At 39.9% G+C, this 72089-nt stretch overlaps 1 protein-coding gene and 1 long non-coding RNA gene across 6 annotated transcripts in view; one reads left to right on the forward strand and one right to left on the reverse strand.

The window, feature by feature from the left end:
• The first annotated feature begins 36721 nt into the window (after window positions 1-36721).
• Window positions 36722-56249, forward strand: Kcna3 (potassium voltage-gated channel subfamily A member 3). Of its 5 annotated transcripts, XM_046467175.2 has the most exons (4): window positions 36722-40198; window positions 40792-40931; window positions 43343-43463; window positions 50504-56249. In XM_046467175.2, exon 1 carries the CDS (start codon window positions 36863-36865, stop codon window positions 38594-38596), a length of 1734 nt encoding a protein of 577 aa, XP_046323131.1. In that variant the 5' UTR covers window positions 36722-36862; the 3' UTR covers window positions 38597-40198; window positions 40792-40931; window positions 43343-43463; window positions 50504-56249. The 5 variants fall into 5 exon arrangements, with proteins under 5 accessions (XP_046323131.1, XP_058442293.1, XP_046323130.1 ...); XM_058586310.1 differs by lacking the exon at window positions 43343-43463; XM_046467174.2 differs by lacking the exon at window positions 40792-40931.
• An 11129-nt stretch (window positions 56250-67378) lies between these two features.
• Window positions 67379-72089, reverse strand: part of LOC124108699 (uncharacterized) — a 12637-nt gene continuing 7926 nt past the window's right edge. Inside the window, exon 2 of the long non-coding RNA XR_006856751.1 lies at window positions 67379-69333. This is a non-coding gene — a long non-coding RNA (uncharacterized LOC124108699). The remainder of the gene's footprint in view (window positions 69334-72089) is intronic.

The raw sequence follows: 72089 nt of genomic DNA on the forward strand, positions 1-72089 counted from the left end.
AAAGGAATCAAACAGTGTTTTAGATTCAAGGATGCTCTCAGGTGCAAGAGAGGATCTGCTCAGAAAACTAGGCTGGCTATTTCTCTTTGGGGTGGTTTTATCACTGAGTGAATAGGAAGCCTTGCTAGGATTCTGCGTGAGAGGGCAGCGAGGGCCCGGTACAGTACACGCTGAGCCATCCGGAGGCTTTTCTGAGTTTCCTGGGATGCCCGCTCCTTTGTTGTGGTTGACTGAGTCTCCACGAAGGCCCGTGTGATTGGAGGCATGGATCCCAGGGTGGTGGTGTTGGGAGGTGTGGTGGAACCTTGGAGGGCTAGGGCCTAGTGGAAGGTCATTAGGTCATTGGTGGAGTGAGGCGGTTCTGCGACCTTTGGTAGTTTTCATGTGGCCCCATGGTAGTTCCCACAAGAGGGTTATTATAAAAGGGGCCAGTTCTCTCTGCTTCCTGGCTCAGGATGTGACCACTTGCTTCAGGCACACTTCCACCATTGCCATCTGCCATCCCTCATGGGTCCCTCACCAGAACTGAGCCGATGCAGCATGCCATGCCCTCAAATCCCCAAAATTGTGAGCCAAATAAATCTTTTTTTTTTTTTTAGCCTGGGTTTGGTATTTCATTATATAAGATGAAGAGCTCGACTTTTATATCCTTCATTCCCTTTATCCCAGGGGCAAATTCCTATTCATCATTCAGTATCCCTCTTTGGAGTCAGAATGCCTGGGTTCAAATCTCAATTACGTCTGTTTGCATACCTCTCTCAAGCTAGACTCTGAACACTTAAAAGGAAGGGACTACAGGCTTTCCTCCATTGAACACCCTGCCTCCAGCACAGTGCCTGGCACTCAGGGTATCCTCTGTAAACACCTGATAAATGAATAACGAAGAGCATTAACTGTGGAACCAAATTGCCTAGATTTGAGCCATGATCCTATCGCATACCGACTGTGTAACCTTGGGCAGATTTCTTAACCTCTCTGTGCCTCCGTTTCTTCATCTGGTCAAATGGGATCTTAATAGCACCTTCCTGATGGAATTGATGTGAAGGGGAAAGAGTTCATGTTCGTATGATGCGTGGAAGAGTGATTGGCACAGATAGAGTACAGCATTTTTGCTGGCAACTCTGATAAACTATTAGCCATCTTTTTTTTTTTATTAAGAGCTACAGATTAGACATAATGGGTTGGTTAATAATTCCTCTTCAATGCCATGGCTTGTGAGGAATTTGTAATTAGGTGAATTAATGATCACACAAACAAATTATAATTCAGGATTTCCTACAGTAATTTGGCCCAGACATAAGATAAATCCTAGGGAGCCAAATTGGCTCATTTATCTCTGCTCCTCTAAGGCCCCATGGTGAGGGGGGAGTCATTCACTAAGAAGTGCCATCAACAAGGGAATTTGTTTTCGAACAACAATGATTGGGCTATTTTTCAACCTCAGCTTCAGGTGATGCATTTTTATTTTGTCTTAGGCTAAAGAAAAGGGAGAGGTTTAAAAAAAAAAACCGGCATAAGGAGTGGCAGGGGCAAACATCAGAGGGTGGGTGGGAGGCGAGCACCACTGGAACTGAAGGGTCAGCCCCCAGCTCTGGTCCGTGGCCAGGCTGCCAGCCTGCAGTTCCGAGAGTTTAAAGTCAAGGTTGGAAGGAAAGCTCACTTACCCCAGAATAAGACAAGCTGACTCCTGGTCTTTGCCACCCTGTCAACTGGGCACATCCTCACTAGCAGGTCAAGGTCAGGGACCATGACTTTTTTTTCCCTCTGGGTCTTCTGTTGAAACAATGGCAGTAGCCTCCATTTGTGGAGTGTTTAGGACATGCCAAACATTATGCTGAGAGTTGAACATAGACTGCCTCATTGACTCCTCCCAAAAACTGTATGAGGCAGATTTCAAGCCCTGTTTTACAGATGTCAACAGATGCATAATGACTTACCCTTGGACACAAAGCTAATCAAGCCTTGAACCCTATAAGTAGGACCCGAGACTCTGGTGCACACATATGACACTTGCTGCCTTCTACAGGACATATTATGCAAGCAGTAACTGTTTATAAATTGCTGTTTTGAGCCTGGGTATGGTGGTACATGCCTGAAGATTGAGGCAGTAGGATTGCAAGTTAAAAAAAAAAAAAAGACTGGAAATGTAGCTCAGTGGTAAAGTGCTCCTGGGTTCAATCTGCAGTAACAAAAAAAATTGCTGTTTTGGATGGATGGATAATGGATGGATAGCTGGAGAGGCTGCCATAGGAAGGAATAGAGAATTTATCCCCAGAATCTCTCCTCCCTAATATCTGGACTCCCTGAATACCCACTTACAGTGAGATAAGTCTCTGCCTTGCCCAGGCCTTATTTTGGATGACTAAAACAATACTTTGGCTTAGAGTGTCCTGGACTATGAACTTGCCCTTCACTTTTCCCCTGGGCTCCCTAGACAGGGGTCAAGACCCCCAGAAAGCCAGGTAAAAGCTTTTCACCTGTCATCTGGAATTTGCAGTAATACAGCTTTGAACTGCAGACCCCTCTAGCAGTCATGGAGTCCTTCTTCTTACAGGCTACTGGATCTCTCCTGTCTCCAAAACACCCACATGTTTGCAAAATCCACAGAACCCTGAACCTGCTTTGAGAAGCTGTGTTTCTCCTTTGCTTGCTGGGAATCAAAGCACTGACTTTCAAATTCTTTCAAACTAATCTTCAAAGACATAATCACAGAGTCAAGGGGGCCAAATACAAAGTGGGTCATTAGGACCCAGAAGCCTTGGCTGGAGCCGGCTGCACTGACAGATAACCTGACAAGAGCAAAAGCCATAGGATTCCGGATGAAAAATGAGGACTCACTCCTGTTCCCCTGCCTCCTGCATCATCAGCTGCCGCTGATGGCCCTGAACAAGGGATGTCCTGCTCTCCTCCTGCAGCTCACAATGAATAAGCATTTGGTTCATCCACCGCATGAAGGGGGGGTGGGCAAGCCCCCATCTAGTCCTGGAAATTCACCAGCTGAAGAGTAGGAGCTTTGTATCATCCCCATCTCCCAGGGCTGTGCAGATATGCTCCTGATTAGATTCCAGCAGCTGGGCACAACTGCTTTCCTCAACACTGAAAATGATTTGGGGGGTGGGGGGATAAACAATGGAATTTGCCATGTTAATATTCTCTGCAGCCTGCCGGGTGTGGGATGCATACTAAGCACTGTGGCAAGCTCAGCCACCCACAATCAGGAGGTGAACTTGAGCTCCAAAGGGTGAAGATGTGCTGGTCTAAAAGACCAGCCACTGAACCCAGAGAAAGGAGCACGTCCTCCCCAGCTGGGACCAGGTGGTGACTGAGACCCAAGCCTCAGACTGGGATGTGAGGAAACATCTCAGTGCCACTGAAGAAGGAGGCCTTTCCAGGTTTATCAAAAAGCTTAGGAGTATTAACATTGTTTATTAAATACCTGCAGTGAATCAGGCACTATGTTCCATCCTTTACAAATATTTAATTTTGAAGTGATATTAATTACAAAATAAAATCATGCTCATTATTTTAAAAGTAACATAGATGAGCAAAATGAAAAAAAAAGGCAAACCCTTTTAATTTCATCTCCCAAAGATAATAATCACTATTAACCTTTTGGTATGCACACTATACAATAACCCTCGAGGTATAGATACTATTATGCATTTTGTAGTTGAAGAAAATCAGCCCTGTGGAGGCAGGTACCTAGATGAAAGCTTCTGCACTGGTAAAGCAGGTCTTGAACTCTGGTTCCTTGCACTTAATGTTTACTGAAGTATGTGTTGAGTGCTGTTCTGAGAGACAGGTTGGCAGGTTCCTAAGGAATAAAGAAGAGGGGATTTCTGTCACCATGAATCTTCAGTCTAATTGGAGAGAAAATCAATTCACACATAAGAGATCTCTGGAAATGACATACAGAAAAAAGTTAAGGGACTTTCATATTAAGCAACTGTCATGGGGAAGGTAGTAACTTGGAATAGGTCAGAGGATTCTTTGAAGAAAGAGCATTTTCATTTCTTAAAGAAAACTTAAGAAGTAATATTGACTGTGTTCCAATCACTATTTTATAGTTTGTTTATTTTTTTGTTTTGTTCTTGGGATAAGCTACTGAATCCAGGAACACTTTATCACTGAGCTTCACCCTCAATCCTTTTCATTTCTTATTTTGAGACAGGGTCTTACTAATTGCTGAGAGTCTCATTAGGTTGCTGAGATTGGCCTCAAATTTGTGATCCTCCTGCCTCAGCCTCCTAAATTGCTGGGATTACAGGTAAGCACTATCATGCCAGGCTTGTTGTTAATGTTTTTTGGGTTTGGGGGTTTTTTTTTGCTTATTTGTTTTTAGTGGGGTACCAGGGATTGAACTCAGGGGCACTCAACCACTGAGCCACATCCCCAGCCCTATTTTACATTTTATTTAGAGACAGGGTCTCACTGAGTTGCTTAGCACCTCCACATTGCTGAGGCTGGTTTTGAACTAGCAATCCTCCTGACCCAGCCTCTTGAAATGCTGGGATTACAGACGTGCGCCACGGCGTCCGGTTCTTGCTGTTTTTAATGAATGTAAGTGGCCTTAACCTCAAAAAGGTCTGTTGTGGGTATTGTTATAATTTTTATTGCAGATGTGGAACCTGGGGCCTAGTAACTTTTGTAAGATCATACAGCCAGGAAGTGGTAAAGCCCAAGATTTATATCCAGGCAATTTGGCTCCAAGTCATGCTGTGGCTATGGCTCTCTGCTGCTTGTCTGAGCTTAGGTTTGAATGACAAGGTGTCATGCCTGCACAGATCTGGAGAGCGTTCAAACAGATGGGACAGCATGGGCGAAATCCTGAAGTGGGGATGTGCTGGGCATGTCCAAAAGTCTGAAAGGTCAAGCAAGGTTAGGTAGAGCCTGGGAGGTCAGGGGAAGGTCATTGGATCTAAAGGATAGTAAGAAGAAATTGAATATTTTCAGGAGAGAAGTAACTTGATCAGATTTGCAGAGATGCCTTTACTAGAGAACAGATTTTAGGGGCCAAGTCACTGGGGTCCAGAAGGAGGATGAGGTGGCTTGCCTAGGATAGTGGCCAAGGAGATGAAAAGAAACAGCGGGGAAACTAGCTACCCCAACATTTTCCATTTTAAGCTCACTGCTTTAGAGAAAAGCATTTTGGTACAATAAATTCCTAGCTAAGAAAGGGAAAGCCACCTTGTAGGGTTGCGTAGGAGGCATAAAAAGGACCAAAGCTGGTGCTTTACAAGTCTTAAGCTGGAATTAGTAGGGGAGTTTATTACAAAGACACAGAAAATACCAATACCTAACACTGGGTGAGTAGCTAATGAGTCCCAGCCTCTGTTCTAAGTTCTTTCCATATGCTCATTCATGAAGTCCTCAGTGCTCTGAGCAAGGTGTTCTCATCAATCCCATTTTACAGACAAGTTAAGTCAAACCTACTTCAGGCCTCAATGCTGGTAAGTGGCAGAGCTGAGACTTCAAGCCAGGCAGGCTGACTGGAGACCATGGCTTTTAGCCACTGCACTGACCTGCTTTTGAATGATGTCCACTAATCCAACCAGCAGCCCTGAGAGCTGCCAGATGGCCAGGGAGCACGCACACAGCAACTGCAGCATCGGTCTTCCACTCCTCTCTAACAAAAATTATTTTTGCTTTAAAAAAAAAAATAGGGTGCAGACAGTTCTTTCAATGATGAATTTCACAAAATCCCCATTTATGCAACCACAAAATTCAGCCCATCAGTTCCACATCCAGTTTCAGGAAAGAGCAGAGAGCAGTACTGAAGGCCAGTTACTCGGCGAGGCTTTAAGGTTGGTGTCATGTGTGGGTGATGTGCTAGGTGGTCCGTTTGAATTTAGAAAGGAACCAAGAAACCCCCAAACAAATCAATCTATGATTGTGGATGATGAAAATTATCACTCAGCACATCACTTTTAGCTAAATTATTATCTTACCAGAGGAAGCATATTAACCTCTTTCTGATGGAGTAGACATTTCTATCAGAAGATAAGGTTAAAAGTAAAGTAAGATCTCAGTGAATAATAAGAAATACCCCTGCGGGTGCAGTGGCTCACACCTGTAATCCCAGTGGCTTGGGAGGCTGAGATAGGAGGATTCATGAGTTCAAAGCCAGCCTCAGCAAAAGTGAGGCACTAAGCAACTCAATGAGACCCTGTCTCTAAATACAATACAAAATAGGACTGGGGATATGGCTCAATGGTTGTGTGCCCCTGAGTTCAATCCCTGGAACCAAAATAAATAAATAAATAAAACCTTAAGGAAACTACATCTTGGAACAAGCAGGCTTAACAACAGCCATCTTCTTATTTATATACTTGCCTTTATTTCCAGTGAAAGGCTTTCATATCAACGAGATACTAAATTTTCAGTTCAACAAAAAAAAAAAACATATTTAATGTGTGTATATTATAATGCCAGCCCATACTGGGAAAATTATATAGAGGAGATACAAAGACAATTAAGATTTGATTCTTACCTTCCAGAAATTTATAACCTAACCATATTGATTCATCTGTGCAATTCAAGGGACTTTGGTACATGCTATGAATTGTAAAGAAAGACCAAGGACTCACCATACCTGCTGGGCTGATCAGGTAGAGGTTCCCAGAGGAAATGGCATTCTTGAAGGATGGATGGGAATTTGGTGAGGAGAAGAGGAAATTCCAAGCTACAGAGACACTAGGGATGTGTGGGGATACTGACAGAAAGGTCTGACTAAAGATAGAAGTGGATTGTTATGGACTGAACTGTGTCCCCCACAAAATTCAAACATTGAAGATCTATCCCCCCCAAACCTCAGAAAATGACTGTATTTGGAGACAGAGCCTTTACAGAGGTGTTTAAGTTAAAATGAGGCTGCTAGGTGGGTTTTATTTGGATCTGGCTGATGTCCTTATAAAGAAAGAATTTAGAAAGAGAGAAAATCCATGTGAAGACTTAATAAGAAACGGGCCATATATAAGCTAAGAGGAGAGACCTCAAGAGAAACGAAGCCTGCAGACCCCTGGATCTTGGATTTCTAGGCACTGAACAGTGGCTAAGCTACCACTCTATGGTGCTTTGCTATTGCAGCCCCACACATGGGGGTAAGGGGCAGAGGGAGAAAAGGCTGGAGTTGGCAATTTCAGACAGATAGATGGCCATTGTTTGGCCCCCTCTTCACCTTCCCTGGATAGAGGTTACCCCCATGTCTGCTGCTGATCACAAGATGCAGGGCCGCAGATATGAGTGTATCAATTTGATAATAAACTGGCAGGTATTCAACTGACTACCCAGACTCTAGCACACGGGAGCAGCTCTGTAAATGTTTATTGAAATGATGAATAAATGCATGAAGTAGACTCCAGTCAAAAGTGCAGATGGAAAGTGATATTTGAGAAAGACAGCCAGGGAACCCATTCATGCCTCATTTCTCTAAATTCACTCTTATCCTCAAATTTTTTCATATCCTTTGTTATCACCTAATTGTAGTAAATGTGTTTTTTATGTATTTTGACTCTCTGAACTAGCATAAAAGTTTCATGAGGTAGTCCTGAACTTTATTGGTTAGTTTATTTTCCCTGTTTAGCACCTATAACCATGACAGAGAGAACCCTCAATAAAGACAGGGTGATTGAATGAATCAAGATAGCATTTTTCTTTCCTGTTGAGTGAATAAAACTTTATGAACTTGGATTAAATTAATTCAGCATTTAGATTTGATTAGTATAATAATTACATATGATGCTTTACAATTTGTAATGATATTTTAAATGTGTCATCTCATTTGTGTCTCACAACCATTTTGCAAGGTGGACAGAGAAGGTCTTAAAATAGGGTTCGTTTCCTAGATATTGGAACTAAACTTCAAAAGGTTGTTTCAGCTCACGTAGGTGCAACCGGGACTCACAGATTTTTCTAAGGATATCTAATGCTCCCCTCACCATACCATGATGTCTCTGTAATGGCTTTACTGAGTTATTATTTAATAATTTTATTGTGAGTCAATAAAAGAAGTAATAAGCAAAGAGTATCTCTGTATTATCTCTTGAATTGCTGTTAATGATGTTATATACTAATAATCAAAGCCTGTGTGTTAAAAATCAAATGAAATTTCATGCCAAGAACAAATCTAAGTCCACTGAAAACTGATGTTTTTCTCATATCAAAGAGAACCTTATAAATTATGGTATTTCTTTTTTTTGTCTTGACTCTCAGGAAACATGGAAATCAAATTAGGGCTTAATTTTAATAATAACAATCTAATTTCCGGTCTAATTGCAATGCTCTTCTCCTATACATGATTCTGATCTTTATTTTCATTTTAACTAATTATGTACATGGAGATGCAGTTTTGTTATTAGCTGTAATAAATTCCTTTTAGAAGTAGTGGTGGCAGAAAACAAATAGAAAATGTTCAGCAACAACTAGCATCAATCAAATGCTTATCATGCATCAGATGCCATCTTTGTACTTTACACATATTAACTCATTTCATCATCAAAAAAAATCCCAAATCTTACATTGTCAGAGAAATCAAATGTTATAAGACAGTGACATGAAATTAACATTCTGAATTATGAGAGAACATAACGTGTTCATTCTCTCCGCTTCCTCTACTGCCACCCTGGGGGGAAGCTCCACCACTTCTTACCTCAATTATCTGGCTACTCTCCTAATTAGACTCCCCACTTCCACCCAGACCCTTTTCAGTCTTTTCCCTGGGTGAGCAACAAGCATTATCCTATTAAGCTGGGGATATAGCTCAGTTGGTAGAGTGCTTGCCTCGCAGGCACCAGGCCCTGGGTTCAATCCCCAGCATCACAATTAAAAAAAAAATTATCATATTAAAACAAGAGTCTGATTGTTTCCAGCCACTTTCCATCTCATTCAAAGTAAATGCTGACATCCTTTCCAAAATCCATAGAGATGGGCAAGACCAGGCCTCCTCCTCTCATGCTCTCCCCCATCCCCATCTCTGCTCCTCTGGCCTCTGGCTATTCTAAGCACCTTTTCGCTTCCTAGTCTTGGTGTTTGCTGTTCCCAAGGCTAGAATATTCTTCCTTCAGACACCTGTGTGGCTTCACCCTCATCAGCTTCAGGGGTCAAACCTCATCTAGTCTGTGAGGACTTTCTAATCCCCTAGCTAGCTGCTCCCTTTATACTCCCAGTCCTCCTTCTTGGTATTTTTTCCTGAGCACATTGATTTAACATACTGTTCAGTTTACTGATCTATAGTTCTATTGACTGTCTTGCTCCACAATGAAAACTCTCTGAAGGCAGGCATTGTATTTTATCCATCCTGTTCTTTGCTACATTCCAATCTCTAGAACAGTTTTTGGCATATAGCAGGTGCCCAATAATTTCTGCATGTGTGCGTGTGTGGTATTGGGGATTGGACCCAGAGGCACTCTACCACTAAGCTTCATCTCCTCCCTTTTTAAAAATATTTATTTATTTATTTATTTGTTTTAGGTGGACACAATATCTTTATTTTTTATTTTTATGTGGTGCTTAGGATCGAACCCAGTGCCTCGTACATGCCAGGCAAGCATGCTACCACTTGAGCCCAGCCCCCTTCCTTTTTTTAAAAAAAAAAATATTGATACAGGGTCTCACTAACTTTCCCGACTGGCCTTGATCTTGCAATTGTCACCCTCAGCCTCCTGAGTTGCTGAGATTACAGGCGTGCACTACCATGTTAGCCCCAGTACATTTTTCCGAATTACTAAAGCAATGTGGAGTGAGGGGGCATATTTTGCTACAAACATATCATATTTTGCAAATATGCGAATATTCCAAGAGCTTTTGAATATTTGTAAATATACCAGATGTACTAGAATATTCACTATAATTAAATGTGCTTCCCAAACCTCTTCCTTCTGCCGTATATTAAAACTATCAGAAAATTAAGTTAATGCTTGACCAAGTTCATAAAAGGTGATTATCTGAAATTTAGGTATGTGGATTTTTTTAGACATATGGAGCATCTTTGGCTTGCAGAGCTAAAGCCCCCAGCCATGCTACTGTGGAGAATGTCTTTCTCCCAGGATCTTTTTTAATTTATCAATACCCATGGGAATTCTTGTTTTGTAACTAGAGAAGGTGGGATAATAGATTTGGAGGATGGCAGCCATGGACAGGGGATGGAAAAGAGACAAAGTGTTCAGCCTGTGTGCTCATCCCTGCCTCTCAGCCAGTGCACACCAGGCCATCGGTAAGGATTTATTGGTTGGATTTTTTTCATGTGGCTCCTTGGTCTGTCTCTGAATATTTATGGATGGAAAGGTGAAGATCGGAAGTCACAAGTTTTTTTCCTTGAGATATATTTGAGATTTTGAGCAACACATTCTCTTGACCATTGCCTAGAGGCTGGCAGCATTGGGAGGTTTGGGAGGAGGCACTTGGGATAGACACTAGCATGCAGAGAGAGCCGGGTCAGCAGTGAAGCTTCTCCTAGGGACTCTTGGGCATGAGAGTTAGGCAAGGAGCAGGCACCGCACAGAGGCTGTGCTGACAGAGCTGGACACAGGTAAGACACCTGTTTGAGAACTCCCAGAAATAACAGGGGCCTTTTGAGGAAAGGAGGAGTGAACTCGATCAACTGTGAACCTAGATTGGGGTTTCATTTAGCATCACAGAATATAGGTTTGCTGGGGATATAGTTCAGTTGGTAGAATCAAGAATTATCTCAACTAACTCGACGTTTCATTCAGAAGTTTCTTTCATTTTCATGGAAGAAAAAAAAATCCACATAGCACAGTCTGATGTCTTCCCCGCTTTCTCTCACCCGGGTCTTTGAGCTTATCTAAATTGTTGTAAATCCATCCAGTCCCCACCCTGCAGCCATCAGCTGAGATCTGCTTTCTCTCTCTCTTGCTGGAGGTAAAGCATTTGTTCTTTTCCCCTTAGTGTGTTCCTTGCTGTTGACACTCCTGCCAAGTGTCTTCTGGCAGTTTTAATTGCTAGTCTTAGTATGGGGCGGCTCTCCTTCTCCTTTAGAAGGAAAAAAGCATTCATTTAATTTCTAACCCAATTAAACCATGAGCTCATGAGCTCATGTTCTGTGGGCCAGAGCGATGGGCTCCGGAGACATGAGCAGAATAGCAATTGCCAACGTTAACATGATTCCCTCTTCCCCATCCAGGAATGACTAACACGGGGTGAAATTGGGTTTGGGCTTCAGTAGCTTTCTTCAATTAATTAATCAGCAGGTACAGGTTCAAAAAAAAAAAAAGCTTCTGAAAATGACATTCTTGGAAATGACAGGACAGCACTCTGAGTTCAAGAGGAGCTTAGTAACCTCTACTAATTCTCATGCTGACCCCTCCCAATTTCCTGACTTTGGAAGAGATTCATTCAGCTTCAAAGACAGGAACACGGCCTGGGAGTCAGTGGATCACGGTAGGAAGTTCTGCCTGCTCTGCTTCTGGTAGAAACAGGAGAGGAACCCTCCCCAAAACCAAAGGTTTGGGCAACACAATGGGCAGTGGCCACAGGATAGCTATGAGTGACAGAGGAATGCTGGGCCAGGAGGCAAGCGATGGGACCATTTAGAGGTCTTCTAGGTGTGAGGGCTAGGGTCATCTCTCAGTTCTACGATCTTCAGTCTCTTTTCCCATAAAATGAGAGAGCTATGCTAGAGGAGCTCAGGGATTCCAGTGCTCTTGATCTCCGGGGTCTATCAGTGAGTGGCCTTAGGCACGAGCTGGGTGTTTGCCCCTCTCTGTTTCTCTAATCTGCCTCCTATGACCACTTTCTGCCAACACAGAACCTGATCACCGAGAAAAATCTATCTTTGCGTTGATCACCGGGGCAGCTTATTGGGGTTTCTTGAGTTCAAGAGATCTGAGAGCCAGGCCTCTGACCAAGAGGAGAGAGAGGAGAACAGAGAGGTCATATGGTACCAGCAGAAGGAGAGAGTGAAGAATGATCTGGGGGAGTCAGGCCAGAGAACCAGACAATCTAGACTGACGGGATGGGCAAAATCTAAGAATGGAGAAATATCTATCTCCCTAGCTCATCCGAGCTGGAATCTCTAACTGTGGCCTCATTCACTGCCCAGATAAATAAGGAAGTTGACTTAAGAAAAGCCACAATAACCCAAAAACTTCAGTAGGAGGGTGAAAATCGGAGTAGGAGGCCAAATTTTCCCCAGCCACAAATCAGGGCCTACAAGATGGACCGTGGACCAAAGAAAAGGAATGACCCCTGGAAGAAATGGTCTCACACTGCAAACCTGTGACAGATCCTTGAAAATGCCAGGCCCATCTGTGACTTCCCACAACTGGCTACAGGGTTTGTGATTGTTGTTGTTTTAATCTCTCACTCCTTCTTTCTCTCTCTCCCTATGCACACGCACACACTCTCACACAGCGTGGGGTCAGTTGTGCCCTTGAACCTACTGTATACACAGTGGTGTGGTGGATAATGTGGGAAGGGTGTGCTGACAGAGAAAAGACCATGAGAGGAGGCGTTCAATGGCAAAATCTCCCCTTTCTACTATTGGACTTTAGGAATGAAAAAAACAAAGCAATAGTAGAGCATATTGCAGAAATTCAGTGTTTGAATAATGAAAGAGAGCATCTGTTAACTAATTATTTAGATTAGTAAGGAAATTAAAAACTCATCTATTTATGGGGATCATTCCTATCCCATGGAGACATAGGTGACCTGTTCTCCAGCAGCATATTTTACTATTTTTTTTTTCTGAGACATCTCCGTAAATTCATTTCTCTGTAAATAATTCAAAGAAGTGCATGCAAACATCTTCACCTTCTACTGAGGGCCTCCTAAGGGAAAGAGAGGTTTGGAAAAGTACTATATAAAGACTATTCCGCTCTGTATTGACACCAGCCAGCCTGAAATGTTGAGAAACAAATGTTCTCAATCACGTTGTATAGTGTGCTAGGCTTATTTTCCTCACAGCTGTGTGAGATAAAAACAAGTAACTGATTTTTTCCTGAGTAAACTGAATTCCAATTGCAAAGCCTAGACCAGAGAAGAATCTACTTAAATACACATATTCTTTTCTTGTATTCTTTCACACACACACACAAGTGACAGATGATATTCTGGTTTTTGGTCTCATTTTTCCTCCCAGGAACTAAGATGGCTGTCACATAAAAATGACTTCCATGTAAAATTATGACAATACCTCGCTGAGTAAGGGCCTTTAAGTAAGTCAAGAGATGCCAAAATCAAAGTTCTCCTGACTACATTAACTTCTCTCTCTCTCTCTTTTTTTTTTTTTTTTTTGGTACCAGGGTTTTAACTCAGGGACACTTAACCACTGAGCCACATCCCTATTTTGTATTTTATTTGGAGACAGGGTCTCACTGAGTTGCTTAGTGCCTCACTTTTGCTGTGGCTGGCTTTGAACTCGTGATCCTCCTGTCTCAGCCTCCCACCTGGGATTACGGGCATGTGCCACCTGGCTTAACTTCTCTTTTTTGCATGAACATTTTCTCACTCGAATCCTCACCATTGTAGGTTCCTGTATTTGTGTCCTGGATGTTTAGGGACAAATCTGGTTGAAAAAGGTATCATGAAGCATTTTAGAAATGGCAATTGGGCCCTCTCAAATGTGTAAGATTTCGAAGGTTAGGAGGAACTAGGCCAGGTCAAAGAAGCCTCTCTCTGTTTGACTGTCCACATTAAGTCAGAGGAATGGGACATAAGTTTCCCAAATGAAAGGAGGTAGTGGAAACCCACTCCCAGACCACTGCACCGATGCTGCTAGGTGTCCTGAGCTCTTCCTCAAAGTTTGGGATACCAAACAATAATGGATACCAAGACATCCTTAGGAAGGCAGCAAAAAGGAGGAAATTACATTTCCAGAATTACAACTTATAAAATCCCTTATGGTTGAGGTAGCGGGTCTCTCAAGAATTATGCTCAAGATTGGTGTCTGCCTTCCAAGGGATAGGTCCATGGGTCTGTAGGATTTCTGATTTGTGCCTCAATCCTGTCATAAACAGGAGATTACACATACCCATGCATTTATTGGTTCCAGCTTGCAGTAAATAACAAAATGAGAAAGAGTATTATCATTTAAATAATACTAGCCATGTACTATTTTGCTATTATTTATAGTGTACTAGTAATGATTCAAGAGAAAAGAAAATATTTTTTAAAAGCCTTAAAATTATTTACATTAAAATGTGGTATGAAAAACATTGTGTTGGGCTGGGGATGTGGCTCAAGCGGTAGCGTGCTCGCCTGGCATGCGTGCGGCCCGGGTTTGATCCTCAGCACCACATACAAACAAAGATGTTGTGTCCACCAATAACTAAAAAATAAATATTAAAATTCTCTCTCTCTCTCTCTTTAAAAAAAGTATTAAAGAAAGAAAAACATTGTGTTTATTTGTCTGACTAGAAAAGCTAGAACAAATTCAGAAAAAAAAAAACATTTAGGATTATTTAGTTTCACTTTATATGAAGGACTTTCTGTGTTTCAACAGTCAAAATCTCACGTTGTAACTCATAAATGATTACATATTAATTAAAAATTAAAATTAATTTTTTAAAAAAAAATAATTTTTGCTCTGCAAGGATGAGCCCACTTGGGACAGAGTTAAATTGTTTGGGACAATGAAGAACACATGCTATCTGCCACTAGTTGCCTTCTTTCTATGCCTTTCAACATGGAGGATTCATCTTCTCCCCTACATAAGCCATGAACAAATATTTAAGGAATATGGGGTTGATGAACAGACAATTAGCCTGTGGTCTGGTGACCCCAGGCAAGCCACTAGGCAGAGGCAGAGTGTTCTAGGTTTCTTCTCCTCTCCCTACCACCCACCAGCATCTTCCTCCATAATAACCCCTGGAGTTCCGGGTATTTAGGGCTGTTCACACGTGTCCCTCTTTTGTTTGGAGATCTTGACCCAGAAAATACATGAACAGACACATTTGAAAACTCATTAGGAAGACACAGCATGGGCCCCAGGCTCTGTCCTCAAACCTTTGGCTCCAAGACTTCTGACCTCCAAAATAGTCTTGAGTTGATCCCTAAACACCATATTTCATCTGAACAGGAAGGTAAGACAGCAGAGCTCACAAGAGAGAATAAAAATCAGGAGGCCTGGCTTCTCGTCATGTTACTAAGTCACCATGTCAGAGATGGTGCTTACCCAAAACCAGGCACCCCTCCACTTTTCTCAATCCCCCTCTTGCAGCTGGGTTGAGGCCCTGTGACTGGCATTTGCTAGAAGTGAAAACAGAAGTAGCCTATTTCACTTTGACTTTCAGAGAACCAGTGTGCCCACTCAGTCTCTCTCTTCCCTTCCTCGGTGGCCTTAGAGACCTCAGGTTCCAGATGCCATAGCTGCCGGGTGGAGAGAGGCCACTAAGCCTCCTCTAGTTGCGATATGAATAATATGTTTCTGTTAAGCCACTGATACATTGTGGTTTGTCTGCTGGAGACAGCATTAAGTAACAATGGCAATTCCTTCCTTTCCAGGGTTTTTTCTGTGGTTTCAGTTACTTATGATCAACCACAGACCAAAAAATATTAAATGGTTACTTTAGAGAAAGCCCAGTGACACAAATTTCATTACTATATATTGCTATAATTGTTCTATTTATTATGAATTATTGTTGTCAATCTCTTGCTGTGCCTACTTTATAAATTAGATTTTATCAAAAAATATGTGTGTGGGTATAGGAAAAACGATAGGAAACATGATGTAGGAAGGACTCGTTGCTGTCTGTTTTGGGCATCCATGGAACATCTTGGAATGTATCACCCACAGATAAGGAGGGACTACCATAGTCATTTTGTTGGACATCAAATCTCCAGATCTTATTTACTTTGCATCATAAGAACTGTGTTCCTCTTGAACATCACTCCATTTTCTCTCTCCCAGCCCCTTTCTACTCTCTGCTTGTAGGATTTAAACTATTTTAGATTTCACAGTAGAGAAGATTGTGCTATATTTACCTTTCTGTGTCTGGCTTAGCATAGTGTCCTCCAGTTTCTCCCATGTTATTGAAATTAACAGAATTTCCTCCTTTTGAAAGGCTAGTAGTATTCCAATATGTATTTCCACATTTCCTTCATCCATCCATCCATCAGTGGGCATTTATGTTGTGTGCTTATCTTGGGTCTTGTGGATAATGCTGAAATGAGTATAGGAGTGCAAATATTTCTTTGAGATCCTAATTACATTTCCTTTGGATATATACCCAGTAGTTAGAGTATTGGATCATAAAACATTTCCATTTTTGACCTTTTGAAGAACTCCTAGACCAGTTCCATAATGGTTGTGGGAACTGACATTCCCACCCACAGTGTACAAGTGTTCCCTTTTCTCCACATCCTCACCAATACCTGTTGCTTTTCATCTGATAATGGCTGTTCTAACAGGTATGAGGTGATATCTCATTGTGGTTTTGATTTGCATTTCCCTGATGATTAGTGATGCTGAGCATCTTTTCATATATCTGTTGCCCATTTGTATATATTTCCTCTTGAGAAATGTCTACTTAGATCTTTTACTCATTTTAAAATCAGATTATTTGAGGGCTTTACTACTGAATTGTATAAGCTCCTTAAATATTTTGGATATTAACCCTTTATTCAACATGTGGCTTGTAAACATTTTCTCCCATTCTGTTTCACCCTGCTGATTACTTCCTCTACTCTAAAGAAGCATCTTACTTTGATATGATCCTAATTGTCCACTGGTCTGTGTTTTAGTGTCCTATCCAAAAAGTCATTGCCAAGACCAATGTCAAGCTTTCCCCTTATGCTTCCTTCTACTAGTTTTACACCTTTAGGTCTTACTCTCAGCTCTTTAATTCATTTTGTGTTGATATCTATAAAAGGTATAAGATGACGTTCCAATCTTATTTTTCTACATGAGCATCCTGTTTTCCTAACAACATATTTTGAAGAGACGATACTTACCCAGTTTTGTAAGATCAGCTGACTGTAGATATGTGGTTTTGTTTCTGGGCTCCCTGTTCTGTTCCATTGGTCCATAAATTTTTATACTTCTGTTTTGACGACAGTACCATTCTGATTTTATTATTGTAGTTTTGCAATATATTTTGAAATGAGGAGGTATGACACTTTCAGCTACTTTTCTTCTTGCTAAAGTTTCCTTTGGCTATTTGGGGTCTTTTTATGTTTCTATACATATTTTAGGATTGTTTTTTATTTGTATAATTATATGGTAAGTTTAATTCTCTTAATATTGGAAGAATTGTTTTTCTCATAGAAATTCCTTTTTATTAGAACATTTATACAGTTTTTTCTTCTTTCATTTTACTTAAATAATTATCCTGTAACATCCATCTAATGTTCAGGTGTTTGCTATTTAAAGTGATGCCAATAATTCTACTTTCTTTTCCACATGACAATTTTTCAGATATTAGAACATGATTATTGAATATCCCTTTAGATTTTTATTTTGCATGTCCATTCTATTTAATTTCTTCTGTAAGACTACAGGTACTAGTTTATTTTATCCCCTGAATTTATTTATGCATTATATCATTCCAAAGAAGATTCAAGATGACAAACAAGAGGATGAAGTCAACACACCAATTTGAATGGTTAACACAGCTGCTGAATTTGAATATCAAATACAGCTCCAAGTTTTCTGGCAGCCAAGACTAAAAAGAAAATGGACGATGTTGTAGGGCTCCCAATATCAGGAAGAGAAAGCATCACACACAAAAAATAAAATTGTTTTTAGATTCTTTCCTATCTTTATCGTTTTCTCTAAATGCATCTAGCTTATCTCTGGGCTGCCATCAACAGACATGAATATAACCTTTCAGATACAGTTTTCTGAGAATGAGCTTAGAAATGAAGAAGTTAGTCTTAAACAAAAATCTATTTTCTAAATATTTCTGTGGACCAGAAATGCACAATGCTTTACGTACGGTTATCTGTCATTCTCACAACAGACTTACAAAATGCTGTAAATGCTTGCATTTCACAAGTTAAGAAATTAAAATAACTTACCCAAAGTCACACAATTATCACAAATCCAGGTCTATCTGGATTCAAATCCTGTATTCCTTCCATTCGTCAACAAGGAATTCTTAACTAAAAGGATCCCCTGATTTCTAAAGGTGCCTCACTGAAAGCTACAGGCATATTGAGTCAGAGGGAGAATATGGCTGAATGTTTTGGATTTGACATTTTCTTAAAAACCAACACTGGTAACTGTTTTCTTCTTCTTCCGGCAATCTTAAGGAATCCCAGAAACACATGTGAACTGGGGGTGGTTTTGTTTTGTACACTGCAGCCATTACTCATTTGGGGGGGATGGACTCCATACAAACTGGATTTGGATCCACCGGGCTTTGTCAAACACAGGTGCGTACGCACTGATTCAAGTCTGGGTTTGCAGAGTGCATGTTCCATACGGAAATTTCCATCTCTAACAATGTATGGAAAATGTCCTAAGGTACACAATAGAGGAAGAGGGAGATTTTGTCTCTAAAGACCAGAGGCCTATCAACTCAAGCATTTTCTCTCCATTTCCAGGGCTGGTATTTTAGACCAGTCTCTTTATTTTCTCTCCCCTATAATGCTACTACAGCCTTCCAACTATCTGCCTAAACTTACACCTCTCACCCTAATCTATTCTACCCTCAACAGCCTCATCAGAGTGTGATCCTCAAAAAAATAGTTCTATTGGTTGTTTTCCAGTTTACAAACCATTGTCAATTTCCATGGCTCAAAAGATTTTAAAATGTGTTAAAATCCTGTACCATGGAATACAAGACATTTAACTGTCTGGTATTAATTCGTCACTCCAGTCCCATTTCCCATCCGTTCTCCCTGGGTGCCAGTCATACTGACTTTCTCAACATTCTACACCCTGGTTTTACATAACACCCTCTCTCTGCATGGGCTGCACGCTCTCTCTGGAAAAGCCTTCCCTCCCGCCCCCACCTGGAAAACTTCTCATTCTTAACGACCCTGCTTAAAAGTTGCCTCTCAATTAAGATTTGTCTGACTTATCCAATCAAAATTAGTTGCTCCTTCTTCTGAGCTCCCATAGTCCTATTTCTTTTTCTAATATTTATTTTTTAACTATAAGTGGACACAGTATCTTTATTTTATTTTTATGTGGTGCTGAGGATGGAACCCAGGGCCTCATGCATGGTAGGTAATCCCTCTACCTCTGGGCCACAACCCCAGCCCTCCCATAGTCCTATTTCTAAGACATCATTTATAATTTGTTTGACATCCCTTTCCACCCCTACTTGACTCTTTTAGGGCAGTAATAATTTGTCATTCAAACATCTATTTTCGAAATCTGCACAAAGAAAGTTCTCAAAAAAATGTTCATTGAATGATTGTCCCCATCATAGTTGCTAATTTATAACTCTAGTCGTTGACACCTACAAACTCCAAAACTGAGATTTAAATGGCCTCCTATGAATGAACTTAATCCAGATCAACCAATAATGGATGACAGTCATCATTTATGGAAAAATACAACCCCCAAAATGTATTTGAAGACCACCAAAAAATATACTCATGCTGACCCAGCTATAATCTCAGAATCACCTGAATTGTGACTTTTTGTAATAATACTTACTTGGTTTTTCTTATGATAAAATTAGCATATGAATTATGATGAAATTGAAATAAATAAGTAGAAAGAGGAAATTAAAATCACACATAACTCATCCATCCATAAAAATTACCATTAACATTTTGGTGTTATCTTCTTTTACAGACTCAAGAAATAATACCTTTTTTTCACTTAACCATATATATTATTTTCTATATAATTAAATTTTGTTCTGAACCGTGACAGTGTACCATGCCATTGCGTGCATGCATATGCAAAATGAATTGATCTATTCTTGGACATCAAGCTTGCTTCCAATTTTTCAATATTATTAATAGTGCCAAAGAATGTCCTGATAGCTACTGACTCTTTGTGCCAAAAGGTCCTCTGAAAAGATTGTGTTAATTCCCCAGGACCTAACCAGGTATAAGAACATTTGTCTCTCTAAAACTCTCGCTAACTGTGGGCATTTAGATTATGATTTTTAACTAGAAAATGGCAAAGCTGATCAACTATGTTGTTTTTTATATCTTAAAAATTAATGTATTTTCAGGATGAGGGTGGGAGATAAGTTACCAGTAAAGAATGTGGTCAGAGATTAAAACTGGTGATACGTCTGGGCCCATGAACCTGGGTACCTTCTAAGACCAGTTACTTCCTTTTGATGAAGATGGATGCATCAAGTTCATGTTTAATGGTCCTGACTCTTAGAACCATCCCCTTCCCTTGCCTCTGGGTCTCTGGTCACCTGGCTATATTTGGCCTTGCTATAGTTTGGATCTTATATGTCCCCCAATATCCATGTGGCAAAGGTTTGCTCCCTAGCTTAGTGTTATTGGGAAGTGATAGGTAGGGACCACTGGGAGGTCTTCATGTCATTGAACAATTGTCCTCCAAAGGGACTGTGGGCCAGGCATTATGGTGCACTCCTATTATCCCAGTGACATGGGAGGCCAAGTCACGAGGATTGCAAGTTTGAGGTCAGCCCAGGCAACTTATCAAGGCCCTGTCTCAAAATAAAAATTAAAAAGATTGCAGATTTAGCTCAATGTGCTAGATTGTCCCTGGGTTCACTCCCCAATACAAAAAAAAAAAAAAAAAAGAGGGGGCAGAGATTGTGGGACTCTAGTCTCTTCCTCTTTCTCTTTCACTTCCTGGACACAATTAAGCAGTTTGGTTCTGCCAGATGCTACCACCACAATGCACTGCCTCACCACAGGCCTGAAGCAACAGGGTTAACAAATCATGGACTAAAATCTTCAAAACAGTAATCTAAAATAAACTTTTCTCTTTATAAGTTTATTATCTCAGGTACTTTGCTATAGTAACAGAAAGCTGACTAACAGCCTGTAGGGAAGCAGGACCTTTGACTAACAAGAGCTTGATGCTCAGTGATAGTTCTCACCATTGATTGTCACTCTGGTCCATACATCAGTCACTTATGATAATTATACTAACAAGAGTTTAACTCCAGGAAACTTACTACCTCTGGCAAAGAATTTCTAAGACCAAAATTAGAGGTAAAATCCTGGATGGTTTCCAAACTTGATGTCCAATGCTATCCATCGGACCGTGAGTTTATTTGTCTTATGGACTTCTAAAACCTAATCCTGGAAAATTTGATTGGGGGGGGTCTGGGATAGGACCTAGGAATTTATATTTTTCAAGGTTTCAGAGTTGATTCTGATACAAGCTGAAGATTGAGAACCAGACCTAGATTGTTTAACTAACTAGACAGTCTTTATCTTTTTAGGGCTGGCCTCAGGGATCTGCTGACTCTCTCTAAATAATGGCCTTTGTTTTTCTCTCTCTGTCATCTTCAAACATCATCAGATAAAACAAGGGATTATAAGAACTCATGCATCAAGACCTTTTTATATTTGAATCACTTTTCACAGACTAGCTCATTCCATCCCACATTTCCACGAGTCCTAATGCTCAATTTCCTCATCTGAAAAATGGGCTAATGTCAGGCACTTACATAAAAAAAAAAGAAATACCTATTATGACTAGTAATATTATTTTAGGCAGAGCTTTACTCTTTATTACAACTCTAAGCCTGTTATGAGATGCAACACAGGGAGAATGAGGAGATAAAAGCTCTTAGCAGAGTTTCTTTCCAATGGACCAGACTCAGATGTTGAGTTTGCAAAGCAGCTACATGCGGTGAAGCAACTTTGGGAAAATACAGTCAATATGCTGAAAACTCTTACTGCCAAAGGAGAAAATCCCACCTCTCCAGGACCTTTTCCTTCCCTCTGCTTCCCCCCGTAAGTCTCCTATGGATTCTGAGAAAGCTGCTATGGACATAGCTCCTGCCTAGGAAGGCACAGGGATTAGAACAGAGCCTGAGGAGAGAAAGATGGGGAAGCAGTGAGATTTACAAATGAGGGGAGAAGAAATGTTGATGAAATATCTGCTCCCAGTAGGCAGAGAAGAACACACTGCTGAGCTCTGTCAGTGACTAAGGACAGCTGTAAACATACTTATAAAACCCAGATAATTTTGAGTTTGTTTTTCTCTTTCAACAAAGAAATAAATTTGGACTTTTTTTTCTCTCTCTCTTTTTTTTTCTCTCTCTCTTTCTGGCTTCCTCCACAATAAGCCCCCAAATAGAACAAATGCGTGAGAGGTGGGAGCATTGAGGACAGCCCAAAACCAAAATTAGAACTGAGTCCTGGGAGGCAACAGAATCCTGGATTTTTTCACAAAATCTGCTCTCCAAATCTGGCTCCCAAAGCACTGCTCTTTTGCTAAACTGGCAACAGCTGCCACCGAGAACCTCAACTGTATCTCACACTTGTCAGTCTGGGTTCTTGGCAAGGATTCAGCCTGTTTTGAAACTGGTGTCTTTGTTGCTCCCTCACACCCCATTAGTCATCCCCCCAAGCCTGTCTGATTTTCCCGTTCACCTCTCTCTCTCTCTTCCCCTGTTTGTCACAATTTTAGGAGGCCACAAGCCAACCCCTGGGGAAAAGAATGCCCGGTAAATGCTGCTTTTATTTCACAAGTGACAGTGAGTGAAACCCACCATGGTGGGGAAAGATGGGGCTGAGTAGCCGACGGGTGCGACCTCTAGGAACTAACCCTGGTTTGGCCTGGATGGTGGGGCTGAGTTCCAGGATGCTTGGCTCCCCTTTCTGTGCTCACGGATTCTCTTCATGTATTTTGCTGAAATGTGATAGCTCATCTTACAAGACAGGCCCTAAGTGTCAAATCATTTTTCTTTTTTCTCCTTTTGAATGAGATACTCGTCAACAGCCAGTGTCCTTTAAGTGAAGGGGACTCAGGTGGGATGAAATGTTTCCCCCCTCAGTTCTGCCCTTTACAGGGACCTTCAACCCAGGTGGAATTTGGGTGTGAATGAACTTGTTTAGCTCAGCAAATCCAGGCCACTCCGCCGCCGTCAGGAAGTTAACCCGGACCAGTATCAAGATCTGAGTAAGGAGCAAAATGCTGGGCGGGCACTTAATACTCATTGACTCAAATTGAATTAAATGGACCCAGGGCCAAGTATTGATACACAGCTGCCTCTGTCCAGTGGCCAGTTCATCCGGTCAAGCGAGAGGCCATGCCAAGCACCAATATTTTACTTCCAGCAAAACTGGGCAAACATTTTTTAAGACATGTCAAATTAAATATATGTCAAGCACTGTGCTAGGAATACAAGGTATCTCATTTCATTTAATTCTGTTTAAACTGTTTATTTTCATCCCTTACCCTAGATGAGGAAATTGAAGTTTCAGAGAAATTCAGGGAAACGTGAATCTAGAATTTAAATCTGTGTCTCTGGAATTCAGAGTCCTGAGTCCTTCTTACAAGAAGCTCATCTAGATTTCTACCTGCACACATGCCGGGCAGGTGTCAGAATAAAAAAGCCTGGAATTACAGTTTAACCTCATGAAATAATCTATAAACAAGCCAACATCAAAGCTATAAGCATTTGCTAAGAGAAGCACATAATGTCCTACTACATCATATTAGACAACCCTGTGCATATGAAATTATATACTTTGTGTTTTAAGCAATTTATGTTTCTTAGTAAAATAAAGCATGTTATGGTAATTAGCAACAAAAATTTTAGAGACTATTTTTTTTACAGTTTTCAGAATTTTTTAAATATTTAAGAAAAGAGGCTTATCTAGTAAATTTAGATTTTTTAAAAGACACAATATATAATTGGGAGTAGCAATTTTGCTGAAAACGGTGCCTTAGCATTTGCATATTCCAGGATGGATTAATGGTCCTCCAGTAAAAAGGTGGCCTGGGAATACTGTAGAAATTAGCCATGAGAAAAATGTACTGAGCACATGCAAATGTGACCACAAGTCCAGGCTCTAAGCCACTTGTTTAAAAAAACCATAAAATGGAATTTATCATTCAAAACCTCCCCAGAGTAAAAATACCTCATATATGCAGAAAAATAAGTGTGGTGTTCTAACAGAGGGGATAGAGCTAATGCAAAAACTGAAAACATCAAAGTGGTGCTTTGGGATCCATTTGGAAGGTCATCATGTCATTATGAAAGCTTCTTATCAAAAATATAACATTACGAGTATATTTGGCCAATAGGACCCATATATTAAAATGATTTAAGAGTTCTAGAACCAGTTTGTTACTACCATTATTACTAATCATAGGCATGTATATTCATGTATATAATATGTAAATATATATATATACTAGCACTCATCTCTTTAGAGAATTGTACGTGCATGATACACACATGCATATAGAAAGTTATAAGCCAGTATGATAAAGTGCTGCTTTGGTGCTTTTTATATGTTATCTTTATTATTATACATTTTAAACAACTAGCTTAGGAATTTTATTAAACTAGCTTCATTCCAAAGGTAGCTTAATGTTCAGGCCAATTTCCCTATTCATAGGGTAGAATATGAACCTGTCTCAAAAACCATGTATCCACATAAGTCCATCATCACAACTTTTAAACATAAAAAATAGGCAAATGCTCAAATGTATTACTTTTGGCTCGTTGTTCAAGTTTTAGGAGACTTAACAAGCATTAGATTTTCAACAACCATTGATTAAGCATTTATTTACTTATTTCACTTACTAGATTGCTTTACATTCTATTTTATTTTGATATGTAATACTTAATAGCATATAAAAATGTTACTACTTGGTAGATGTATTATATATATAAATTGGCCCTCAAGTAGCTAGCCAAAATTATTTCTGACATCTTAATACAAAGAAGACTTCTCCAAGAGTCTGTTTTTGGATCTGGAGGCAGCAGCATTCAAGAAAACAAATCAGATAAATATAGCAATTTACAATGGTTCAACATATCTATTGTAGATGTTGCTATTTTTAGTATATGTCACATTAATACTTTTAAACTGCTCAGATTAAAGTATTTCCAGTTCTACTCATAAGAACTGGAAATATTTAATCAGGATTTTTAATCTCTTGTGCATCTTTAAAACACCAAGCAGAAAAAAATTGAGGGTGAGGAGCTTAAAAACCACTATCAGCAATGAGGATTATTATAACATTAATTGAAGTTCCATTCCTGCAATTTAATGAAGTTCTAGAGAAAAAAAAGAAATGACCAAAGTCGAACCACAAAAAGAAAAGAAATCACTACTGGGTAGTATTCTTTCCTTAGCCAGAAAAAAAAATAAACAAAAAGAGCACATTTATCTGCCGACAGAGGCAGCCTTTTTGGCCTGCTCACATCCTCTCTACACTCTGTCCCCAACGGTATATGAGGGTTCCCTTTAAGGGAACATATACTCTGGTTAACGATGTAGCTGAGGACAAATCAGCCTCATTGAATGTTTGTGTGCTACTAGTTTCCAGTGGATAAACTGCAGCAGCCCACAGAGATGCAGAGTCACACATCATCATCCTTCCTGTTTCTTTTCTGTCTTCTTGTCCCTTAAGAAGAGGGGGAAGATGATGTTTTTCTAGCTGGTGTCACAGGGCCAGAAACCTCAGAATATTGCATTTTCAATGGGCAGCCCATCAGGGACAGTATAGCAAATCAATTAGATATATTTCATATTTCAAATTAACTTACCTGGTTTCCAACATGTCTTCTGTCCTCGAAGAATGAAACATTTATTTTCTTGATTATTTGGCAGAAATTGGGCTGAGTGGAGGTGAAGACTGTCCTCTGACTCTAAAGAATTAATCTGTCTTAGCAACTACTTTATATTCCAGCTCCAGAGCAGAAGGGCCTGCTCATCTCTGCCTTACAGATGTGTTACACATTTTGCTGCATTTATGCAAACATGAAACTGTGTAGAAGGTACATCTAAATTAGTAATATCTTCCTAAAGCTTCTGTGAAGCTTTGGGAAGGGTGAGTGGAGATAAAGTTGTAGGTAAAATGATTAAAAATATATGTCAATTTGTATTTACATTACCATCATATTGAAATGTTAGCTTGAAATTATTTTAGTTTCCTGAGGTTTGTATTTAGATGCAAAAGAAGCCTTCACTTTTCACTTTATACTCTATCTCAGAAATTTCATAGATCTGGAACATAATGCAAATTATAAATGTTAATATGGAAGAAAATGGCATAAATGGTTGCAGACCATGACCGAGACTGCATTCACACGGCAAAGGTTCTGTTAAAATTTATCAGTGAGCTTGCTCCTCTGGTTAAAACAGGAGATGAATAATTCATTAAGTGTTCAATTCATATCTACAGAGGCCTTCTATCACAAAACACTACAAGTAATTGAAGAAAGCAATCATGAAAAAGATGGGTTCCTGTCCACATAATCTAAAAGGAGAGATTATATAGTTTCCTAAACATGTTGTTTAATTGAATCAAGAGATCATTAACCAGTGAATTTTTTTAACCTGCCAAATTTGCCAGGCATGATGGTGCACATGTATAATCCCAGTGATTAGGGAGGCTGAATCAGGAAGATTGCAAGTTCCAGACCAGCCTCAGCAATTTAGCAAGGCACTGAACAATTTAGTGAGACCCTGCTCAAAATTAAAAATAAAAAAGGCTGGCTGGGATTTAGCTCAGTGAAGTGCCCCTGGGTTCAATTCCCAATACCAAAAAACAAAACAACAACAAAACCTTGCAAACTGAAATATATTACATTTCATGGTCATGCAAACAATTTTCTGTTATCATGCTTATTATCTTTGGAAAAAGAGCTCAGAAGATTCCATTTATGATAAATTTCATATGGCATATAGTTAAGTTTACTTTTTTACTGACAAAGTTTATGGGATAACAACTTACCAAAAAAAAAAAAAAAGGAGAATTCCAGTATTCTAATTATCCTCAATATTTCCTCTGACTTTGGCACACAACATTATAAAAAGTAAGATGTTTGCTTATTAGTTTCTCAATATCCGGGGTTGATAATGTAGTTGGACCACTTATAAAGCACTAAAGTACTCAGATGCACTTAAAAAACTCTCAGATTACATATTTCAATGTGAGCAAGCTGGAAAATTCTCTTTAGTTGGCACCTTTGATTCTATTCTTCGTGCTGAGGTGGTCCTAGAGCCCTTGTGCTTCAGAATTAGGGGTAATTGAATTTGAGCCCATTTGTTTAGAAATTAACTTTTAAACAGGGTGTCAGGAGTACTTAGAGATGCATTATCTCCCAAAGCTATGTAGCCAGTGTTATCTGGGCACAAAGGGTACTTAGATCCATTAATAATATGCATTATCTCAGCACATGAAGCTCCTACATCTCTTAGATGTTGACATTTGGGGATTAAATCTTGCCTTCCAGATTTTGCCATTTTTTTTCTACGGGGTCCAGGAAAGCAGTGTTTCTTGTGCCCATCTGTAAAGACTGCAGTCCTGCTAATGTCTGACCTGAAAGCTCTTCTACTCGACCTGATAACATCACACGGGGACCAGCCACATCCTTACTGTGGAGAATAGTCACTCACGTCAACATTAGGATTGGTATAGCAGGGAAATTCAGGCAGTTTGGCAGTGGCTAGGCAATGGGACCGTGCATGGTTTCAGGAAGAATAGCCCTTAAAGAGCAGCACTTGGGTGGCAGAGCCTGTCTCACCAGGAGAAGCCTGAGAGAAGCTGATCAGGAGGTAGTCCAGTTTTAGGAAAAGGAAAATGAGGCAGAGCTCATATTAAGGACTGGGCCCCTAGGACAAGAAGTAGGGCAGATGACAACTTGCTAAGTATGCAGATGTCTCAGGGCTCGTATCAGCATTTCAGAATTAAGGTTTATGACCTTCTCCGGGTTCCCTTAAGCTTGTGTGGTTTAGGCTGCTGCCCCACTGGAATGGGTTCAAGAATCCTGTAGCACCGATCTTGTCAAGTGTAGACTTGACATCACGGATGTGGAGGAAGGCAGAGGTTGACAAGCACAGTCCAGCAGGGGGCACATGTGGAATCACCAAAAGGACCCAGTTTCTCGCACAGCCCAGGACACCACGCCAGGATTTAGGAGAGGGGTCTTGGTTAAAAAAAAAAAAAAATACTGCTTTATGGACACGGGATGACTGATAAATCAGGAAGCTGGAAAGAGGTTGCAAGAGTAAAATGACTGAAAGGAAAAGAAAAGTCACCAGAGATCTAAGCAGAGAAGGGAGCCAGTGCAGAGGCCCGTAGGCACTGTGGCCAGGCAGTGTTGGGGCTGATCCAGACAGGGATGTCCCAGACCCAGTACAAAAGCAGGGGAAATGTCTTCTTCATTGAAGATTCTCACCATATGGCAAGTATGGGTATGTGGAAAGGAAAAAAAGGAGGTATGCAGAGAAGGAGGGAGGTGACTAAATGAATGAATGAATAAAAAAAAAGAAGTAGAGGGAGAAGTCAATGTAACTTGGTTGGAAATTAGCAACATTAGGCCCAAACCTCTCTATCTGACCTTGCCACTAACTAAATGCTGGACTTTGAATACAAGTTGCTTAATATCTTGAGACCACAGTTAACTCCATTTGTAAAATGAACATGTAGATTGGATCACCGACATAATCATAACAATAAAGGTTACTTCAACAAGTAACAAGCACCTAGTTTTGAGGAGACTGCAATAAAGGTTGTGTTAACCAGAAAATATGAGAGTTCTGATTTTACAGGGAGCCCTTTGCTCTCTGACTGGTTTCATAAGTTCTGCTAAGTGTGAGTGCTCTTAGATCACATGTTAATTAAAACAGGCCTATCACACTTTATATTTTGTCCTTGTTGAGTACAGTCAGTCTCCCCCACCCCCACTCTTTGTCTCTTTCTTTCTCTGCTTCTTCTTCTTTTTTTTTTTTTTTTTTTTTGCAAATATTTATTTTCCAGTTTTCGTCGGACACAACATCTTTGTTTGTATGTGGTGCTGAGGATAGAACCCGGGCCACACGCATGCCAGGCGAGGGCGCTACCACTTGAGCCACATCCCCAGCCCCTCTTTCTCTGCTTCTTAATGGCCATGTCTTGACCTGTTTTCCTTCACCACACTCTTATGCCCTGATGTTCTGCTTCACTTTGAGCTAAGAGCAATGGAGTCGACCATCTATGGACTGAGATCTCTGAAACCATGAGCCCCCGAGTAAACTTGTCCTTCTGTAATTGCTCTTATCAGAGATTTTGGTCACAGCAGTGAAAAAACTGACTGAAACATGCCCTCAGCAACTTAACAAGACTGCGCCTTAAAAAAAGAAAGAAAACAAATAACAACAACAACAAAAGAACTGGGATGTAGCTCAGTGGCAAAAGGTCCCTGTGTTCCATCCCCAGTACCAAAAAAAAAAAGAGGGGGAGGATTGCCTGACATCCAACCTTTGGCGGTCAAAAGTATGAAAGTTCTAATGCATCTCACCTTCTCATTATGTATTTATGTTGTGCAGAGAGTATGTGTGAGCACTCAGTTATTGAGCACCTACCACATGCAAGGTGAGTAAGTGAGTGCTTTCATACATATATATATATATATATATATATATATATATATATATATAAAATATCATAACCCTCATGGCACATGGCTTACATATTTTCGTTTTACAAGTGACAAATTGAGATAAAGACAGATGAGAATGGATTTCTCCAGGTCACTTTAACTCCACATAGTCTGAATCCAAAGCCTTTCTGCCACACTACAGCACATCTTAACATTAGCTCGTTGCAGCATAATGGATAAATATGTCCAAACAGTAGGCTTTTCTTGAAAGCTAATCTTCAACATAGGAACATTTGGCAGAAAATCTGTTCCCATGATGTTGAGGCTGGCATTCCACAGGTGGATTCTTACATTCAAAGGGAATATGACAGAAATGGCAAATAAGGCCATTTATACAACTGATAAATGGTTCATTATATTGTTCATTTAAAACACTCTACAAACAATGAACCTCAGTTAAAATTGGTTGAGTATTTCTAGTTGTGCATGCCAACCTCTATAACTCAATCCTGGATTTTTCTAAGGCTTCAGTAGGATAGAAGGCATAGGGAGGGATGCCGACAATGGTGAGATTTGATGTTAAGAACATAAATTCAGCTTTCAGACGGGTTCCAAGTAAGGTAGGAAACTTCTCAAATCATGAAGTTCTAGGGGGAAGAATGAAATTTGGGTGCAAAGTGGAAAAACCTCATTGCCCAAGAGTTTCAAGTCATTGGAGGATAGAGGGCCATGGGGATGACCATGGAAATGGCTCTACTGGTGGACAGGTGGATGGTGGAAATTGTGAGGCTCCAAGAGGCCCATTTGGCGTAAATACAGACTCCATCATCTGGGGAGGCTACTAAGGATTAAAAAGGAATGTAATCTCAAATAAGACATTGGAATTTCAAGACAGGGCTTTAGTCCAAATGCAGAAACTGGAGAAAATAGTAGCAAACTAAAGTAAGGATTGGTCTTGTTGGCATGCAAAATACAGCAAGCATTCAGAATTAGACCGAAGCTTTATAGGCAATGGAGCTTCCTTCCCTCAGGCACACAGATTCTAGACCCCCCCACCAGGCCGGAGGATAAGAACTAGGTTTTCTAATATATTTCAACAAGTTTGTTTAAAATTGGCTCTAGGTCAGAGACGTCCTGAACCCATAAAAGACTCAATGCTTGCGCAGTTGCATCTGAGTCAGGAAGGAAGTAATATATCACAACATGGTTTAATTTTATTTGTACCCATTTTGTAGCCAAGTAATGTATCAATTGCACTGAATCTCAGGTATAATGAAGTCCCCAAAGAATTCCTTTCATATTCTTTTGTCATAATACTTAGTATTAATTGGATCATTATGGACCTTTTATGCACTGTCATTAACATTGTTACTGTTGTAAATGCAAACTCAGTAAAATTGTAATACTATTCTACGGACACGTTTTTTTAAATTGCTTCAACATAATTGAAAAACCTAATGATGGAGTAATAACAATTGCAGTATGTATGTAGATTAATAAGATGAGTTTTGGTTTTCACCAGAATGGCAATACAAAATGTCTCTATCAAAATTTGCCCTTGACTTTATAATGCTCCAATAGGTTCCTGTTAGTGTTTACAAAAGCTTCACAATTTGTCAATTTATGTTCAAGAATTCACATTAATGTCAACTGAGACTTATAACTAAAATGATTCCTTTTAGTTCTTGAATTAAAGAGTTAAACTGTAGGTCATCTATAGCTTTATAACACATCACTTCACAGAAGACACATCAGGAAACAAATTACATAAATTTTCTAGATATTTTAAAACATTCTTGGTCAAATCCACTTGCAGCAAAACCATGATGAAAATATTTGTAATGTACATCTTGCCAAAAGAAAGTGAATATATTTGCTAGTGCTCTAAAACCATTCAATTGCTTCTACAAATGTTGAGAAGATTCCTATCTGCAAACAAATAATTGGTACATACCAGGAGCCTTAACAGCTTAGTGCATCATTAATTGCACATCTCATCTCTGATTAGACGTGTGACTGTGCCTGCTCTTTCAATAAATTAGCCAGAACCAGAAAAGGCCATGCAGGTGTTTCAATGCCTGAATGTTCTCTCTCTCATACACAGAGACTCAGGAGGAAGGCATCAGGCTTATTTAAATGCTTGGTCTAACACAGTCCTTTTAACTCTTGGGTTGACACACTTGCTAATAGAAAATTGGTCTTCCATGAACAGAAATATTTTTCTGAAAATCCTTCTGCAGTGTGAGAACACAAATTGCCAGGTCATCCTGAGGGATGCAGTCAGGACCTGGATCTGCATCTACTTCTGGAATAACTATCTCTCTGTATCTAGCATCTATTAAAAAAATAGTACAAGTTCAGGAAGGTCCATTTATAGCCTTTTTATTGTGGAACAGGAAAAACTCCATCATGGACGATCAGTTTTTTACTGAATAAATATTCATGCTTCATAAAAATCATTTTTCTTCTGTCATACTACTTGAAAAGCATTTCTCCTAGATCAGTACAATATTGGAGACTGGAAATAGAGAGACAAACACGACAAGGTATCTAATCCTCCCAGAGGTGGCCTGGCGCATGGCTTAAGGATGTGGACTCCTCTGTGTTTGTTTCCTCGCTGTGTGATTAGGCACAAGTGACTTAACCACTCTGCACTTAAGTTTCTGTACCTGTGATATGGTAGAGTAGTGACATAATGTGCCCTGTGGGGCTGCTGGAGTCTACTACATATAACGTGCTTAGCACAGTGCCCAGCTTGGCACAGCACATTCAATGCCCAATATGTCAGCTATTAGTATTATGGAGTTCATATATTCATAGGAAGACCTAAATATAGTGCACCAAAGCCCTTTAACGGAACTATGAACAAACTGCCATAAGAACTCTGGTGAGAAAGAATATCACTGAATTCATGTATAATCAGCTTTATTGAATTTTCTTTGAAGTGATAATCATGGCTGACAGAGAGGGTAGAGCTCTCAAAAGAAATGACCTCTAAGCTGGGATGTATAGACTGAATTTACCAGTGGGACAAAGGTGGGAATACCCAGCAAACCAGAGCATAAGCAGTAACCTTGAGGAAAGGCCTGGCTGCATATACGTGGATGACCTGTCCAGCCCGGCAAATGGTGGCAGGTCGGGGCCAGATGTGGCCATGATGGCAGTCCTGGAGAACAATGTGATCAAGTCTAAGATACACAAAAATAACTCAGCTACATCCTGTAGGTTGAGACACATGAAAGAGGTTGAAAGCAGGGAGTCTGTTATGAAACTACTATGGCAGCCTGAATTGGGGCAATGGCAGTGAGTAAAGACAGAACTGATAGGGACATGGAGGGGGGAATGAAAAGCATTCAGTGACCAACTGGACATAGGGGCAGAGGAAGGATGTGGGGATGACTCATATTCTGGCATAAAATAAGAAAAGCAGGAAGAGAAGCAAGTTGGGGAGAAAGATAATGAGTTAAATGCTATAAATATTTTTAAGTATCTGCAGATACTTAAAATTAAGTGAGAAGTTTAAAATTAAGAAATTAAGTGAGAAGTTTAAAATACAATTCTGGAGTGCAGGATAGACTCATTTGGGATAGTGGGGAGAAGAGAAAGTAGAGAAAAAAAATGGAAGAATGTTGCACTTTCAGAAGTAATAAGCAATGCTTACATAGCTGCACCATTCAGCTAGCTCCACGAAATACAACCAGAACTGGACCAATACCTTTCCAAATGAACTCCTCTCCATCAGCAAAACTAGATCATCCACTGTACCTTAACACACCTTATATATTTGCCCTGTGCTTTTTCTTTCCCTATTCAACATAATATTAAGCATTCACTATGTGCCACACCACTGTTCTAGAGTTGCAGGATACAGATATGAAAATTCAAAACTCCGCCATTGGGAAGTTTATATTTTAGTGTATGAGACAGTCAATAAGCAAGGAACAAAATAAACATAAAAAATAATTTCAAGTAACTAAATGAGGACAAATAAAGAGGTAAGAGACCTGGGGGAGAGGGGAAGGAAGGAGTACTATCTACAATCAGGTGGTCACGGTCAGGGAAGGCATCATTAATGAAGTGATATTTTGAAGAGCTAACATGCTGGAGAGAGCCAATTGAAATCTGGAGGAAGAGTGTTTCAAGCAGAGGGAAAAGCAAATGTGAAGGCACTGAAACAGGAACTAGCTTGGTATGACTGAGAAACAGCAAGGCAGCCAGTTTGTCTAGAATAAACAGAATGGTAGTGGGCTGTTTTATGACATTTCTGTACTATAAGAGCATTGTAAAATTTTTCACAGATTTATATCCTATCTTCTCAACTCTGTGAAACTCTATTGAGAGCAAGGTCTATACTTAAAAGTTAATAATGCACAGAACCTGGGGCATAGTGAGTACTCTTTCTCCATTCGTTTTTCTATAATTGTGGATTAGGATCTCTAGGTCTGCCTTGTCTCACTCTCAATCACTTTTGGACTAATCCCAGATGTTGTTTACCATCTGGCAACTGGGGAACTAGTTCTGTTGTGGTCAGTAAGAAGCCCCAGATATGCCTGGAGTAATATAGAAAGGCCAAACACCAACATTTACCCTGGCTGACTGCAAACCTGATGGCTTTACTTAGTCTGTAATATCAACAACTGAAATATGAGACAATCCTGCACATGCTCAGAGAAGCTGTTTGCTTTGCCACAATTCTGCCCTTAAACATTATAATAATATTATTATTATCCCACAGGGGTGTCATGAGGATTAATGAGACATTTTCAAATCACTTTGAGCTACTCTGTTGGAGGTACTAAATAAATAGTATGTGTTCCTTTTGAAATGCCATTTTTGACACTGATTTGTTGTGATGGGTTCTGCTGTCCAACAGGGCTGGAATGCACCCACCAACTCATTTCCTATAGACAACAGAGTAGCCCTCAGAAGGCAGTGGTTTTCAGTTAAAATAAATTTGAATTGAAACGAACTAGTTGGCAATCAGAAGCAAATAGGCTGCTGTTAGACATCCAGTATTTACTAAGTGATCAACCTAAGAGTTTCACAGTGTGATACAGTAAAGCAAATGCTGGATTTGGAAATGATCCAATACTTTAGACCCAGTTCTGCCACTATCAAGCTATGTGAGCTGAACAGATTGCAAAAACTTCTCTGGGCCTCAAATCTAAAGAGCCATCCTAAGAAGCTCATAAGCAGAGTCTTTCAGACAAGGCAAATACATGAAAGGAATGGAAATATTCATTTCTAAAGGAGAGATACTTCGCAGCAGGTCACAGCTTGTGACCATCCATCACAGGACCATCCTCTGCTCTGGTCTTCTTGCCATTGATTAATATTAATTTCAGTACTAATTCCTGCGAAAGGAAGAATAAATCACTTTCCAAATCAGACACAGAAGTGCATGAAACATTTGGTCTTTAAAAATAGGGTCTTTGCCTTTCTGTGAGCTATCCTTGTAGCAAGTAGTCTGGCTCATTCTTAGATTTAAATATATGAATGATTGATTATACTGCTATCCCAGCTGCCAGCTCAAAAAATATATGTAAAATAATGAAGTGACTGTCACATAAAGCATTGTTCTGAGATTTGCGTGAGAGTATTTTACACAGTTGTCCAGATTCACCATTTCACAACATATGTTACTGCTTAGGCATAGTAAAGAGCATGGGTGCTTGTTTGTGCTCAGAAGAGCCAAAGGTGGAAACTCTGGAATAACTGATTAAGGTATTGTAGCGTGAGATGCTTCCCCTTATTCTTTATCCCAGAATTCTCAGTAGGGTCCTAAACACAAAAAGGAATGTTGCCTCCTTGAGCAGAAAGAAATGCAAAGAATCATTTGGTGGAGAATTTAACTCAACAAACATATGCCAAGTTCCTACTATTTCCAAGGCATTCTCACAGTTGCTAGGAACTGAAATTGGGTAAGACCTACCTACTCTTTACCCTAGAAAGCCTGGCCATTGAGAGCAGTGGTGGGAAGGCATGACCATGAATCACTCTTACTTCAAATCGAATTTTCAGCTCACTTTGGATGGATGAGTTCTCTAGACAACAGTTCCTCTTTTGTAAATGATTTGAATGACACAACAGGACGAAAGACTTTTGTAAGACTAGGATTGACGTACACTGGGGTCGATAAAATTTCTGGAGAAAGAAATTGTGCTCTAAGTGACCACAATAATTTGGAGAAAAGTAGTTTAAGTTCCAAATGGATAAATGTAAGTTATCTCTGGCCCCAAATCCAGCAACAGTGACACAATTTGCAAAATGAATGTTCACCCTCTTGACCCACTAGACCAAGGCAGATTCCCTACCATAGGACAGTGGTAGCACATTAATAAGTAGAGTCTAGGCATAGGTCCTGCTCCTGTCCTTTCCAGGACAGGCTTAAGTCACAGAGTGGGGATTTTTAACCACACAAATTAGATGTAGTGAATTTCCTTTTCTATTTTTCCTTTTATTTTCCCATCTACAAGAAATTCTCAAGTACTCTAAAGTCCACTGCCCCTGCTAATCCCAAACCAGTAATTTGGTCATGAGTCTGTCCCGCGTTAACTATTCACTACAGGAGCAAATCCCCAAATGCCTTTCATGACCCACTTCTTTCAGACTCCAGGGGAGAAACCCATCAGCACCTATTACTTCGTTTGGCTTCACATCCAAACAGAAGTTAAATTATTTAGAACACCCACCTCAGGTCTGGGCGGTCGGTCCTCTATCCTCAAGTGAGCTCAAGATGCTGGCGCTAGACTTGCCTCCTGCCCAGGGAGCTCACCTGGCCTGCACTCCCTCCCTCCTTAATGCTCAGGCCATGGCAAGGGGTCACTTCTTGGTCTCCCTTCTCCCCCAGCCCCCAGCTTCGGCTACTTCGGCTCTGAGGTACCTGCTTCCCCCAGGCGGGCAGACCTAGGTGGAGAGTAGGGGACCAAGAGGCCTACGCTTTCAGGCGGAGGTGTGGTCCCTGCCGCAGTTGCAGAAGCCTGGGGATTGGGACACCGCCACGCGAACCGCGCGGGAGGAGGGGGGGGATGCTGAGTCCAGGGGTCAAGGTCTGCGGCTGAATTCCCCGAGGGTCAGTTTGGCCGGGCAGGGGTTGCGGGGGACCTCAAGGTGCAAAATGAGGGTGCTTCGGTGACTCAGAGCTGCGATAAGGGCGGCCGAGAAGGACAGGCCCGCGGCTCCCCAAGAAAGCGGGGCGCGCGCCCGCGCGGTGGGCGGGAGTCCTGGGGGACGCGGATGGGCGGGCGCGCGCCCCGCGGGAGGGGGCGGAGGAGGGGTGAGGAGGCGTCTCTGCTGAGCTGCCGGGCGCACAGCGCCAGACCCAGACGGAGCCTCGCCGCGGCGGCAGCAACAGGCGGCGGGCTGGGCTCGGGGACGGAGGGGGCGGAGGCGGCGAAAGGGCGGGGAGCGCGAGGAGGAGCGACTGGGCCCCGCCACCGCCGCCTCTTCCCCACTGCATGGACGAGCACATCAGCCTTCTGCACTCGCCGCCGCAGCCCTTCGCCCACCACCGCACCCACCCTCCCCAGGACCCTGCGAGCGGCGGCGGCGCCCAGACTCTGGTGAACCCCGGCTACGCCGAGCTCGCCGCAGGCCCCGAGCTGCCGCCCGACATGACGGTGGTGCCCGGGGACCACCTGCAGGAGCCGGAGACGGCGGACGGCGGCGGAGGCCAGCCTCAGGGCGGCTGTGGCGGCGGCGGAGGCGGTTGTGACCGCTATGAGCCGCTCCCGCCCGCGCTGCCGGCTGCGGGCGAGCAGGACTGCTGCGGGGAGCGCGTGGTCATCAACATCTCGGGGCTGCGCTTCGAGACGCAGCTGAAGACCCTCTGCCAGTTCCCAGAGACGCTGCTGGGCGACCCCAAGCGGCGCATGAGGTACTTCGACCCGCTCCGCAATGAGTACTTTTTCGACCGCAACCGGCCCAGCTTCGACGCCATCCTCTACTACTATCAATCCGGGGGCCGCATCCGCCGCCCGGTCAACGTGCCCATCGACATCTTCTCCGAGGAGATCCGCTTCTACCAGCTGGGAGAGGAGGCCATGGAGAAGTTCCGCGAGGACGAGGGTTTCCTGCGGGAGGAGGAGCGGCCCCTGCCCCGCCGCGACTTCCAGCGCCAGGTGTGGCTGCTCTTCGAGTACCCCGAGAGCTCGGGGCCTGCCCGGGGCATTGCCATCGTGTCCGTGCTCGTCATCCTCATCTCCATTGTCATCTTCTGCCTGGAGACGCTGCCCGAGTTCCGCGATGAGAAGGACTACCCGGCCTCGCCGTCGCAGGAGGTACTTGAGGCGGCCAGCAACAGCACGTCGGGGGCTCCCGCGGGAGCCTCCAGCTTCTCGGATCCCTTCTTCGTGGTGGAGACCCTGTGCATCATCTGGTTCTCCTTTGAGCTGCTGGTGCGATTCTTCGCTTGCCCCAGCAAGGCCACGTTCTCAAGAAATATCATGAACCTGATAGACATTGTGGCCATCATCCCATATTTTATCACCCTGGGCACCGAGCTGGCTGAGCGACAGGGCAACGGACAGCAGGCCATGTCCCTGGCTATCCTCAGGGTCATTCGCCTGGTGAGGGTCTTCCGCATCTTCAAACTCTCCCGCCACTCCAAGGGGCTGCAGATTCTGGGGCAGACACTGAAGGCTTCCATGCGGGAGTTGGGGCTGCTCATCTTCTTCCTCTTTATTGGGGTCATCCTTTTCTCCAGTGCGGTCTACTTTGCCGAGGCAGACGACCCCACTTCAGGTTTTAGTAGTATCCCGGATGCCTTCTGGTGGGCCGTGGTAACCATGACAACAGTCGGGTATGGAGATATGCACCCAGTGACCATAGGGGGCAAGATCGTGGGGTCTCTTTGTGCCATCGCTGGTGTCTTGACCATTGCATTGCCAGTTCCTGTTATTGTTTCCAACTTCAATTACTTCTACCACCGGGAGACAGAAGGGGAAGAGCAAGCCCAATACATGCACGTGGGAAGTTGCCAGCACCTCTCCTCTTCAGCTGAGGAGCTCCGAAAAGCACGGAGCAACTCGACTCTAAGTAAGTCGGAGTATATGGTGATCGAAGAGGGGGATATGAACCACAGTGCTTTTCCCCAGACCCCTTTCAAAACGGGCAATTCCACCGCCACCTGCACCACGAACAATAATCCCAACTCCTGTGTGAACATCAAAAAGATATTCACCGATGTTTAATATAAGATACGAGTGACATACTGTGCTAAGTATTGTGTGGAACGTGCCCCCTTGGTCTGTGATGCCCTTGTTTTGTACATTTCCAGACCATTCATCAAGGAAAGGACCTGAAGTAGTGGAAAGCACACTTCATTCTCCCCCTCCCTACTGCTTCATACTGAAACAGGTGCCTGTGTTGCAGGTGGGCTGCATTCTCTCAGCTCTCCTTTTGCCCCTCCCCCTCTCTCTTGATTTTTGTGATCAACAATCTTACATTAAACTTGTTTTCGAGTTACATGCCCTATTTAAAAAAAAAAAAAAAAAGTACATCCTGGGAGGAAATGAAACTAAAGAACAGTTGGAGTAACTGTTTAACCTCAAAATTTAAAAGTAGTTGTTTCTTTACTAAGTAAAGAAGACAAATAACTTCAATGATGCTTTAGTTTGGTGGACCCTTCAACGTTATTTATTAAATATTTAGTTCAATTTCTACCGGCTGGGTATGTGGATGAGAAGTCTTAACTGGAACTATGACTGTAAACCCACCATAAGTTTGGTGTTTGACTGGAGTTTCTAGATGAATCCTCTCCTCCCAGAATCTTAAAGGTCTCTACAACTTTGAACAAAAGGGAATACCCCAAAACGTCCTGATCTAATTACCTTAACTCTTTGGGGCTTGCAATGCATTTTGAAAGTCTTTGGACTGACAGATTCTGGTGAAATTTATGCATATGTCCCAGCCAACATCTATCAAAGTCTAAAAACAGATGTTTTCAGTGCTGGTGAGAAACAAAAAAATTTCCTAATGCATGTGAGAGATAAGCTTCTTCAGTATCGAAAGAAGATTAAAGTGGCAGACACCCCTTCCAGCAGAAGTTACTAATTCGGACCTGACTGATGCAGTTCCCATAGCAACCCATGTTTCCTGGGAAACCCGAAAAAGGTTGTCATGGCATCTTTTGCTCTCTAGCCCCACCCCCAGCCCCTTCCGTTTCCACAGTAACCTTTCCAGATGGTTCCTACTTAACGTGATTTCATAAGGAAAACCACTATTTGAATAAACCGCACAAATAAAGTTAGGTCTGAGAATCTAAGGCGGTGAAAAGAACCAGGAAATGCATTTTTTTTTTTGCTATGAAAATCATTGATGTTATTCCATAATGACTGAAAGAAGGAAAATATCATCTTTGGAATGTTACATGTGAACCACAATAAGACATGATCTGAATTAAATGCCAGGTGTTAGGTAATAATTTTAAAAGATGCTTCTCTACAGTTTTCTTTCCCCACGAAGTGACAAGCCAACAAATGGAATTTAAAAGCAAATGTAAAAGTGTTCTGTACATAAGCAAATGAGAGATTCCATGTTCCTGAAACTACTACAAGGGACCTTCAGATTTCCTCACTTAAAAAAAAAAATTACAAAGACAGGTCCTACAACCTGTCACCATCACAGCACTTGAAAAGCTAAATAAACTTCAAATATGTAAAGGATGCACATTTTTAACTGAGGGAATTACAGGCAATCAACGAAAAGAAGGATTGGGAAGAAACCAGACCTTGAGGGAACACCTGCAAGTGTCGGCCATATGCTAAGGGTTGCCTGCAGACAAACAGAATCAGGTGAGCACTGGGTGGTCCTTTGTACAGGGATCAAGGGAAATGTCATTCATATGTATATTAATGAGACTTCCAAAACCAATAATTTCATATCAATTATCTGCCAACTGGCTCTTAAAAGGTCATTTACAGCAACTGACATTTTTTCATATAGCCATTATCATTTGGTTTCATTGTTTATTGCAAAAGAATGAAAAAAATCAATTATCTTCACAATAACTTTCACCCAAACTGAACTGAAAATTATTCCATTATTTTTACCTACTCACTTGGCTTCTGAACAACCTGTTTCTCCTTTAAAAAGAAAAAAAGGCAGAATCTTCAGTTGTTAGATTACTGGTTCGGTTTTCATTTACATAAATTATTTATTAGTATTCAGTAGTGCAGTTCTTTGAAACAAATGGTTAAAATTGAAAAAAGTAATGTTTTACTTAAACGTAATCATTTTGCATATGTATTATGTATATGTATGTATACACACACACACAAATATACATTATGCACAATTGCCTTTTGGTTTTGATAACACATTACTATTCTGTCCTTTCAGAGTAAATGAGAGTAGACCTATCTTAAAGCTCATAAAATATTTTCAGGTTGTCAGAAGCCCACCTCCCTTATTACTTGTGCATTGGAGACAATGGGGAATAATGATTGAGACTATCATAAGAGGGGGAAGAAGAAAGAAAAGACCAGCTCCCCCCGCACCAACAAACAAAATAGAGGCAAGAAATCTGTATGTACCCTGTCACGGGGTTGTTGTTTGTTCTTATCTAGGTGTATCTAAAGAGGACTCATGTATCTAGTTTCCTTTGTTTCTTGTTTGAGTTACTTTTAATGTTGATGTACTTTAATGAATGAATAGTAATGACCATATATTCTTTTTTTTTGACCCATTTTGATAATAATGTTGGATATAATATAGCAATCATATAAAAATAGTTTTTATCTGTTCCTAAAAGATCTTAACATAAAGATGAGCAAAGTGCAGTGACAATTTTATTCCTGTTTATGCAAAGAATATAGAAACCTCAATTCATTCCATAAAGAAATTATAGCTATGCCATAATTTTTTGTGTGACAGTAATTAAAAAGGGAACTTTTTTTTCTATCCAGAGAAATAGCACAGGTTTTGGGTCATAACTTTGAGGGTGTATATTGCTGCTAGTCGCCATATTGGATGCTCCTTAAAGGTTATAGGTTTGTGTTTTGATTTTTGGATAGTAGTACCTGGCACAGAATGTAGCACCTGGTATGTTTGTTGAGTGAATGCCTGTTATCTTACATTAATTCTATGTCTGGGCTTTGAATGAAGTGATTAAAAAGCATAAGCTGTGCAGTCATATTGCCAGGGTTTGAATCCTGACTCTCTGTATGACCTTGAGCAAATTACATAACCTCTCTGTTCCTCAGTTTCCTTATTTGTAAAATGAGGATTGTAAGTAGCACTTTATATGTTTTTGTGAATATTACATGTTAACACAGAGCACTTAAAAAAATAATTGCATGGAATGCATCAGAGATTTTGCTAAGATTATATTTTGTGATCATTACTCACAAGCATTGTGTGATTAATGCAAAGCTTTGTGAATATGAAATACACAAATAATCAATGGCTTCCCGTTTCCTTTGTAAATAACAGTAATAATTACCATTTGTTAAGGGTCAACCAAGCCCTGGACAGTTGTCAATTCTGCAAGGTAAGTGCCATTAACTTCATTTTAGGAGGATGAGAAATAGATGGCTGAAGTTAAATGATTTCCCTAAGACTCCAAGAGATCCAATGACAATTTAAAGTCAGGTCATTCTGGCTCCAAAACCCATGACTTATATTAAGTGATTTAAACATAAAATAGCAATAAGCCCCTTATGCTTTTAGGTTTGACTTCAGCCCATGTTACTAATGAATGAATTTATATAAAGAAAATACTTCAGAAACCTATTCATTCAGTAAATGAAAATTAACCCTTTCTTAATAATCAGATTTTTTATCCAGAAGGATCAAATATATTATTTAAATTGAATAAAAATATGGACTTTTCTAGTAGTAAAAGATTATTTTCTTATGATTTGTTTATCTGGATTTAATCTTAGAAAGCATAATCAGTCTACTAGTGACACCTACTAAGACTATGGATATTTATCAGATTTGAGATAAACTTCCTGTTTTCATGTGTTTTAATCAACAATCGAAGATAGTCTTATGCAACTTATTGTTTTTCCATCTCCTTACATTTTGCTTAAGTTACTGAAGACCAGAGAAACACGCCAGAGAGCTGTGTAAACATGTTGACTCTCCCTTTATAAAGGGAGAAATTGCTCAGAACAGGAGGGTTGAAAGCTAAAGGAGATTGCCAGTTCCTTGAAATGTGTGACATTATTGCTTTACAAAACCACCCCCTGGATCCTTAAGAGAATCTGTGTGCTAAAAAACATTAGGATATAATTTTGCCACACGTACTAGCTGTAGCCTCCTCACTAAAGTCCGAAGTCATTTATGAAATAAAAGTAGATCATGATTTGGGCTTAGAGAAAAATGCTAATGAGTCACATTTGCCAATGCCAGTTAGCTTTGCCGAACTACAGGCTTCACTGGTGAGCTCAGTTGTGTGTTTTGGGGGTTGAAAAAGTAAACATATGTCAGTGTATAGTAAGAGATTCTGGTAAGGGGTATGACTGGATCCAGGCACATCCATCAGCACCTGGTGGGGGTGTATGTGTCCTGCAGCTGGTGAATCCAGAAAGAAACATGGAAGCTAACACTTGTTATGATTTTATTTTATTTTTTATGTTCTGAACTAAAGTTATACCAAACTCACATATCCACCAACTATGGTGACATAACCATAGACACCTACACAGATGAGAAAATGTTCTATCAGTTATTTCTAAACTTCTAAATAGAATTTCAGAATTGAAATTTTAAATGCACAGTCTGAAGAAATTTGAAGTTATGGTTTGTTTACGTAAAACTTGTTATTACATAAAACTTGCTATTTGCTTCTTTACAACCTACTCAAGTGATTACTTTGCTGATAGTAGATTAAATACAACATATAGAGTGTATACCAATAGTTTACTCCTGTGAGAACCATAACTATTAATTTATTGACTTCTATACATTTAAAATTTCAACATTCTCTGCAGCAGTTCCAAGCTCTTCCCACCTCTCAGCTGTGAATAGAAGTGATAACCCCTCCCACTAAGAAATGCAGAGAAGCACACGTATCCCCCAGTCTGAAGACTTACGGAAAACTGTGAGTTAGAGGTGAGGAGCATGAGAACGGGGAAGAGAGGATATTTAGGGATCACATTTTAGGATTTTTTTTTCTATTTTGTAATTGGTTGTGGCAAATATATATATGAAATCACTTGTTTTTTAAACATCTTCAGGGAGTGGTTGGCAACCTTTGAAAAAAAATGGTAAATCAGAGGAGGCAGGAAGAAGAAGGAAGGAGAAGTAACAGAGAGCTCAACCTCACTGTTGTGACTCAGCTCTCAACTTCCTGCCAGAGAATGGCCATTGCTATATAGCAAAAAAAAAAAAAAAAAAAAAAAAAATGATATCAGTATTCTTTATATACTCATATTCAGCTTGTAAATATAACTAAATGATTCAGACTAGTTTTCGAAGGTTGATAGCTGGATGCCTTGGTTTTTAATGATGCCGTGAACTAATTTTCCAAATTGTAAAGAAATATACATTTTACAAAGAAATGTTTTCATGGTTTTTTCTCACTTTTCCTCCTTAGATTTCAAATTTGTACCATCTCTTATCAAATGCCTTAAAGGAGAGACCTAGAAAAGAGGCTCCATCATTTTCTTGGGAACCATGTTATTTATGTTGTAACCTAAATAGTGCAGAATAGGAACTCTGTCCTGAAAAGAAAAAAAAAAACTGAGTTTCTAATCATTAATAAATAATATAGCAATTAGATGGTTAAAAATGATATTTTATCCTAGGTGAAGAATGTTGTGAATAAGTCTGTTCATGCAGGATTCTGTAGACACAAGGGTCATACCCCTTGTGGTGGTGAGGAGGGGAAGCTTTTTCTCCTCCAGTGAACTTCTAAGCCCACGCCCCTTGTCGGAGCACAAAGTCTCTTGGGAATCTGTTGAGATCCCCACTGATGTTTCTGTGGCCTTACACCTTACACCCGCAGTTTCCATCCTTTCCTCTGCTTGACTCTTCTTCCTGTGGCACCCTGAGTGATCCTTTTAAAACATTTGTCAGGTCATGTTACTTCTTTGTATCATCACCCACACAGAGTACAAACCGAAGGCGGTATAATGGCTTGCAGGACCCCACCTAACTCAGCTTCTCTTACTCTTTGGGCCTTGGTTGCCACTGTCCTGTGTAATCCTGTGCTGCACCCACACTGGCCTCCTTACTCTGGTTCCCTCACAGCAGGCAGGCTCCACCCTGGAATCTTTATACTTGCTGTTCCAAGGCCTAGAATGTTCTGAAATCAAATCTGATACCTTATGACATCACCTTCAGGTGTGTGACCTTCTCATTGAAGCTTTCCCTGGCCACTCTGTTTAAAATCACAATTCCATAATATTCCCTGTATCCTTTTTATGCTTAATTTTTCCTCTGATATATTAGATATTTCATTTACTTGTTTTATGGTCATTTTTTCCCCTTTCCTTCCACGAAGACATGAAGTTTTGTGTGTTGTTTGTGCTATATTCCCTAAGACTTGGAAATGCACCTGGAATACAGTCGGGATTCAACCAATATTTATTGGAGTGATCTATGAAAGAAAGAATCTGGTTGTCCCAATTGGAATTGTTTTTGTCCTCTGAAATTTTTGTGTTGTGCTTCATTTTCATTACTGTGTGGCTTATATTCCTTACAAGGTGCTGTGGATAAAATTCCTTATGTTCAGGTGACTGTGGAAGCTTCCATTCGGTAAAACATACTTCAGTACTACCCAGTTATAGGAATAAAATTCCTTCATGTAACTTAAACATTAGACATCGGCAAGGGTACCTGAAAGTTAGGCTGCTTCACAAGAGCTAATGGAGTGCTTTTTATAAATGGTACATTACACAGCAGCATCAGAACAAATAATATGTCCAAGAGACTTGTCTATCTAATAGACATTCAAAGAAACTTGCCTGTACGTTCACATTTGAATTCAGTTAATGATGAGTCCTAAAAATCCATGAGGTCTTCATTACTATGAAAGATGATTGAATTAGGCATTAGAGATTCACCAGTGAATCATGTTACAAAACTCTATCACTGATGCGGCCTCACCAGATAAAATCACTTATACCAAATACTTTTAAATGCAGTTATCAAGTAATATGATAGGTGTTTTAGTCAGCATTCTTGTTGCTGTGACTAAAAGACCTGACCAGAACAATCAGAGGAGGAAAGTTCATTTTCTCAGTTTCAGAGGTGTCAGTCCCTAGAAGGCTGACTCCATTGCCCGAGGTGAGGAAGAACAGCATGGCAGAAGTGCGTGACAGAAGAAGGCAGCTTAGGACAGACATGGCAGTCAGGGAGTAGAAAGAGCTCCACTGACCAGGGACAAAATATACACCCTAAAGCTATATACCCGTGACCTATCTCCTCCAGCCATATCCTACCTACCTTCTGTTACCACTCAGTTAATCCATGTCAGTGGATTAAGGCACTGTTTGGGTGGAGGCTCTCTTAACCCCATCATTTCTCCTCTAAACTTTTTGCATTGTCTAAAACGTGAGCTTTGGGGGGGACACCTCATATCTAAACCATAAAAGTCAGTTGTGTTTTACATGAAAGGAGACGAGGGACATTTCACCCATGAAAAATAAGTGCAGATTGTTGGAGTGACTTCAATAATGGCAAAACTTAGACTGCTTCAGCAACCTAGTTGTATATGTTGGTGCTGGGGTATTCCTGGAAGCTCTGGAAAAGTGAAATGTATAATATAGAATGATGGAAACTAAAGCATTGGTTTGAGTACTGCAGATAGCACCATGATCTTAGGTAATATTGTGACAGATGTACTTTCCTCTGCGGCAGGAAAGGAGGATTCTCCTAATATGAGTAAAGAGCAAGTTTCTCCACACCCCTTCTGAATTTCTGCTTTACTGGATTTCTTAGGCAAACCAGACCAAAGAATGACCTGGCTATTGCCTCTGCACATCCAAGTAGCACAGTTTCCTTACCAAATGTGTCAACAGATTGGAAATTGATATGCTTGAGTTTATATGTAGTCCAATAGAAGTTAGGATTTTTTTTTCTCTTTTTATCAGTTCATCAGTTAAGCCCACATAGGAATTCTGAGGATAAATGATTAGGGCTTTTTTATGACACAAAATAGAGAATTAAAATTAGTGCTTTAATTTCTTATTTTTTTCTGGTTTTGGATGAGGGATTTGTGACATTATTTATTTTTATTATTTAATTCAACATGGACTTCACTGAATAGTAAAGAGACAACCTCAAGTGTCATTGCATTTTTAGTTATTTCATGTAAGACTCCCAAACAATAAAAATCAGATATTCACTAGTACACAATCTCTATAAAAAATCATGATGAAAAGCATGTTAAATAAGATTTCCAAAGGGAAAAAAATTACTGGACAGGCAAGATTTATAGAGGTAATTTCTCCAAGTAAGAACTGTTTTGCTTTATGTTTATGTTCTGTGGACCTTTTGCCTGCAAACATTTAACTGATTTCAAAAGAGAAATTTATTTTACCATGTAACTGTGAATGAAACCTATTACTAAACCTAATTATTGCTCAAAGTAGTATTGATTATATTTTAAAGCTCATTTTCCCATGGTGTTGTAGTTAGTTTTTCCCCTGACATGACCAAAAGGCCTGACAAGAACAATTAGAGGAGGGAAAGTTTATCTGGGGGCTCATAGTTTCAGAGGTCTCAGTCCACAGATGGCCACCTCCATATCTCTGGACCCAAGGTGAGGCAGAATATCATGACAGAAAGTGCACAGCTGAGGAAAGCCATTTGGGAAATGGGAATTAGGAAACAGAGAGATTCTCCACTACAAAATGTGTGCCCCAGAGGCACACCCTCAGTGACCCACTTGCTATAGCCACACCTTACCTGGCTATAGTTACCATCCAGTTAATTCCCAGCAGGATTATTTCACTGATTGGGTTAAGGTTCTCATAACCCAGTCATTCATCTCTTAAGTTTCTTTCATTCACCTCTTAACTTTCTTTCATTCACCTCTTAACTTTCTCTCATTGTTTCACACACAATGAGGGGGACACCTCATATCTAAGCATAACACATGACTTCCCAGCTTTTGACAAAGTTCACATCTTAGCATATTACTAACTTTAATGACTAAGTGAGTTTAAATCTATTTTGCCTGCCAAAGTACATAATTTCCTAGACCCCAATCAGAAAATTGTATGCAGTGACCAAGAAATCTTACTAGTCTTTGTGTTTACTCACTGTTTAGTTAGTAGAATTTGTAGAACTTATTGGTGTGCTGCTAATTCTAAGAAATTTAATAGTTGTTGCAGTATAGACACATGAAAACAAAGTTCCCATAAATCTACATGTTTCAAACTGACTTCAACAATTTCCTCATAAAATGCAAATTAGTGAGGCCAATAGTTAATGAAGCTGAGTCTCTTTTATTTAGGTCTTGGTGGAGAATTAATTAACTTCTTCACAACTGATAATTATTGAAATTTGTTCTTATCCTCTTTTCTTGCTTTATATGCTAAAACATTCATTTGATCAAATATATTTGATTATAGATCACCATTTTCTACTATATCTCTTTTCTCTCATTTTTTTTAATGGAGTGATTTTTTTTTTTTTTTTGGTGGCACTGAAGATTGAACCCAGAGCCTTGCACATTCAAGGCAAGCACTCTACCAACTGAGCTATATCCCCTGCCCTTGATTTTGATAATGTACTCAGATGTTCATTATTTTCCTTTCAACCCACTTCTTAGCCACTAGGATAAACATAATGATTAGTATTCAGATATTACTTATATTTTTGGTTTCTGATGAAGTACAACTCCCTTCACACCTATAATCTATTAGAATGCCATAATATACCAAATTTATTTAATAATATCAAGATCATTGAGAGGCAGGTATTAACACAGAAGGCTAGAAAAGAAAGGCCCAATCCCTTATATAAAAGGGATGGAACACCAGCAGGTCAAGTGTAACTTACCAGAACCATTGCAGTAGTGAGCAAAGACCAGGCAGTAACATCAATGCCAGATCATTCATAGTACTTTTATTTTCTTGTTAGTAGTCTTTAATAACTATTACGCCATTGTAATTTTCAAACTCTCATAGTGAATCCAGACGTATGAGGAAAGCTTTAGTAGGTGATTGCCCAGCACACAGTAGGTGTGTAGTATTTAATTTCCATTAGAAGCACACTCACATTACAGATCATCATCTTTGGGTATGTGGTTGGGAGACATCTGCTAAAACCAGGAGTATACATGGGAAACGGTCTTCTCTGTCTACTACAGTAGATAATATTCACATATTGAAGCCTGGATTTAGCATTCTATTTTTGTCTTTGTAAGTATCCTTTATATTATATAACTGGTAAGTTTCTCGAGTGTATAAGTATGATTTTAATGTATCCTCTATTCATTCAACGTATATTCACTGAGGACTTCTTGTGTATTAGGTGCTGAAAAGTGGTAAGGATGTATTCATCCATTTTATATCTAAAGCATGTATTGTGTGCCAAAGACTACTCTGGATTCTAGATATAGCAGTAAAGAACACTTTCATGTTCTGATATTTTTTTAAATTACTGTCTATAAATTTTTTTTTAGTTTGTGGGAGGAGCACCAAACCTGTCACCCTTATTTTTTAGTTCTCCACAGACCTGATGTTGTTCTAGTTCATGATTCTTTAAAGTGGCCCATACCTGTGCAGAGGTCATATTTTAAAGTATCAGTAGATTTGAAAATTATTTGTAATAAAAAGAAACTAACTATAGGCTAGCATCCTGTGGCTCTAGAACATGGCTCTCATCAGTACAGGACTCATTCTGAGACTGGCTGTCTGTCTCCCTCACTCCCTCTCTCCCTCTCTCTGCCTCTTTTTTCTATCCATTTAGAAGAGTTCTCATCTTAGGTAACCATAGTAGGATGATCAGAAAAGAAGCATACCCTCAGAAATACATTTAGAAGATTAATACATGTATTTTTATAAAAATCAGTGGACACTCAGAATCTCTCAGATGGTTCTAAGAAGGAGGATAAATTTTCATGTTCAGAAATCCAGTTATCATACAAGGCTGGATCAAATTTGGGCATCATTATTAATGAAAAAGAATGTATAATTTCAGATAATTTGAAATTTTTTCTAACTTAAAAGTGTTTGACATGTGGTTAATACCTTTAGGAAATTAAATTGATTGAACTTTTCTTTTTTATTAATTTTTTATTTACATATGACAGCAGAATGCATTACAATTCTTATTACACACATAGGGCACAATTTTTCATATCTCTGGTTGTATACAGAGTACATTCACACCAATTCATGTCTTCATACATGTACTTTGGACAATAATCTACATCACATTCCACCATCATTTCTAACCCCATGCCCCTCTCTTCTCCTCCCACCCCTCTGCCCTATCTAGAGTTCCTCTATTCCTCCCACACTCCCCCTCCCTACCTCACTGTGAATCAGCCTCCGTATATCAGAGAAAACATTCTGCATTTGTTTTTTTGGGATTGGCTAACTTCACTTAGCATTATCTTCTCTAACTCCATCCATTTACCTGCAAGTGCCATGATTTTATTCTCTTTTATTGCTGAGTAATATTCCATTGTGTATATATGCCACATTTTTTTAACCATTCATCTATTGACGGGCATCTATGTTGGTTCCACAGTTTAGCTATTGTGAATTGTGCTGCCATAAACGTTGATGTGGCTGTGTCCCTATAGTATGCTATTTTTAAGTCCTTTGGGTATAGAAAGAGGAGAGGGATAGCTCCGTCAAAAGGTGGTTCCATTCCCAATTTTCCAAGAAATCTCCAAACTGCTTTCCATATTGACTGCACCAATTTGCAGTCCCACCAGCAGTGTATGAGTGTACCTTTTCCCCCACATCCTCGCCAACACTTATTGTTGTTTGTCATCATAATAGCTGCCATTCTGACTGGAGTGAGATTAAATTTTATTGTGGTTTTGATTTGCATTTCTCTAATTGCTAGCGATGATGAACATTTTTTCATATATTTGTTGATTGATTGTATATCATCTTCTGAGAAGTGTCTGTTCAGGTCCTTAGCCCATTTATTGATTGGGTTATTTGTTTTTGTTTATTCAACAGATTCCTGAAGAGCCCCACATAAAGAACTGTACAGCAGCACTAACCAGTGGAATACTCAGTTTTGAATTGCCTGGATCAAGAATGCAGTGGCAGTTAAACCACTGAGGGTGGTGATATGTCTGCCAGCACATATTTTCATTTCAGTTGACATTAAATAATATGTGTCTAACATATGCTTTACATGAAGAAAATGGCTCAGAGCTGGAGGATTCTCTTCATATTATGTGCAGTATGAAAGATACTGGTCAAGATACAAAGAAGAATGTTAAATAAGGTACCATTTCAACCTTTTGACATTTTGATGAAAGCTATTCATCTGAAAACTATAATCAGTGTTACAGATGAAGAAAATCTAAATGTTTGGTTCTAACAAGCTAACTATTACTGTTTTATTTTGTTTTTAATTAATTACCGGACTGTATTTAATCATGAGATACATGTGTTGTGTTCTGTGTTCTGAGTCATGTGAAGTTTGATTTTGCAAAGATGTGCTTTGTACCAAAGGCTCCCATACATAGAGCAGCCCATTTACATGTAATAAGTGAAGTCTACACTGTGCCCAGATAAATAATATTAAAGACAGACTTGCCCAAAAGAAATGTGCCTTGCTCAATTAAACATTCTTTTATTTTTTAATTCAAAATTATAGATTTAAAAATTAGTCATATGGGTAGGTTTTAGTTGATCTTAACATCATGGAAATATATTAGTACTTACTATATGTTTGTCATATATTAACTAAAATTTTAACATTTAATTGATACTTTTAAACAGTTCATATATAATGTATTAATTCAATTTTATTTTCATGGGATGTTTGATGTAGTGAGACAAAGCACATTCCAAAAAGCTATACATATATATATACATATATATATACTTATATATTTCACCTGATGTTTATAGCTTTTCCTTCAAAATTATAAGTGGAAAAGATTCCTTGACTCATTTCTATTTTTATATTCTTTTAGAAATGGAGCTCTTTTTCAACTAAAAGGAAAAAAAAACAAGATTTTAGTTGGAAAAGAGATTTAGGAGGTCATGAAGATCGTTTCCTATTTGGGGACATTTCACTTCTGTGCCATTATCAATGTATTTACTGTGACATTTCAGCAGAATGGTAGCTATTTGTATATTATTTGATAAGCCTTATGGAAAGTCAAACTGTGAACATTTAGTATATAGAATCTAGTATATGGAAGACTTTTTTCATTTCCATATTTTATTTTCAAAATACATCTGAATAAGCACATAAATAACCACTCTCCTGTTACTTAAATACATAACAATGCTAAATTATGATAAGAACACTTATGGAATTTTAATTTCCATAAAATTATTTCAGTGACAAAGCCAATATTTTAAAAACTTTTTGGTGCCCTATAGAAGGAAATGCAGGTGGTGAATTTCATTAATATATAAGAATCATTAACTAAACAATCATACACCTACTAGCAACAAAACAGATGGATAGGAGGTACAATCCAGGTAACTTTCTTTGAGGCAATGTCTACAATGAATTTTTCACAATCTGCTGGTAATTTCTTTGTGATCAAAATTGAAGCCTAGATCACTATAGGAAAAAGTGAAGTAAAGGAATGACAACTATCTCAAATGTGAGCTATGTGAACCTTCAATCATGATGATTTGTGACTAAAATATAGCCCCCACTTTATTTTTTTTTCTATGTTAGCCCATGTAGTAGAGATACTGTCCCAGGAAACAGCCAGTCCATGGCAGCCAACTTAATCCTTATAACTGACGATCACAGACTGGTGGGCAAGAAAATAATCTATAACAGCAATGGGGACGATTGAAACAAACTGATCAACTGTGTGATAGGAGTTCTAGACATTCAGATATTTTAGAAAGGATTGGTAGGTATTACAAAAATAGACACAAAAATTGCCTTCATAAATCACCAGTGGCACAACTTATAGTATATATCATATCTGAGTCATTATCATAAGCTACAGCTTAAAATAAAGACAAAACCTGAACTTTTACAGTAAAAGCACAGAATAGTATCAAATGAGAAACCTGTCACACCAGATACAGAGTGGAAATAGTACCAGCCTAGATAATGGGAGACCAGAATTCTTGCTCACTTCCTACCTGTGGGACCCTAGGTAAGACAGTAACCATTGCTAGGCTTCAGTCTGCCAGGTGTGCTGGTTCAGTAATCCCCAAAGCCCTTTTCAGCCTCCAAACCTTGTTATGCACATTTCTTGAAAAAATGCTTTGAAGAATGCTATCTTTTGCATTTCTGAAGAAAAGAATAAATTGAAATAAGATTTAAGCCTTGAAAGTATCAAGTTGATCATTCTTCAATTGGGTGTGAGAAGAGGAAATAGGATTCTTTATCCTCTAAGAATTTTTACTCATCTGTAATGGGAACATGAAAAGGTAAAGAAGAAATCACTGGTGAAGGGAAACAGATTAATAGCTAGAAAGTGGGGAAGATATTTGTTAAATATATGTTCAATATAATTTGATGTTAAGGTGATTTTCAAATTGTATCTGAAATGCTAAAATGGTTCAGAGCTTTATTGCACACTCAAAATTTTACGTTTGGAGTAGGGGAAGGTGGAAGAAAGAGTAATAGGGATCTCTTGATTCTTTTTACACAAGAGAGCTTTTAAGCAGGTAAATGGCTCTGCCAGTAACTCTCAATTACCCCAAGAAAGTCCCTTTAACTTCTCAGAGCCCCAAATTCTTTGCCTGTTAAGTGAATAAGTTAAATCTAGTAATCTCTGTTTCTTTTTATCTTCAAAAATTCTACGACACTTTAAGATGGCTATAATTTATGCATACATGTACATGTTGCCCCCGCCCCCGTCGCTAAGATGCCACATCTCTCTACTTACGTGACTAAACAGATTGCAAATCCAAATGTTCATGTTTCTACTTTTACTAATTGACCTCAACAAGACATTAAAAAAGGTAAATCTTATTTTCATTCTGACCATAGATTACTTATGATTTCTTATTTTATCTTGGAATACAGAGTTAGTTACCTAAACAGAATGTCTGTTCAAGTTACTCTTTAAATTTTTGTAGTTTAATAAACATTTAGCATATCAGAATCAAAATATTGTGCTCACCAATGAACTATAGCTGATTGTAAGGTACATCTTTGTCACACTTAAAAGTTAATCCCCTTTTGGTCCCAGAAGCAATGACTGTAGTATAACATAAAACTTTGCGAATTTATCTGGATACAAAGGAGGCCTAATAGAGCCAGATTGTAACTAATTTTGCTCAGGAGTGAGAAATAAAATTCAGGGATAACCCAAACACTTTTGCTTGGCATTAGCGGACAGTTAAAAAAAGAAGGGTAATAGCTTTTGCACAACAAAGTTAACAGGTAACTGTACCCACTGACAAACAGGATATATTCTGGATGCTGGTTTTATGGTATAAAGAGGTTAGGTTAGAAGAATGCTAGAATTTGGACACTAGAGAAATTATTAAAATGCTAGCAATCCATTTGATTAATACAGAAATATTTTGTCATACTGAGATTATTTGTCCAGAAGTTTAGTCTTATATCCCTTCCATTCAGAAAAGGGGGCAATTTTTAAAGGCCTCTGTCATAATAGGAAATGTATATTTTGACTAGTGGAGAAACTAAGTAAAACATTTAATCTAATAATTTTGAGTTTTGTGAATCTGAATTTTCACTTTAGGTGTAATTGAATGTCTTATGTGTTAGTGTTAATGATCTTTGTGAGAAGTGATTTCCATGTTTTTTTAAAAGTTGGTGAAATTTGCAAAGTGGTGATTCTGGCATATTGTGTTAATAATACTCTACCTTTCAACCATTTATGAACTGACTGTACTAAACAAACCATAGTAGTATCTCTTCTGGTAAATTGTTTCTATGGTGTGATCTCTTAATGCTGGGTTTGGGGTGGGGGAGGTTAAGTATTTAGTTTCATCATCAAATTGTCAAAGTGTTTTTCTTAAATGCCATAAAATTGTGTGACTATAAACCAAATTTAAAAAAACCTCTTTTTTTTTTTTAATTTTAAGGGCCTTGTATAGACCATTATGGGAACTACACCATAAAATGGTATCATTTATGTTAAAAAGTTTATATATATATGTGTGTGTATATATATATATATGCACATGCACACACACAAGGGAAAGCAAAACAGTGTACTTTGTAGAATTTCTATGTAATATGCAAAATGTTATAAGAATGGTTTTGAAATACCAGAGATGGTAATTATGCAGTGATCAGAATAACAAATACCACTTCAAGTTTTTCATTTATTTACGTAGAACATCTATATTCTACTTTGTAAAGATCATGCCTATATTGTATTTAATTTCTAAAACATCCTCATGAAGTGTTAGTTCCACCTGAAGTTTAGAGATTGAACAATCTAAGTTTAGAAGGCTCAAATGACTTGTCCAAGATTGTTTGGTCAATAAGTGGCTCTAGATCTCATGTTCTTTAGACTTTCACTCTCTGTCATTTTGTATTCATCCTATTTCTGCCTTTATGTTTAAAACTTTGACTAAAATTTAATTTTAAAAGAAATTTGGAAAATTTGAGGGTTTGGTGAAAATGCATTGCTGCTATTATCAACAGACCTTTTTAGATACTTCCAAACCAGTCCTTCACCAGGAATATTCCACCTGAAACTTATTAAGTTCACTCACCCTGACCATAGACAGTAGATTCCTTTGATATTGAAATGCTAGACTGAAAAATGATCTTCTTCACTGATCTAATTTCCTTTTTAAAAATCCACTATAATTACTGATTTCTGAACAGTTGAAAGAAGCAATACAAGAAACTGTAGCCATTCTGATACAGAGAGAAAAAAATTACTAGAACCACCAAATTAACCATATTCTAGACTCTTATTTCTCATCACACACTTTCTGTGATTAGGAGAGTACAAGGAAGGAAAAGTGGGGAAGAAAATTATATTTTAAGAAAACTCATATTTTCTGTAATTATATAAAAAGATTTGATTATCAAGTATTAAGGTAGCAGTATTACTAACATTTAACCATAGTTCAAATATTTGTTAAACTTTCTCCACATATTTGAAAATGCACTTAAGGGTTTTCCCAGCTAAAATCTGATGACTGCTCAGTTTGAATGTGGAGAATATTCATGCATTAATCTAGGACAAATACATTTTTATTCCTTTTCAAACAACAGGTAGGCACTGTTAATGCTTTCCCTTGTAAATCAACAGTCTGTGATACATTATGTACTTTTACTGACTCGCAATGCAATGCTACTGTGAATATTTAAGTGAACATGTGCTTATTATATAAGAAATTAAAATTTTCTAACCTTAAAGTTAGTTCTCTTCATCAAATAGATAAGTCAAACAAGTACTATTTTGTATGGAATGAAGTAATAATCATTCTTAATTATAATAACAAATAATGGAATTCTGAATATGATGTAAAACCAAACATACATTTTTTAATTTTTTCTATATTCACTTTTTTTGACATTGGTTTATGTTAATTTATCACATATTAATGTAAAATTAAAATAAGCTCGTATACTATGTTCTCTGATGTTCTTGTTATAATTGTGGGCCTTCTGTTAAGTAAACAGCAGTAAATGCCTGTGAGTTTTGATTTTCTGATGTTTTCATCTAATCCATTTTTTAAATTTGTCATTGGATTTAAAGTATTTTCATTGCAAATGTTACATACATAATTCAATAAAAGACCCCCCAAAAAATCTGGTTACTCATACCAATAATTTTGAATGGCTCCTTTCCTTTCCTTGTTTTTGCAAAAGAGGAAACACCAAAAGCTGGGCTGTCATCAACAGCTCAAGCATCAGCTGCCATTGTGAGAGCTCCACAGACTGTCGTGTGTCCTCACATGAAGACTTCTGTGCATTACACTTAGCAAGCCTTGTGGATATCGGCACTCCTGGGTTTCTTCCATTGCCTCCTATCTTACACTCAGGGGACCAGTAAAATCTCAAGGAAGAAAAAAAAATATTTGCAATAAAGCTGTGCCCTTATACTTTGTGCCAGTCATTGAAGAGTAAATTATGGTACAGCAAATTACATTATTTCATTTAAAAATGTGTATTGAGCCAGGCATGGTAGCACAGGCCTGTAGTCCCAGCAACTCGGGAGGCTGAGGCAGGAAGATCACAAGGTCAAAGCAATTTAATGATACTCTGTCTCAAAAGAAAAAATAAAAAGGGCTGGGGATGTGACTCAGTTAACTGCCTCTAGGTTCAATCCCTGGTACAAAAAAAAAAAAAATGTGTGTGTGTGTATTGGACATTCATTGTGTACATTGCCCTATTCAAAACACTGTGAAGGGGTGTTAAAGTCAATACGTAGATGACCTTGCTCTCAGAGAGTAGACAGATAGATAGAAAGGCGGGTATTAAGTAGAAATGTAGATACTCCCAAGCTTGTAGGTTGGCATTCTCAATACCTATATCCAGAGTAGTGAAGTGTTTACAACATTTTGTTTTGGATATGTATTCTCTAAGTACGTCCAATATTTACATCTTAACAGAATCTAACTTCCAGCAATCATCCTTTACATACCCATTGTTTTTATTTCAGTGCCTAACGATGTTGATCATAAATCCTTTTTTCTAATAGTAGCTAGTTTCTCAAATGTGTTTGTGCTCTTGGAATGTCAACAAATGCTACATCACCAAAACAGAGGCCCTCTCTCGTTTCCATCTGGAATTTCACTTTGTCTGAAACAAAACAATAAAGCGCAGATTTAGACTGCTTCACATGTGTGGTAATTAGCTACTAGAGAAAAGAACAAAAAACGTTTTTTTAAGTCTTCAATTGATATAAGAAATTACTGTTTCTTAAGCTTTCTGATCATGACAATTTTGGTGGTGGATTTCATGAACCATAATTTCCAAGTATTTCAATTTAAGGGACAAAATATTTACATTGCAAACGTTTGTAGAGTAAATTGAGAGGCAGGTTACATGGCACAGGTGTAACTCTCAAGGTTGTATCCTTGGTCTTGTCTTGCATCTCCTTAGTGATCTCAGTCACTAGAAAGCTTCAACCTTCACCTCCCTTTAGGTGATTCCAGCTGTCCTCTCAGCCTGGTTCTCCTGGAAAAAGGAAAAAAAGAGAGAGAGAGAGAGAGAAAGGGTGGGGGGGTGTGGGCAAGAGGAAAGAAGAGAAAGAAAGAAAAGCTGTGGATTGTTTCCAAGGGATTATAGATATCTTCTTTGAGAACGCTCATATTTCTGTTGGACTGCAACAGAAAGAAATTAGTACATAATTATCGCTGCACACCTCCTATGGTTTAGTGGCCACTCGATCCTCAGCTAACTTCTGTACTTTTATATTATAGCCTTTATCAATATTAGGCCTTTCTCCTTCTGAGGTCCACTATTTACAGGTTTATTTAATCACAGCAAGAATCGGTTACTTTGTTTTTTTAAAATCAACCAAATTGTGCTATGTGCACATATGAACACCACTTTATGTATAATTATAATGCACCAATTTAAAAACTGACTAGAAGGGAGACCAATAGAGTAGAGGCAGGTAATGGGAAGAGAGGAGTGGAGGGGAAAGGGTGGTACTAGGGAATGAACTAGAGCAAATCATGTGCATGATGAAAATGTCACAATGAACCCCACTATTGTGTATAATGGTAATGCATTAATAAACACATAATAAAATGAAATTTAAAATCCCTCTTTGCTCACATATCTGATTTGAGTTGTGGAAAAGGAGATTATCGTGAAAATCGAAGAGCCCAAACTAAAATGTTAAGGTCAGTTGAAATCATCATTTGGAAATAAAGCCCCAAGAGAAGGAATGAAGCAAATAGCTCCGAAACTTGATTTCAAAACACACAACTGACAAGGAAATGAGCATCATTAACAGCACAGTCCTTCACCCAAGCCTGGCTCAACCTGACATAACAAATGCTTTTAGATGAAGATGAAGAACACAAATTGATCCACAGGCACCATCTCATTAACTTCACAATGTCAGTGAGAAGTAGATGCCAGGTACTACTAATTTAAATTATTCTCATTATGCCAGCCATGAAAACAGACAGTTATTTCCACATAACCTGAATCTACAAATCCACAGAGACTGCATGATGTCAGTGAGTCAGAAGGCCTAAACAGAATCTAGAAACTGGACCAAAAGATGAAAAATAGACCTCAAGCCTTTAGTACTTATTTATCTCTATAGAGAAGGTGAAGAACTCTGCAGAAGAAAATGCCGGTGTTGTCTTTTGATTTTTGGCAATGGTAATAGAAATGGAAATAGCGGAAGGGGAGGGAGAGAAATTTTGAGGCAGAATTAATTTTTGCCTTATAATTTCTGGAGGCAATTCATAAGGCTGCTGGAACTTTGTACGTCCTCATCTTGAGAAAGTAATGAATTTGTGATTTTAATATGCCTGTCCCTCCAGGCACTTTCTATGCTGTTAGAAATCTCAGCACTACCAGTCTAAGCTCTCAGCATGTGTAGAAGCCAAGAAAGAACATAATAAACAAAACTCCCAAGGCACCCCATGCAAGTGTACATAGGTGCGCAAGACTAGACAGCCACACAGGGAGCACCCCAGAGATGGTCCACATCCTAGAAAGTCTAGAGTACACAATACTGGACTTTACATCTAGACTGTTCTTTACAATACCTACACCATTTTAAGAATACGAATGAAAGTAATCTGTAAAGCAATCTCTAAAATAGGCAGAAAAGGTAACAGCATACACTTTCTCGAAATGAAGAAACCACACAATTATACAATTTGTTTTATGCCCTGTGGCCAACTCTGCTCCCTGTCGTTGGGCTCTGTGAGATTCATTGGAACTAGTAATCCAGTACTGCATCGGCCAGCATAGTGGGATTTTTCTGGCCCACAGAGATAACTTCCCTTCTGCATAACAATCTCCTTAATAGAGAAATCTTAGTTCTAGACTGGATTCTTTGAACTCAGTATATCCAACAGGGAATAACTCAGTTCCCACACTCAGCATTCCCATTCCAACTGTATTTCTGATCTTGGGGAATTGAACTCTCTCTCCTTGATGCTACTGTTTAGAAATCCAGGGATCAACCAACGCCAGACTTCTCTTCACTGTTCATAGCCGATAAATTCTTGACACAAGTTTTGCTCCCCACCCCGAACTGTTTTTGGATCTACAATCTCTGGCCTATGTGACTAACAGTAACCTCCAAAATTCTAGGTGATCTCTCTAAATCACAAGTAAGCTAATGATTCACCTGGCTAAAATACTCATTGACTCTTCTTTGTCCTTTTAGGATAAAGCCCTAACATTTTAGTGTGACATCCAAGGCCCTTCATGATCCAGTCCCTGGGTCCCTTTCCACCCTCATCTGTCTCCTATATGTACCCCTCTCCAGTCACCCTGAGTTATTGTGACTTCCTTGCCCTCTCTTTTTTATACATTTTCACATTTGCTGGTTCCTCTACCCAGAAATTCTTTGCCCTTTTTCTTCCCTTATCCACTAATCCACACTGTTCTCCTCAACTGGGTGACAGCTACTCACCTTTCAAGATGTACTTGACACCTTCTCTATGAAGAGTTCAATTGTGCACCCCTCTGACGTGCTCCCAATAGCTAAGAAAGTAACACAAAGTATAACAGTCCCTATGTTTCCGTTTTGTTTTTGTTTGGCTGGGCATCAAACCCAGGGCTTCACACATGCTAGGTAAGTGCTTCACCACTGAGCTCCATCCCAGTCCCTAGAACTGTCCTTCTGTCTCCTTAAACTGTGAGCAACTGGAGAGCTGTGTCTTAGCCACCTTTGTGTTCACAGTGCCTGGCATAAGGCAGATATGCAATAAACAATTTTTGAATAAATACTACACTGAAAACATATAACTTCTGCATTCAACAAATTCCTAGAAGCAGTCTAAAATGAGCGACCTATGAATATGACATACTGACCAGCCAGGTTCAGAGTACTATGAGAAAGGAGGAAGGAACAATTAATTAAGCCCCAGGACCTTCAGAAAATAAGAGAAGGGTTGAGACTTGCTAAGTAGAAAGGACTAAGTAGGGCAAATGGGGCTGGGGAGGGTCTCCTGCTTCTTTCGACCAACGCCCATCTACTTGCTTTTCACAAGTTGCAAAAGCTGCTGCTCATCCATGCTTTACTGTTTAGAGGCTCTCAACACTAGATCAGCAAAACTAATGCACTCTGAGGAAACTAGATAATTGTCTTGGCAGTGGAAAAAACTTTAAAAGAAAACATTGCAAACTATTGCAGTGCTTAAAATTCTTTTGGATTCAATAAGACTCTATGTCTCTCTGTTGGAAATTTTCCCGCTTAATTTTGAAACACATGAATGGTGTGGAGGAAATTAATCTGTACTTTCAACTCAGCCACACTTACCTCACCCACTTGCTGTTTTAGAAGTGCTGTTTATTATTCCAGGAACCTTTGGGGTCCTTACTGTAAGCTTTTTGACTTAGAAACAGGAAATCAGATTTTTATCTTAGATGTAATTTTAACCTAAGCATTTAAACATTTCCAGTAGTTTCTCAACTTCATGGTTCAATCTCCAATCCTTTGAAGAATTCTACTTGGACAAGAGCTTTTGTGTTTAAACTGTACAGGATTCATCCATTGATTTTTCTGTAAGTCCCCATCAAAATGATTCCCAGTTCAAAAATATACACACATTCTTTCATTCTTGTGGAATCTACTGGAAATTAGCCTACATGAGGCCATAAATACAAAACAAAAAAACTACAACAAATACTGCAAGGATGTGGAGAAAAAAGAACACTGTTGGAGGGAATATAAGTCATGGAGAGGAGTATGAAGATTCCATGAAAAAAACTAAAAATAGAACTACCCCATGATCCAGCTATCCCACTCCTGGGTTTAAAATCTAAAGGAAATGAAATCAGCATACCAAAGAGATATCTGTATACCCACGTTTATTGTGGGACTATTCACAATAGCTAAGACACAGAATCAACCTAGCTGCCCATCAGCAGATTAATGGATAAAGAAAATGCACATACACACAATTTGTAGCAAAATGGGTAGAAGTGGAGGACATTATGTGAAGTGAAATAAGCCAGACACAGAAAATAAATACCACATGTCCTCTCTCATATGTAGAAGCTAATAAAAAGTCGACTTGAGTGTAGAATAGTGATTGATAGAAGTCAGGAAGGCTGTGGAAATGGAAAGTAGATAGAGAGAAGTTGATCAGGGCATATTGTATGCAAGCATCAAAATATCACACTGAACTACATTAATATGTATGAATAATATATGTTAACAAAAAATTTTTTTCAAACATTTGCTAACTCAGAGTTAAGATTTTGGTTACTGATAATGCTAAACAAGCTCCTTAATAAAACTGAAAATATGGATTGTTCTGCCTGCATCTATAGAGAAAGAATATAACATATTGGAAAGTGAAACAGTAAGTGTTAAGTGTTGCAAATGGATCTCAATCCTTACTCATCACAACTCCTTCAGATCTATTAAAGAGGAATTTGGGGAGTCAAAAAGTAAGGTATAATTAATGTAACTGGTGTTAGTGATTTGTTCAGTGACAAATTATAAGGCTGCTACTGCAACAGGCTCCCATAAGCTTAGAAGGAACCAGCTCTTCTGTTTTAAGGGTGGTCATGATACCATTCTCAGATAATTCTCATTTTATCTCCTGTCCTTTGTTACCCACCAACTGAGGAGCCTTTAATTTGGAATCTAATTGTGTGGCTTCCATTTGAAAAGCCTAAGATCCCTCATTCTTCAGGAAAGCTTTGCATTTTGAAATGTGTGTTCTTGTCCATCTTTGCCAGCTCTCCCACCTCCCATCTGAGACTTATGAGTTGAATGAATTTGCATCTTCAGGGAGTAAAGGCACACAGAAAGGACAATTCCTCCTCAACCAGTACCAATGTATCTTGATATGTAGGTTCTTTTTGGTAGATAATACAGACCTTGTTTAATAGTAGCAAGGACAAAGCTGGAAGTCTCAACCAATTGCCATGACCTTTTTAATGAAACGAGCATTTATAGACCTTCTACCATGATCTTCAAATAATGGTTATTCTAGAATATAAGGAGGAGCAGGGCATGGTGGCGCACACCTGTAATCCCAGCGTTTTGGGAGGCTGAGACAGGAGAATAGCAAGTTCAAAGCCAGCCTCATCAACTGCAAGGCACTAAGCAACTCAGTGAAACCCTGTCTCTAAATAAAATACAAAATAGGGCTGGGCATGTGGCTCAGTGGATGAGTATCCCTGAGTTCAATCCCCAGTTAAAAAAAAAAAAAAGAAATATACTTCACATTTCTTCCTCTAATTTCACATATTTCTTCACGGTTTGCCCAAAGAGAAGCTCACAACTATGGGGATTTTTAAATCACACAACTCATAATTGTGAGTCACTGGCTGATTCACCCTATAAAGTAGCTAAACCTCTCATCTTATAACCCAGGCTTTTAATTCCTCCAATGGCAATTCGGAAGTGAGCTTGCAGCTGTTTTATATCACCATTATTGTTAGTTGTTAAAAACATGTCAGGAGTTTTGTTTTAGGGTGTTGCTTTTTTTTTTTTTTCACAAAGCTTACACTGAAATAAGAGCTTGCCAGAGATTTATAGTAGGAAAGCAATGTTTTAAACGGGAGTTGAAATTTCAAGTTAATGTTTTAATAATCATGTCTTCATTTGGCCCTGTTTCACTTGAGTTTTAGTCCAAAAAATCATGTCTTCAAAATATTCTGAATAAATCAAACACCACCAGCAACATGCAGGAAAAATTATGAGTTTTATTGGGTTCTGAAAAGGCTTTAAGAGCAAAACAAAGTAAGTAATCCCACTTGACTTGCAGAGCAAGAAGAAAGCCCTTTTATAATGCAGTCAGGCACCTCTGAACTTTTGGGCCAAAATAACAAATAATTAAAAATTGTATCTAGTCTTCCCCAATTTCCCTGTCAACACCTCAGGAAAAGAAGAAACGCCTAGCTGACTCTGGCCATTATTAATCTCCTTCTTTCCTGAGGGCCGGCATCTATTAAAATTGGGTAATTCCAGCTTTGTTTCTGAGTAGGAAATGGGAGAATCCCTTCTTTCAAATCCTCACTTCTGTTTAAAGGTGTCTTTGGGAAGAGTTTGGCCTCAAACACCTCATAACCTTGCTGCTCACTGGTCCCTCCCTGGGCATCACCAGCTTTTCTCCAAGAGCTCGTGAGAAATGCAGAATCTCAGGCTCCACCTCCAATGCATCTGAATTTTAATAAATTCCCCAGGTGATTTATATGCACTTTTATGTTTAAAAAGCACTACTACCACACTGTTTCTGCATAACCTGTTTAAGAGACTTTTTACCTGTGAGCCACCAAAATGGATAAACAATGTTGGATTCCTTTTCTTAATGTAATTTAAATGTTTCATTCCATTACAAAATAGCCCTACCAATCCTTTCCATGCAGCCTATCCCTCAACAGCTATAAAAAAAAAAATAGTAAAGTCCAGGATTGGTATGGCCTTCACGGATGCTGCGTAACTACTAAATTAACAGTTCTCATCGATCAAATGCCTGTAACCAATGACAGATGTTTTGCCAGGCACTATTCTAATCTACATTAACTTACTCGTACCTATAACTCTTGCCTATATTAACTTACTCATTCCTCAAAACAATCCCAAAATATAGATCCTATTATTGTCATTCCCATTTTAGAGATGAAGCAACTTGATGCACTAAGAGGTCAAGTAGCTCATCTCCAGTCATGAAACTAGACAAGCCACAGAGCTGGGATCTGAAACCTATCCCAGAGCCCAGACACCAAATGCTTGGGTTACTGCATCTCCGCTCCTCACCCTCATGATGGTGCTCCAAGGTAGCTGTTGTGTACATATTAGTGCACTCTCGCTGCTTGCAAACAATGAAGCAAGCCTCTGTGTTTCCCTTATTTTTTCATGCTGTCTTCTACCCACCTACCATCTTGCAAATTTCCCAGCTATTCCTAATAGACTGGCTATGAAGTCCCAGCTTGGTACAATTAGAGTCCTGAAGTTCAATTCCCTGTCAGTGATGAGGTAGAAATACTTTGCTTCACACCTCCAGTCCTATCTAACATGCATATTTTATGTACATCTAGCATGGCGTATTCTACAGGGCTGGGCTTTCAGCCATGTTGATATATGAATCTTCCTGTATGCAGGTCAAACTCTGCACATGTGCTTAAACAGTGTTCTAGGGAGCAGGTATGACTACCAAAGTGATTACTCTGGAGGGCTTCCGTACTCCCTCACTGGAAGCCATATTTTAGTCATTAGTATTCTGGTCAGACAGGAAACTTCCCTTGCAGAGCTGTAGTAGAGGGGATTGCAGCTTTGTGCGCTATAAATAGTGATTTTATTAAAATGGAGAAAAATTGTTGAGAAACAGAAAAGAGTAGGGGTAGGGAGTTGCCATGGCAACTCAACCATGCCACAGCTTTTAAAAGAGTGGGGAAGACTAAGGAATAGTAAATAAAGGAAAGGAAATAGAGGATGTCTCCATGACACATGATTGCAGATGGAATGAGGCAGCTCAGAGAGAATAGCTTCAAATTGAGTGATGAGCTGGGATTAAAAGGGTGGACCTCACAAGGGACCCTCCTCAAAGAGCAAGGAGCCTGTCAGAAGCAAATCTTTGTCAATGGCTTTACTGCATGGCTCAGCCATAGAGGCCACCAAACAACTCAGACCTTGACAAAGCATGAGCTGGGCGTGGTAGCACATGCCTGTAATCCCAGAGGTTCAGGAGGCTGAGGCAGGAGGATCACGAGTTCAAAGCCAGCCTCAGCAATTTAGCAAGGCCCTAAGCAACTCTGTCTCTAAATAAAATATAAAAAGGGCTGGGATGGGCTGGGGTAGTGGCTCAGTGGTAGAACGCTTGCCTAGCATGTGTGAGACACTGAGTTTGATTCTCAGCACCACATATAAATAAAATAAAGGTCCATCAACAACTTAAAAAGGGGTAGGAGGCTGGGAATGTGGCTCAGTGTTTAAGTACTCCTGGGTTCAATCCCCGTTTAAAAAAAAAAAAAAACATTTATGGATAAATGAATATCCCTTACAAAGAAGCAAGAATGTCTCTCTCTCTTTCCCTGCCCCTCCTCCCCCTCGTTCATATTTTTAGATAATGGTTCTAGAAACACCATTTTTCATCCCCAACTCCTGTTCCAGGATTGTTGATTGACTCTGGACTGATCAAGAAAGTCCAGGAGCCACCAAAACTCCACTCGTACCATAAGACATTGACTAATTCACATATTAAAAAAAATCCAAATAGATTACTAAGGAAAACTAGGATAAAAGGATAACCTTTATTCAGCCCATAACAGGTGACCAAGTACTTACACATTATCTCACTTGATGCATGAGAGCCGCCACAGCAATCTGGGATTACTTCACTCTACAGTAGCCCAAGAAACCTGGTGAATACAACTCAGACTGAGAAAAAGTAATTATCTCCCACATGCAAGTTTCCTCCTCCCTCCTGGAGAATGGATTCAATGCTGATGGTTTACTGGTTTTCAGTCTATCTGATCACACATTATGACAGCTTGAACAATGCACTCTTGCCATTAATTAACACTTCACACACGCATTAGCCTGTGTGTGACAGAGAGAGATATGGCCATCAGCAGTTCTACATCATTTCCTCCTAAAAAGGAGAGATAAACAAAGGATCATCCAAAACTCTTTTATCTTATTTATTGTTATTTTTTGGTACCAGGAATTGAACACCAGGTATGTTACCACTGAGTTACGTTCCCAGCCCTTTTTATTTTATTTTTATTTTATTTTATTTTATTTATTTTTTGAGATAAGTTCTCACTAAGTTGCTTAGGGGCTTGCTAAATTGCTGAGGCTGACCTTGAACTTGTGATCCTCCTGCCTCAGCCTCCCAAGTCACTGGGATTATAGGTGTGCACCACCCTATCCAGTCCAAAAGTCATTTTTTAAGGACTTTCTAATGCACCAAACATATTAGATTGTGGCAGAGGCTACTAACAGATGTTTGAGATACATTTTAAGTGATATTGCATTTTCTCCCACACTCTGAAAGGAATAGCAAGGGAAGCTAGTTAGGGGGAAAGGAGGATGGGACGAAAACCTGGCTTCAGGTCACCCACAGATGACCTCGCCAAAGTAGAGAGCCACGATGCAGACATCTGGGGTGCAATATTCACTCCAGCTGACTCCCCTGCTGGATGAAACTCAGGCTCAGGGTAGGGTTCAAGAACACTGACCTTGTGACTGAAGGAATGGTGCCACCTGAGAGAAAGTTGCCTCATGAGGCACAGTAGGGCCTCCTCAGGCTGGAAGACAATGAAGGACAAGAGTCTGGGTGAGATGACAACGGTGCTTTGTCACCAGACCCCTGAATGCTGTTCCTGAGGTGCACATTTACTGGGGGAGGTAAATTGGGAATGAATGAAAGGAAGTGCTATCGTTTGACTGTCCCCACCAAAACTCCTGTTAAAATCCAAACCTCATTATGAATAAATGTGATTATGTTATTTAATCCTCATTGTAATAAGAAAGTGGAAACTTAATCAGAATGTGGTATTTGAAGGCAGAACCTCTAGGAGGTAAAGAAAGTTAAAGGTGGGGTCCTCGCCTCAGAGAATTGTGGCTTTAGAAGAAGAACAGCAGAGCGCAGAGCTAGGGGATGTCCTCTCTTGCCCTGGGATGCTCTCCAGGTCCCCACCCGCAAGAAGGGGGCTTGCTAGATGCAGCTGTTCAGCGTTGAACTCCCCAGCCTTCAGAACCACCATGAGAGGCATAAACCTTTATCCTCTGTAAATTACTCTTGTCTTTGAAATTCGATTATAGCAACCAAAAGACAAGCTAAGACAAGAAGTAGTCAATTTATGGAGTTCATTATCCAAAATGTGATACAGATTACAGTTGTAAACAGGTTTCAAAGGCGTTTAGATAAATTCACATGAAACGAACCCAGAATAAATTATTAAGGGAAACTAGGACAAAAAGATAACATGCATTCAGCACTTTTCAGGTTACCAAACATTTACGTATTACTTATTCAATCTCTAAGACATTCGAAAAGGTAAGTACTAGGTCATCATTTCAGATAAGATCACTAGAGGCTCAGAGAACACAGGCCACACATTTGAATGGTGCATCGATTCTCTTGATCTGATATTCTCAGTATTCCATCAGGTTGTTTTCTGAGGAGTGGGGGTGGGGCTGGGCAAGATAGTCACTAATTTGGGCAAACTGGCTACAAAGCTGTAGTGAAAGAACCTGTGGTTCTGGACTACTCTGTGGCTTTGACTGAGGGGGTTGGTAAAGGCTCTGATATTCATAACAGCAAAGTGTGAAGCCACGACTTGGAGAGTTTCCTATGCTAATGTCAACCACGAAACTGTGCCATGAAACCCACACACTTCCCCTCGCCCCACCCCGGCACAAAGTGCTGCCTTTTCCCTAGCTTTGTTATTGTCTTCTCCCCCTAAATACACACACACACACACACACACACACTTCTGTTGCATCCCAGTCCCCTCTTTCTTTTCTCTTCTCATAGCTCTTTTGCTTAGTTACACACAATCTTTGACTTCTACATCAGCTTTCCTTATCTATTTGAAGAAAATTTTTGAACATCTTCCCAGATAAATTCCAGAGCCCAGACTACCCAACGACTCCCACTGAGGATCTGAGAAAATCCATGTCGTCGTGATAGTTAATATTTACTGAGCACCTACTTACTACTGTGTGCAGGGTACCAGGATAATATCTCTCATGCATTCAGATTTCTAAATGCCTCATGTAGTCCTTGCAGTCACACAACCACCTTGGGAAGCGTTACTATGTGAATTATGCCGATAGAATCTGAGACAAAGATGAGTCAGCAACTCACAGAAAGTCACATGGCGAGGGTCGTGCAGTTAGATTCCTGTGAGACTTCCACTTCACAACTTTTGCCTGACTTTTCAAATACGCTTATATCATCTAAGATGTTTACCTCAAGAATAAATGTTTCGTATTAAAATATTTTCAACAACTCATGTTTGTAATCAGATAATTCTATTTTATAGTATTCTTAGTTTTCTTAGGGATTGGTTTATATAGGCCCTCTCCTCTTCTCCATGCTACTAACATCTACTTCTTAATTTCCTGGCATCTGGCAACTAACCAACCTCTTCCTCTAGTTCTCTTTTCTGAACTTAGTTTATGCAACAGGAAGACTGACAGGCCCTGGGGAGCTTAGAGGCTCATCTCTCCTCTTATTTCCACAAGCCTCTCAGGTGTTCCCACAGTCCTTTGAGATACCTCTTCCTTGCACTGCCATGTTCTCTGCCCATCCCGGAACCCCATGCAGAGGCGGTCAGATGTAACCAGCAGATTCCAGGCGGTCCTTCCCCATGTCTCCTTCACTTGGACTTCTCCATATCATCATGGCTTCCACGATGCCCAACGGTCTTGCTTTCCCCTCATGAGCAATTGTTCCTCTTTCATCTTCCTCTGGCTCCTCTTGATTTGCCTTTCCCCTTGGTGTCCCATCTCTAAGGTTCAGCCCCCCACTCCTCTACTTCTGCAGTTCTTCACAAGTTATTGCACACATCCCAATGGTTGGACTCTCTTTGTAGCTAACTCCCCAAAGCCATATTTTAACCCATCGCCTCTCTCTTTAGCTCCTCCGCCACTTCCAGCAAACTGCCAGTCACTGCCACGGGGATGACTTGTTGGCACTTCTCATCCAAGCTGTCCAAGCAAAGCATTTTTTTCCTTCCATTGAAGCATCCCCTTCTTCTGATATCCCTGTTCCTAGCAGATACCACTGTGGTTTTAGTCACCCTGGAAAAAAAACAAAAACAAAAAGAAAGAAAACATCAGCAATGACCAAACCAAACAACAATTAAAAAAAAAAAAAAACCACACCTATACCGTCATCTTTGATTCCTCCATCTTCCTCACCCACGATATCCTATTAGTCTTAAAATATAAAGACATTCTACTGCCACATTCTTATAGCTTGTTCAGAAAATCTCGAGTGACCTTCCTTTGCCTGTTGATGAAATGCCTGACTTTGCATCCCACATGCTCCATTGGTAGCCCAAAGCAACCCTTCTCTGCTGGTCTGACTCCACTCCATTTTCAAACACATGCCAAGCTTCGTTGTCTCCCCATTCTGATTCATGCTACTCTTTTTTTATTTGTTTTAATTAGTTACACATCACGCTACTCTTAATACCTTCTTCTCTGACCCACAGGAGGGGTTTCCTCACCGCCCCACCCATGATTTAATGAGTTTTCTGCTATAGTTTGGATCTGAAATGTCCCCCAAAGGCCACAGGTTGTCATCTTTCAGCATTAATAAGAGGTGGTGGCATCTTTAAGAGGTGGGGCCTAGTGAGAGGAAGCTAGGTCACCGGGGGCATGCCCTTGAAAGAAATAGTGAGACTCTGGCCCCTTTCTCTCTCTCTTTCTCCTTGCCTCCCAGCTGTCTTGAAACAAGAAGTTTCCCCCATCATGCACGCCCACCATGATGTACTGTTTTACCCAAAAGCAACTATGGACTGACTGCAAAACTGTGAACCAAAATAAACCTCTCCTCTTCTTAAGTTGATTATCTCTGATTTTGTCACAGTGACAGAAAGCTAACACAATTTCCTAAATTGTTGAGGTATTTATCAAGCTGCACTCTTAGTTTTTATATGAATTTCACCTCCTGTAATAGGATAAGGTCTCAATGCCTCAAGCATCTCTTCCTAACAGCTGCCCAAGCCTTACACATGGCAGATCCTCATTATTCATTTGATGGATTAGATGGAATTGGGTCTCAGCCTAGGAACCATCACGTTTCCAAGACCTCTTCCTCTCTTTAAATCAGGAAAATATTCTCTTCCTTATAACTTATTTGGGTGTCTGTTTTCTCCTATGACCTGGACATCTGCTGTTTGCCTCTGCCAACAGTGACAAATGGGTCAGATCTTTGGAAAAATGGTGATAGCTACTGAGCCCTGTCTGTGTTCCAGGCACTGTCAGAAGAACAGACATATTTTAATTTCTTTAAACTTCTTAGCAACTCTATGAAATAGGCACTTCAATCCCCTTTTACAGATGAGGAAACCTAAGCACTGAGCATTCAGGTGGTATTTCCAAGCTCAAACAGCTAGCATGGACAGAATCAGATTCCCACGCAGCACTAGAGCTGTGGGCTCCCACCACTATGCTATAAAGATATGCAGATTCAATCCGGGAAGACTTCCTTGTAGATTTTGATGGTGCAAATCTCAAAACCCAGAGCCCAGGTTGGTCTTCATGTGTTTGACCAAACCAATGTTAGTGTGTGAGCAGTGGAATGGGGTTGGGTTTGGGGGTGGGAGTAGCAACCTCTGTTTGCATCTGCTGCTTAGATTTATTAGTAATTTCCAGCATAACTTTCTGAGAGAAGATAGAACTTTCCATGACTTTATTCTCACACTGCCCTCGAATCCAGGGCTCATCATAGTAGGTGACCCACACTTTCAGGACTGAATAGAATTTCTTGGATAAATCAGCGTGCAACCCCTACCTCCCTTTTAATGCTTCTGCCGTCTGCCCCCACTCCTCCCAGCCTCCTGACACACACCCACTCCCTCACGGAGCAGGTGCACTTCCGCAGAATGTAAGCAAATCAGCTCTGAATGTCAAAACAGGATTTTACTCAATTATTAATTGGGGGGAACCAGGAGAACAGCAAATAAATATCCATCCAAATGAGGTCATGCTATGAAGTATGTGCAGCCCTCTCTGATCTAATACTTAATGTAAACTTAACTGTCTGAACAGCTCTCCAGCTTCTCAGACACAAGCCAAGAGTCATCAGACATGGCTTGTGATAGATAGTAACGCAGCAGCTGTAGAGGTTCAATGCAAAGGCTAATGGCTAAATGAGAAGCTGTCCCTCAGAGACAGGTGCCCAGAGGGCAGAGGCTAAAAAGCTTTTCCAAAGAGGCCAATCTTCTCAAGCACAGGCCCAAAGCTTGAGCCCTGAAGTCTGTAGAATTCGGGCTGCCAGTGAGGATTTTGTGCAGGGAGGGCAGGCCCTGGACGAGCACAAGCCTCCTGCTTCTCAAAGCCCCTCATCAGTCAGCTATACGGGGAGACATAAACATCACCAAGGGCAGAGGCAGGTGGGCTGGTTATTGACAGCTGCTCTCTGGTTGTCATATATTTAGGTGTCAGGGCCAAAGAGGAAAGGGGAGGAAAAAGAGAGAAGTGGAGAAGAAGAGGGAAATATTCAGAGTGCGAAAGTCCCAGCTCCTTCAACTCACCCACTTCGTTTGCCAGTTCCTGGCATCCATGTCTTTATAGCACCATTCTCAGATTCCGGCAGGCTGCCTTCCTGTGGCCTCCAGAACTGGCGACCCTTCCCTTTCTCATCCAAGTTTGTGCCCAGCATGTGTGGCACACCAGGCCACCCACCCCTGGGTTCAAGACCTGTAGATCCCCTGCTTCCTCTTCTCTAATGACTCCCTGAGTGTTAGGATGTGTCTGCTCTTAACTCAGCATCCAGACTCCAGACTCTGCTCCCAGAGCCAGGAAGTACATGAATCAGTCACTCCAAG

Source organism: Marmota monax, unplaced genomic scaffold (assembly GCF_021218885.2).
Source record: "Marmota monax isolate L192 unplaced genomic scaffold, Marmota_monax_Labrador192_F-V1.1 WCK01_AAM20220418_F8-fsc00181, whole genome shotgun sequence".
NCBI classification, from domain to species: Eukaryota; Metazoa; Chordata; class Mammalia; order Rodentia; family Sciuridae; genus Marmota; species Marmota monax.

What these genes read in the sequence shown, in the direction of transcription:
- Kcna3 (XM_046467175.2), top strand. Translation starts at nt 36,863, where the DNA reads ATGGACGAGCACATCAGCCTTCTGCACTCGCCGCCGCAGCCCTTCGCC.